The sequence below is a fragment of the Thyridium curvatum genome (genome assembly GCF_004353045.1).
Source record: "Thyridium curvatum strain D216 chromosome Unknown NODE_38_length_371496_cov_78.080427, whole genome shotgun sequence".
Classification (NCBI taxonomy): Eukaryota; Fungi; Ascomycota; class Sordariomycetes; order Thyridiales; family Thyridiaceae; genus Thyridium; species Thyridium curvatum.
In genome coordinates, this window is record NW_022156793.1 from 28,918 (window position 1) to 86,548 (window position 57,631).

The 57,631-nt window shown below is 55.7% G+C and overlaps 12 protein-coding genes across 12 annotated transcripts; 5 read left to right on the forward strand and 7 right to left on the reverse strand.

The window, feature by feature from the left end:
- Window positions 1-20,034: 20,034 nt before the first annotated feature.
- Window positions 20,035-24,058, reverse strand: E0L32_006571 (uncharacterized protein; the record flags this gene model as incomplete). The annotated part of the gene is made up of 3 exons (XM_031141218.1): window positions 20,035-23,561; window positions 23,639-23,949; window positions 24,024-24,058. 3 exons carry the CDS (start codon window positions 24,056-24,058, stop codon window positions 20,035-20,037), a joined length of 3,873 nt encoding a protein of 1,290 aa, XP_030994637.1.
- A 616-nt stretch (window positions 24,059-24,674) lies between these two features.
- Window positions 24,675-25,065, forward strand: E0L32_006572 (uncharacterized protein; the record flags this gene model as incomplete). The annotated part of the gene is made up of 2 exons (XM_031141219.1): window positions 24,675-24,786; window positions 24,887-25,065. The coding sequence occupies 2 exons, from the start codon at window positions 24,675-24,677 to the stop codon at window positions 25,063-25,065; spliced, it is 291 nt and encodes a 96-aa protein (XP_030994638.1).
- Window positions 25,066-26,097: 1,032 nt separating this feature from the next.
- Window positions 26,098-29,479, reverse strand: E0L32_006573 (uncharacterized protein; the record flags this gene model as incomplete). Its single annotated transcript, XM_031141220.1, has 5 exons — window positions 26,098-27,599; window positions 27,662-27,848; window positions 27,961-28,203; window positions 28,263-28,805; window positions 28,874-29,479. 5 exons carry the CDS (start codon window positions 29,477-29,479, stop codon window positions 26,098-26,100), a joined length of 3,081 nt encoding a protein of 1,026 aa, XP_030994639.1.
- A 5,667-nt stretch (window positions 29,480-35,146) lies between these two features.
- Window positions 35,147-38,352, forward strand: E0L32_006574 (uncharacterized protein; the record flags this gene model as incomplete). Its single annotated transcript, XM_031141221.1, has 2 exons — window positions 35,147-35,348; window positions 35,435-38,352. The coding sequence occupies 2 exons, from the start codon at window positions 35,147-35,149 to the stop codon at window positions 38,350-38,352; spliced, it is 3,120 nt and encodes a 1,039-aa protein (XP_030994640.1).
- A 445-nt stretch (window positions 38,353-38,797) lies between these two features.
- Window positions 38,798-39,439, reverse strand: E0L32_006575 (uncharacterized protein; the record flags this gene model as incomplete). The annotated part of the gene is made up of 1 exon (XM_031141222.1): window positions 38,798-39,439. The coding sequence occupies one exon, from the start codon at window positions 39,437-39,439 to the stop codon at window positions 38,798-38,800; it is 642 nt and encodes a 213-aa protein (XP_030994641.1).
- Window positions 39,440-40,344: 905 nt separating this feature from the next.
- Window positions 40,345-41,274, reverse strand: E0L32_006576 (uncharacterized protein; the record flags this gene model as incomplete). The annotated part of the gene is made up of 1 exon (XM_031141224.1): window positions 40,345-41,274. The coding sequence occupies one exon, from the start codon at window positions 41,272-41,274 to the stop codon at window positions 40,345-40,347; it is 930 nt and encodes a 309-aa protein (XP_030994642.1).
- A 1,083-nt stretch (window positions 41,275-42,357) lies between these two features.
- On the reverse strand, window positions 42,358-42,723 carry E0L32_006577 (uncharacterized protein; the record flags this gene model as incomplete). The annotated part of the gene is made up of 1 exon (XM_031141225.1): window positions 42,358-42,723. The coding sequence occupies one exon, from the start codon at window positions 42,721-42,723 to the stop codon at window positions 42,358-42,360; it is 366 nt and encodes a 121-aa protein (XP_030994643.1).
- A 1,340-nt stretch (window positions 42,724-44,063) lies between these two features.
- Window positions 44,064-45,603, forward strand: E0L32_006578 (uncharacterized protein; the record flags this gene model as incomplete). Its single annotated transcript, XM_031141226.1, has 3 exons — window positions 44,064-44,145; window positions 44,245-44,592; window positions 44,675-45,603. 3 exons carry the CDS (start codon window positions 44,064-44,066, stop codon window positions 45,601-45,603), a joined length of 1,359 nt encoding a protein of 452 aa, XP_030994644.1.
- Window positions 45,604-45,928: 325 nt separating this feature from the next.
- Window positions 45,929-48,205, reverse strand: E0L32_006579 (uncharacterized protein; the record flags this gene model as incomplete). The annotated part of the gene is made up of 3 exons (XM_031141227.1): window positions 45,929-47,249; window positions 47,411-48,092; window positions 48,181-48,205. The coding sequence occupies 3 exons, from the start codon at window positions 48,203-48,205 to the stop codon at window positions 45,929-45,931; spliced, it is 2,028 nt and encodes a 675-aa protein (XP_030994645.1).
- A 1,315-nt stretch (window positions 48,206-49,520) lies between these two features.
- On the forward strand, window positions 49,521-51,443 carry E0L32_006580 (uncharacterized protein; the record flags this gene model as incomplete). Its single annotated transcript, XM_031141228.1, has 1 exon — window positions 49,521-51,443. The coding sequence occupies one exon, from the start codon at window positions 49,521-49,523 to the stop codon at window positions 51,441-51,443; it is 1,923 nt and encodes a 640-aa protein (XP_030994646.1).
- A 594-nt stretch (window positions 51,444-52,037) lies between these two features.
- Window positions 52,038-53,355, reverse strand: E0L32_006581 (uncharacterized protein; the record flags this gene model as incomplete). Its single annotated transcript, XM_031141229.1, has 2 exons — window positions 52,038-52,503; window positions 52,559-53,355. 2 exons carry the CDS (start codon window positions 53,353-53,355, stop codon window positions 52,038-52,040), a joined length of 1,263 nt encoding a protein of 420 aa, XP_030994647.1.
- Window positions 53,356-55,776: 2,421 nt separating this feature from the next.
- Window positions 55,777-57,007, forward strand: E0L32_006582 (uncharacterized protein; the record flags this gene model as incomplete). The annotated part of the gene is made up of 4 exons (XM_031141230.1): window positions 55,777-55,864; window positions 55,920-56,354; window positions 56,399-56,802; window positions 56,855-57,007. The coding sequence occupies 4 exons, from the start codon at window positions 55,777-55,779 to the stop codon at window positions 57,005-57,007; spliced, it is 1,080 nt and encodes a 359-aa protein (XP_030994648.1).
- Between the last annotated feature and the right edge of the window lie 624 nt (window positions 57,008-57,631).

A 57,631-nucleotide genomic window follows, 5' to 3' on the forward strand; every position in this document is an offset into this window, starting at 1 on the left:
GGTTGGCCGACTATGGCGTGTCATTCGAGCTTCGAACGCGGCACAGGTGCGTTAGCAGTGGTGGTGCTCACTGCTGAAGTTCCCAATTACAAGAATGAGATCTGTGGCTCCCAAGAGGATCCAATGCAAGAGCAAGAAATCAAGAATACAAGAGCTAGAGAAGAGCGAGCAAAAAAGGGTGAGGATAAAGCTTGACGACAAGGTCCAGTAGACGGCAAGCACCGAAAGGAGCGTGGCGTATGTTGGTTGCAGAAGAGACTATGGCGCAGGCGTGTGGTGTCAGTAGTCCGGCATGGCAGTTGAAGTCCAGAGTCGACGTACATCCAAATTGGAATAAACGGTATTGAAGAAGAGAAAGTAACGAGACCAAGATGTCGCGGTTCACTGGGCACTAACAATGCCACCCTCGGTCCATGTGCGTCGTTGTTCAAGCAGTCAAGCCAACAATGACAGTTGCGGTTCTGGACGTTGCGGTCAGAAAGAGTGCCGGTTTTCGGGGGTTGGATGTATGTGGTGAACGGGTATCAGCAAGGTAGATGGTGTGTGTGTGTTGTCCTGGTGGGTGTTTTGCAGACTTGGATAGGCGGATAAGACTCGACGCTGACAAGAGTGATTTGCGTGACGAGAATAGAAGTTGGGGAGGGTGGTCGAGATGCGAGCAACAGAGGAGGGACAAGAAGGGTAGATAAGATGCAGCAGGCGAGGCAAGTCAAATAGCATCTAAGTCAGGTATGTGTGTAGGCATGTAGAAGAAAAGGGAATAGGCCCAAGGTAAGGGAACCCGACAGGGATCAACGGACTTGTGTTGTGTGGAGGAGCAACACCAGGCTTGTCAGGGTACCTTGAATAATAATATTAGCGGCACAGGTCGACGACGGGATGGGATGCATGATGGCTAGGTTGGTGGGAGTGGGATGGGTGTGTGTGGGTGTGGATGATGTGGATGTGGATGCAGCAGATGCGGATGGGGACAGGGACCCATCCATGGCATGGGCATGGAAGACATGGAGCATGGAGCATAGTATGGAGCATGGTTGGAGATGATGGGACAGCCAGGCCAGAGGAGGTGACAGGGGTGCTGTGTGGTAACTCTGTACCTGGTAGGGAGAGAGCGGAAACGAGGGTGAGGGTCAAGGATGAGAAGGGTAAGGTACGGAATTGGTACAGTACACTTACTTCGTACCAACTTTACGGACCAGCAGTTCGCTCTGCGAGAGAGAGTCGAGACCCAGGCAAGAGGAACGAACAGTGGAGAACGGCAAACAACAATAGTAAGGTAAGGTACGGAGTCGTGCTGGCTGAGAGAAGATGAGGTCAGTCAGGGCTCGTATGGCTCACCTCCCTCGGGCCACTTGGTCGGTCAGAGAGGAGGGAAATAGCCACAGCGGACAGGACAATGGGACATGGTTTGTAAAGTGTTTGAGAGGAAGAGGAGGAGAGAATGAGTCGCGGCTGTCCGCCAAAGCCACGGCCTTGTTTGTGCTTGGATGGGATGGGATGACACACAGTCAGAGAGGCAGGGGGCAAGAGGACGAGAAACACCGCTTACTTACAACACGGGACTGAGAGGTTGGGATATCAGCTGAGGCGGCCGGATGAGAGGAGTAGCGAGCAGTTAAGAAATAAACCACAAGATTCTCTCAAAGCAGAAGAAGTTGTGCAAAATTAGATTACGAGGTAGTATGTTTACGAGAAGAAACCAAGACACAATAAGGAAAGCGAAATGGGTGAAAATTTGTCGACTTACACTCACACACACTGACACGCAAGGACACGCCACACCATCCGAACGGAGTAAATACTTCGCGACATCAACAGCGGTGGCACGTCAATCCCTCAGATCTACCGGATGTAGGTACCGGACATGCATGTCCGTGCTGAGCGAGTACCTACTTGACCTTACCTGCTCACGGAGCGCACAGCTCGTCTTTGCTAACTTCACAGCGTCAAGCACAGACCGTTTCTCGGCGGCAGCGCCGTCTTCTTCTCTCCGGGACCTGTCCAGAGCAGAACAGGCAGTCGAAAGACAGTGGAAAAGGAACGGGTGATGGCGGTGGAGTTTGGCTGCCTGTAGGGCAAGCCGGTTCCATGCTTTGAATTGGATGATGGGTGGGAGGGAGCCATCAGAGTGCCAATACCAGTTAGGTAGTTAGCCAGAAACAACCCGGAGGTACAAGCTGGGGTTCAGCTCCAGAAGTAGCGATACGTATCCATCCTGACCGCACGCCTGGATGTCTCAAGCTAGAGTGGTAGCCAGCCTACCACCGACCTGCTCGTTTCTCAGACGACCTGTGAGAGCGTGCCCTGGAAGGCGAGGACACCCACAGCACGGTCAGGCGAGATCCACTGCCTCGGACACGCTAAACACGCCTTGAAAAGGGCCACCAGACAGGGCACTCAAGCGACAAGTCCAGAGGAGAGGGCCCCGTAAAGGATGCCCATGCTCGGCGCTAAGGCATTCCCCATCCATGAGAAGCCAGCCCTTCCATTGGACGGTACGGCGCAACTGAGTAATGTTGGTACCTTAGGGAGGGTGGCTGCTGAAAAGTCCACTGCTTGCAAATTAGCCCACTGCTACACACTGCTGTTTCCAGGGCTTCAGGGTAGGTAGTCCGGTAGCTGCCTCGTACAGTCCCAGTGGCAAGTCTTGGAGGCGCTCGTCGGCGAAGGCTCGTAAAAGATCGCGAGCGTAGGCGACCAGCTCTGGTTCATTGGTGAGTACTAGGTACTTAATTGATACAAAATGGACGCTCTTGGATGTCCTGAGCGGTCATTCACCGCTGCAAGATGGAATGGGGCGAGTGTTCAGCAAGAGCACTCCATGAATCGCCCACCTCCTCCTGCCATCACCATACATCAGACTCACTGTGAGAAGGAGGTATTACTCAAAAGAATGTTCTGGCGGGCCATGGTGCACAGACACTGGATGACACCATTGCGTTCAGCTGGAACAAGGCATGCCGAGCAACATAGTCCACTCCCCTAGCAAGCGGATATTGTGTACCAGCTGGACAGCTGCCAAGAGCCGTTTAGGGGGCGCCATGAATGACATCTCATGATGTCCTACCTATTAGTTAGGTTAGGTACTTTTGAAGACGAAGAGAATCCTGCGGGCAGAGGCTGACAGGAAGGCCCGCGATCGCACCGCAGGATGGTACTTGCATTTACTCTGATTACTCTTGTTGGGTCAATCCAGCCAGTCTTGGGAGACGCGGGTGACTTTTCGTGCTCCGCAGACTTATCTGTCTACTGCTTTGTTTGTCGGCAAGTGCAGGTATGGTTGATCTCTCTATCTCCCTCTAACGGAATGCCCGTGATAGGAGCAGCGGCTCCAAGGAGGCTCGCATGCATGTGTGCTCGAGACGAAGACCCGGGCCCAAACGAACCTGCTGCCTCAGCCAATCTCGGAAACGACTCCAAAATCCATTCACGAGTGCGCGTACTCGATACGACACAACATCCAAGATGTGGATTTCCGTTTGATCCGTCTCGTGTCCAGACCCTCTATCAGCCACCTAACTTGCGATTGCGCCGAGCAAATCAGGGCGCAGGTCCTGACTGTATCGTCTGCCTGTAGGAAGGTTGTCGACGGCCGTGTCAGATCCTGGGATTTCCAGCTGAGCAGCAGCATATAGCTGCTAGTTATCCCTCTATATCGTTCTCTCTCTCTCTCTCTCTTGAGTCATCAGGTTGGCCACCTCGCTCACCGCCAGTCGCGCATCTCGAGCTCATCTGTATGCCGTGCATGCTGCCGTTGAACCTCGCCCCATCGTGGTTACTCCTGGTGGACAGCTCGCCTTGTCCTACAGACCTGGTGGCCAGGCATTTTGGAGCTCAGCCCTACGGGGTGTCGCACACGCTGACAGGCTAAACCTGCCTTACCTGAGCTGCCGTGGGCGGCGTGACAAGGGTGCGAGGCGTGTGACAGGGGTACCAAAGGCCGTGTCCATAGGTGCGAAGATGCTCCTGGTCCAAGTTACCTACCTCAGGTCCCCTAGCTACTTGGCCGTTCTCCAGTGTTACTTATTAGGGCTGGCAATACGGCAGATGGGACAAAGCACACCGGCGCCTGTGTCCGCTGTAACTAACTACTGGCCCAGCAGCCTCAACTCGTGTCTCGTTCTGGTCCCGCGAGACCTTTGTGATCTTCATGGCGAGGTACACAAAATTTACGTATTTGAATCTTTCCGGAGTATTTGAGAAGATGGAGCGGGGTTCCATCATCGTTCATGCAATAACCCCTCAAATCCGTCAACTGCACCATACCATTCTCAGCGAATGTCATCATCTAATCGTCTAAATATCCTGCATTTGGTGTAGTCCACGGCTGTGCCTGGAGGTCGGAAGGCAGTTCCTGCCACCACCTACTTGTCCCTACTTGTACGTATCTGTTCGACAGAGAAGTCATTAACAGTGTGCAAAGATGGAATACCACGCATTACTTTGATTCCTGGTGCAAATTGCTGTCCAGATGCCCCGCCGTCGGCCAAGTGATTCGCCAGATGGTCCCAGAGGAAAGGTTGAGGTCTTGTGGGAATGCAGGCCGCTAACAAGGAAGGATCACCAACCGGCGCCCGCGGTATCGAGAGCATCCGGTCCAAGAATAATGCCGTGCACAACTCAGCAACCACTACAGCACAGGCCTCCCCACAGAAATAGGCACGGTAGACATGCAGACACAAGCCTGCCTAATCAAGCCTACATAGGGTCACCATTGGCACGCACGCCCAGTCATATAATCAATTACCAAAGCAGCCTGCAGTGGTAGTTTCCAGGAGAGTAAAAGCCCTCAAGGTGGAGGGGCACTGATTTGGATTTGGTAGATCGGAGAATCGAAGCTCGGAGCCAAGTGCTGCGGCGACACGGGTACGGACACACCAACACCACCGCTACTACCTTTTCTTACCGCTGGAAGGGCTGAATACAACGAAAGAGCGGAATTTGATCTCTTGTTCGATGTTTGTTTCGTCATCTTTCCCTCATCAGAGTCTCCCTCATTCAATAGCTCAGCCCACAGCGGGACCCCTTTCCATTTTCGACGCCTGAGCACTTCACTTTGCTCCACTTGCCGAGGCTTTTTGAGTCCGAACATTTCTTGCCTCGAGTCCCCCGGCTCAGGCTGAGCTTCGTGGGCGGAGTTTCGATTCTGGTCAAGCGGAGGGCCTGAGGCATTCCAGCACTGTCGTGATGCACTGCATCTACACCGCACCTATCAGCGTCTCACAGCTTTGGGGGCGAGACTCAACTGCCGCCTTGGGAGAGAATTCCAACATGCTGTGTGGCGTAAGTGGGCGCACAACTCTCACAGGAAGTTTTCGCTTGCTGCGACTTCGCCAAGGCCTGTAGCCTGTCGGCCACGATTCCAGCGTTTGACAAATGTACAATACTTGTAGATGGCGGCTTGGTATTTTCGTCTCGCAGCAAGCATCGACATGTCTTACCCAAGTGCCGGGACTAGCTAGTATCATGGCTGGAATGGGTGGTCCTGATCGTGACAGCGCCACTGCCCATCACGAGCCCCTGACAATTTCATTCTGGAACAAAGTCGAATCCAGTTCCCCGAAGTCGACGAGAGTCTACGGAGTAAGTAGTTAATTAACCTTTAGGTCAGTTCCATCATCGTAGCCAGTCAACTACAAGTAACTAAGCCCGCCTTCCACGCGTCCAGTCCTTCTAGAGCGGCGTGGTGTCCGGGACTTGCGCCTATCAGTGCTCGTCATTCAGTACAGCGGGCCAAGGGGGGTGACATCCAATTTCACAACAGGGTTGGAAACCAGATCTTAGCGTACTTGCACTCCAGATCTTGGCTCGACGGAATAGCTAGCCCTATTGGGCTCCAGTGCCGAGCACTCAAACTTTCCATCCGCCATCACCAGTGGGGGGTGGAGGAGGGTCCTTCAAGAAGCAAGGATGACCTGTTTGCTCAGTTCGTGGCCTGGTTTCAGGGGACTGATAGCACTGTCGATGCAATCACAAGCATGTGCTTTCCAACCTGCCACCAGGCGTCGAGATTGAGGCAAAGGGCGTGGCCGAAACGGACAACATTTCGAGCACTGCGACTCGTCATCTGTTCCCCCTGAATGCCAATCACTTGGAAGAGAGGGAGACGAGTCATGAAAGAAATGACGATCAAATTCAACCAGGGAGTCTACCATGGCACGTCAAAACGTGCTTCACAGCCCTCACGACGGCCTTGTCTCGTCTCGCGAACCCCCCTCCACAGCCATTGAGACAAGGTTGGTGAAGATCATAGCTAGTTCGAGGACGGGTGTTCCTGGCCAATGTCAGAGTTACCGAATGGCCCCTTTCGCCTGAAGCTAGGAGCCGGGAAATGTAGTCGGCAGTTTCCAGGCCCTGTGTGGCTTAGCTTCGCAGTGAGGTCGCCGACGGCGGCAAGTACCGCGTTTCCACCTGGACCGTTATCTGGCCCTGGTTTCAAGGCGGATCGATCAGTTGCGCATCCTGAAAACGGCGAGCTACAAGTAGAAGTGCGCCTTCCAGCCCATACTTGTACAGACACTTGTCGGGCCTGGTTCACATTCTTCACACAGCGAAGCACGGCATCGCCGCCTTAGCGTTCGATCTGTGGCTTGCCATATCTGCGTGCGCTAGCATCGTTGTTATGTGAGATGCGATCTTGGTAAAACGGCCGCACAAGTGTACATGGAAGGTTACAAGAGGCAAAAGCTACCAGTTGCTCCTTCAAACGCTCACAGTCGCCAGACCCCTGCCAAGATCTGCATACGGAGTACGTACTTGTGCTTCATTATCCATGATCTATCCTGCAACTGTCTTTTCTAAAATATAAAAACCGGGACTTGGGTACAAGCAATGCCAACCCATAGGCCAACACTTGGGGTCCTTGCGAATTATCTCGGAGAACCGCAGATTTTCAGTGGAGAAACGATCAACATCTTGCAGGCTTGGGGCTTGCGTGTTCCTGGCATAAGCACGCATACCTAGATGCCATGACAGCATTCTTCGAGAAGGGGACAAGAGAAAAAGGCTTGGTCTAGCGAGTTGGTAAAGGCTACTAAACCTTGCCGGCGCTCTGACCAAAGAGGCGGAAGGGACTGGCGATCGATCCGTCGCGATTACTTTCGTCGCTTTCAGATGACCTTAGTCAGTGACACGCGCGAGCGCCAACTTCATTGTAGTGTTGCACTACGACGACTGGCTGGGGTCAGATACCGAGCTCTGTCCCCAATTCCGCCGAGACAGCCACATCGACTACTTGTACATGACATCTCACACGATCAAGGGTGGCCGAGAGTCCATCTAGGGGTCACATCTATGCTCGGTAGGTATGCTCGGTGAAGACTGGACATGCCAATCCGGCCCCGCCCACGCTGCTTATCAGGTTTGAACCCGTTTTGGGCCTGTACACCGATCGTCGTCGGGAAGGCTTGCTCACCTTCCCGGTGATGGCATTTCCTCGGTGTAATCCACCTTCGGGCGGGCGGGTTGGAGCTTCGCAATCAAGGCAATGAATGTGTCGGCCAGCTTGTGCCTGTGTTGGGGCGAGAGACCTTGGACATCTTAATTGGCGTCGGAGATTGAGCTTCATTGTGGCAAGGCTTTCAACGGGGGACAGGATACTTGGGTGACATGATACAGCACAGCCCGCCGAGGGTTTCGCTGCATGTCTGCTGGGCGTTACATTGATGCGGGACATTGCATCATGTTGAGAGGTCTCGGGAGGGTACAGCTAATTGGCCCCGAGGTGCCAGCCCTACGGGCATGTGTCACCACCCCCATCTGGGTCACAGGGAGGCAGTGACAGCGTTGGTGTTGGGGGTACCTTGCAGGTCCTCAAGGTCGTTTTTGCACAAATTGTGAAAGGGCCGGGGACTGCCAGTGGGTTATGCTACCCAGGGTTGCATTGGCCGGGACAGAGATCAACTATGGAGTACGGAGTAACTAGAGTATGTACCTAGGGTACTTGGTGGTACTCTTCCCAGCTCAAAACCAAAGTACTCGACCCATTTGCCATGCCTCCTATCTGTCTCCTGGTTTGTACCCGCCACTAGCCTCTCCCGCACCGTCTGGGGTTGCTAACCACTGCTAACTTCGTTTGTTCGTAGGGCCTTGGTTTGGCGTTTGGGCGCAGGCTCGCAAATAACGTTGACTTGCCCTTGTTGCTCTTCGTCAAACTGACGAGCCTCGGCCCGTCTGATCTCGGAGGCGGCTAGGTAGGGTTCATCTTCAGTCACTGCAGCATCCCCAGCTGTCCCCCCAAGTACAAAGTTCTTCCGAGCTGTGTAGTTGATGGGGTTCTGTGGCTCTCTGTGGACAGGGTTTGGTAAAAGTGTGCGGAACGATGGCGGAAAGGTGCGCCTGGGTACATGCGTACGTACTTGGTAACTCTAGTTACAAGGTACCTACGTCTGGCGCTGTCGACACTTGGGAGCTCCGGTGCCCAGGTACCGTGGTACCGATCCTGTCCTTGGCACGGGAGAGCACACACCACCGACCATGATCTCTCTCAGGATCTTCGCGAGCCGAACTCCACCGAAGGTCCAGGGCTGACAAGCCAGCACCAACCATCCCAGTCGTGCCAGTTGCCTCCCGCACTCCAAATCAGCCCTCTGTTCCCAGCACCTGAAGCGGGGCACGGCTCCCGTTCGAGGCGCGCGCTATCGATCCGGGACCCCTGGTTGCGCTTGTCCAGTCTGTGTCCTGCGTTCCTGTGCCTCGGCTCGCGGTGGGGCTCGTTCTCCTTTTACACACATCTTACCAAGCTCGTCGGGGACCAGAACAACACGGCGACCTCGACCAAAGTAAAGTCAAGAGAAGGAAGGGTCAGAGGCCGAGACAGCACCGACCACACACACCTTTAAGAAGGTACACACCTTCATGAATGCCGACAAGAAAGAAAAGCGTTGGAACGGGTGGGCTACTTTTCAAATTTTTCCCAGCTAATGCAAGCTGGTGGTGCAAGCTTGGTGTACGACGAACGGCGCCGGCGTTGCGTCAAAGTCCAGTTACGAATCGTGCAAAAAGAGTGCTGACAAGGCGCCGTTCCTTTTCTTCATGCCATCCCTCCTCCTGGACCGCCGGGCAACTCGCCGGGCACCACCCTTTCTGTGGTTGGTCCCAACCCACTTGGCACTTGGCCAGTTTTATCACAGGAAAACGGGCGATTCTTGCAGCCAACAACAGGTGGACGAACCAGTCTGCCGGGAATGATACCCCCTTGTCGGCCTCACGCCGCCCAGTACTTGTAGGGCTCAGAACTTGCGTGGCACAGCGCTCCTGCACTCTCTCTCAACACTGAGCTATAATTGTCGACAAATGCAGCCGAGCCCAGATACCTCGGGATCTCCCAGGCATTTTGCCTTCATGTTGCAACTCGGAGACTGCCCCATCGGGCCACAAGGCCTGCAGGGCTTGATTCATATCGCCTTGGGTAAGGTAGGTAGGACCCAAAGGGCTTGTTATGAGCCCTGGCCCTGGCCCACTGCGTCGCTTCATACGCTCTGTGCCCCCCTCAGGACGGTTTTGTGGGATGCATGGCTTTCACGTGTACGTAATTAGCACCGTCACTAAGTGCGGCACGGCGGCCTCGCCCTGTAAGGCAGAAGGGAAGAGGGGTCCGGCCGTGATGATGTGCGGCGGCGTGTGCGCGTCACGGCGCCGCATGCACTCTGGAGGTTCGTTTCGCGAACCCGGCCACGTCAATTCAACTTCCACGCATTCCATGGTCCGCCGTTGCTCGTTTACTTGATCCGTCAAGATGGCTGCTGACCTGGGAAACGCCCCAGTCACTAGCCAGCGGCGAGCGCTCACATCTCAGATTCCCCAACCATCATGCACAACCGTTTGGCTTCCCTGCTTTCCCTGGCTAATATTGACCTAAAGCCCCCCAGTGGAGCACGGTAATCACTCAGCGGCCAGCTTTGCCCGTTCCCGGACGCCAACCTAGAAAGCTCGCGGCGTCCGTGTCAAGTACATCACTTGAACACAACGCCTCTCTCTCCATTCCGTCAGTACCGCCAAGCCGCTACCACTACTCATCTTTGTGTGAGAACGGCACAGCTGAAAAAGGGATAAGCATCGATTGCGCAAGGGGCACTGTCCTTTGTCTTGGGAGGCTACGGAGTTGTGAGGACGTACTGGTCTAGCCTAGGGCTCTCATCCTTGCCAGCCGGATCCGAGGCTTCGGATCTCTGATCTGCCGATATTTGGCTGCACAAGAGCGACTCATTTGCACAAAACAGACGCCTAGCAATCCGAGCTTCGCATCGGGGCATCGGATACATCCTTCGCTGCTCTTCTGCGCGTCTACGAGGTGACGTACGTTGATGGCAATTGCAGTTCAGGGGGCCACGATCAGAGTATCACGCGTCAGGTAAGGATCGCAACGCTCCGGCGCCGGGGTGAAAACACGAGGATCGGTGCGATGATGGCGATCGTCACGCGGCACAAATGCCTGATGCCTGCCCTGCCACGCCGCTTCTCGTGGAGCTCACGGTCGTCCAAACTTGTGTCGCCCGGGCCGCACGCGCCGCACACGAGTAGTGTTTTGGCGCTGCTGATCGTCTGGATGTCATTTCACGGCCGAGTGAGCTCTTCTTTTTCCGGAGCCCATGCAACTATTCTAGCTTGGAGGGAAATCATGGCCATCGTCTCTTTTCGTTCCGGGGGACTCCATCTCCCAGGCAAGCTCCTCTATGGTGCGAAACGCCTACCAGTTTAGGAATAAACCTGCGGAGCTCGGCAAGTCTGTAAGTTCCGTGGCAAGCGACCTGTTCTTCTCTTTCTATCACAGGGTCCGGCAGAGGTATTCCGCAAGTGTAGGATCATCTTGTCGACGCGAGACGACGCAAGGCCGAATGTTCCTTTTTGTCCAATCTAGTCTGCATATCGTGGAGATGAAGCGGCCGATACGTCACAGTCGGGGAAAGGTCGCCTAATGCCTGCTCTGGTACCACCACCCTTCATCTGCTCATCTCCTCACAGGGCTGAATCCAAAACTGTTTGGAGCTCTGTCGATCACTGCATGCCTGCGCCTACCACATGGCGGCATATATTTTTTGCTCAGGAAAGAGGGGAAGCCAAGGAAGCGTACCCAAGCGTATTCCAGCCAAGGCTGACTGACTGGAGGAAGTGGCCGCAACAGTGGACGCTAAGAGCGCTTGGGGTGACCTGGAACATGTCTTGTACTTTCCCCCCACAGGCAGGTGGGTGAGTGTTGTTGTGTTTGTGCCTCCTTCGCTCATCACCGGACCGAACGACTTGGGAATCATCTTTGGAGATCAGTGAAAAGGCACAGCTGAAACATACACGCCAGAGGACCCTTGGGTTTGGGGGCCAAAAACGAGAGGAGAGCACTGCCGGAGACATGTGAACAGATGTCTGCAACTCCCGTCGGGTTTCCGGCCGGTCCGATCGGCGCTCCAAGAAAAGTGCCGGCCCCGGACTTGCGGTACAGGCTCCATCATCTCCAATCCTCATCCATCGCGCGAATCGCTGAAATCAGTCCTTGCTTGCTTCCACCCTTGACACTCACACCCGGAATTCGATGGCGTCCTTGCTCCTGGCTTTCGAGGTCTGTTGTCATGAGCATTTGGGGTCCATCGTTGGTCGGCGTTTGACCGCGGCGTTTGGTCGAGTGATATTCTTGGCCAGGCAGGCAGGAAGGATGATGACAAGCGAACCACCCGAGACGCCAAGCCAGCAGTGACAGAATGTTTGCCTATTCCAGAGGGCATTGGCCCCTACATTCAATCCCACAGCCCGCCCCTCGCTCTTGTCGACTGCGCATCAAGGCATAATGGAATGATTGTATGTCATCCATCCGAGCTGGCGCTCCTTGGTGAGACTTGGGGAAGACCTTGGCACCTTCCTCCTCCTTAGACGCATGGCAAGAGAGGACTTTCTCGCCATCGAATCCCGGCGGCATCAAACTACATCACCTTACTAACTAACACGGTCTTGTCCTCCACCCTAATGCATCTACTTGTACTTGTCCTAGGAGGTGCCCAGCAAGGGAGGGCCGGCCCCGCAAACTTGAAGCTTTGTGTTCCACGCGGCGGGGACAGACGTTGCTTTGTCGTAGACTGACCAACGAGATTGTCTAGTTTCTCTTGACAGCTGCGGCGCGGACCAGGCTCCCTCGTCCGTCGTCGCAGTGGCACCGTTCGGAATCTGGGAAGAGCCCATGCTAGCGTGCTTGATCCGAAGGCGCTCTCAAACTTGTCTTGGCGCATGGTCCGTGTAGATGTCCCGTATGTAGGATAGCGTCTTCCTTCTGTGGACTTGCAGCCTTACACTCAGACGCCAAAAGCAAGCCAGCATCCATCTTGCAAAGTTTGGGGTGACTCCAATCAGGGAGCAAGCTTGTTTGTCCGCCGCTGGCAGGATGACCGGAGCTATGCACTGGCCTAACTCCGTAGGGGAGGAGGGAGGGGCGTTCTCTTGCATGGGGCAAGCTCTGTCTAGTTCGTTTGGGTCCGGGCTCGTGTTGACGTCGATTTGTCCCGGATATTGAGTCCATATTTGGTAGCTCTCTGACATTCATCGTACTAGTGACCCTCAATAGGACCGGGCGTGATGCTAACTCTAGCCCAAGGAAGAGACATACATGCCTACGTCCGTAAAGGATGGGACTCGTAAGGCTGAAGGGGAGAGTTGAGGCCGTGCCGAAGAAGCCGGTAGTTGGACAATGCCAAAAGTACGGTTGAGTGAGCACTAGTGGTTCGACACCATACCAAGCTTGGCCGGGTAGGGCAGACCGTGATGATCAATCGTGTTATTACAAGTACAATGGCGGACCGTGCGAAGCTCTCTCCAACAATGTGAGGTTTTTACTCTTTTGGGCATTACTTCCGTAATTGTGATTCACGACCCAGCAAGGTACCGAGACTTGTCGATACTTTTCCAGGAGGGCCAACCTTGAGGTTCCAGGTCTACCGTCGCGTGCAAATTCGATGCCGACGTGTGCTCCAAAATTGCAACAAGACATTTGCTTAGATCCATTCGATTATGCAGAATTCCTTTCTTAGAAGAGCCAGTGACTTATTGAGAACGACACCCCTTGCCACTGCAGAAGGGTTCGGCAGCACGCCCGGCAGATCAGCTTGCCCGGTTGCACTGACCGAACAAACCCCACGATGAGATCGACGTTTTTTTTTTACTGTCAAGAAAGCAGGGATAGGGACAATAAGTACAAGTGTCTACGTCGGTCCGATTTACATACAAGTAGAATGTCCTTCCCTCTTGACTTGTGTTTCATGAAGGGGGCCACCACACCGACAACCCCTGGAACCCGTACAAAGGACGGATGTACATCGAGTGGACTGCCCGATCCGGTAGGTCCGTAGAAGGTTCCACTCGGCATGCTTGCAGGTGTTCTAGAAGACTTCCTAATCCGAGCCACACCAATGACGGCGTATTGCGCAGGGAGTGGCTCACCACTTACAAGTACATGCAGGGTTGGGCCAGAGGTGTGGTATGCCTTCGGCGATCTCCTGGATGTGTGCGTTTAACGCATTCCATTGGTTCATGCAGTGTATTTTTCCCTGCTGTCTTCCTTGGTCCGGCGGTCTTGCAGGTGCGCCGTGGCGGCCGTGTCAGCACTCAATCGTCCACCCAGGAGGCAAAGAGAAAAATCTGTTTTTCACTCACTCACTCCATTGCATGACGCAGCTGCACATCTTGTCATCTACGTCCAGGCACGCGAGAAATCTTACCCAGTGGGAAGGAGAAGGACGGACTGAGCTGGACGAGTGGCGGAGAATGCCAGATGACGCCCTGCAGGCCGAACGCAGCTCCTCCCCCACACAGGCTCTCATCCCTCCCTACCTGACGTCTCATGCACACTTACACGCACACGCACGCATACATTGCACAGCAGATGTCTCGCGAAGTCCGATATGGGAGCAGGCAGGAGAATAGGATCACATCCAGGTCATGCCACGTTACTAGCGGAGGGTCTGGACGAGTTCGTGTAGTGCTCGCCAAGCTGAGATGCTTGTTGGCGATGCTGGCTGTTGCTTCCTTGGGGGTCAGTTGCCTTGGATACTCTTCGGGTTTGCTCACATTCATCACTCTGATTGCCTCTTCGAGACATGGCGCGTCCCGACCGGTCTTGCGCTCGGCGAAACTCTGGAGATGCTTCGTTACAGATGCAGGGCCTGGGTTGGCTCTTTGACTCTCGGCGTCATACGTACTAAGACCCAGAGAGATGAGATGCTGGTTTGAAGATGCCATCATGCCTGCCAGCGCATCGCAAGGCTTGCCCTGCGAGTGCGACTCTATCCGTCTGCCACTCTGCCAGCCTGCTAGATTCCGGAACCTGCATATGCCTGATGACTGGGTGCTTTGTTGATACATACTTTTGATTGCCCCTGCGTACCCTGCAGGTGTCAACCCGTCCACCGTTCTGCCTCTTTGGTTGATGATGCTTGGACTGCGACCCAGCCAACTGGCAAATCCCTAATTAGCTCACCATTCCACAACCGCCCTGTTACGAATTACACAGACGCCCAGCCGTACTCCGCAACAAATACTCCTTTAGGTCAAGCTCAAGAAAAAGAACTGTGCCCGTGTCTAGACAAAATACCACTAATCACGCCAATTTACCTTCTCTCTTTTTGCCCATTCTCGACCCCCAAAAACAAAGAGTGGCACCGCCCCGCAGAAGGGCTGAATCCCAGCAGCCGAAGGAGCAGGAAAAACAGGGGACCATCCCTTCTGACATTCTGACATGGTACACCTACCTGGCCTCTGGCGGCAGGGCTGACGGGTCACCGTCGCCTTGGCGAGCGCGGTCCTTTTAACATCCTGGCAATCCCCCCGGTGGCCGGTGGGACACGCCTGTGCTACCCTGGCCTTAACCCTATGCAGATTAAAGACCATCTAGGGGTTCGTTCTGTTTCGTAGGCGGCCACGATGGAGTCGAAAAAGGTGCCCGCTTACCTAGGCCGACCACCTCTTGCTCCAGAGGGTGAAATCTGCCAATCTGCCTACGCGATGACGATAACGACGACATGAGCTGAGACGGACGGGGCTCCGTTAGACACACTTCCTTCGGCACCAAGGGTCGCGCTACGGAGGAAGGGCCGCCAGGCTCGGCACGGGCCAATGCTCCCGAAGAGAGGCTGAATCTGCCTTCACGTCAACGAAAGGATGACGGCGGACTGTCATGAGTCTGTGTGTAACATCAGCCATGTTGGTTGGGGCCTCGCATTTGGGAGAGTTGCCTCTGACAAGGGGGTGGATGGGGGGGGAAACATGGTTCGTTGCGGAGATTGTGGTGGTCAGTTGGTTTGCCGGTTCATGCGAGCAAACAATGTTTTCTCCGTCCGAGGTCTACCGAGGTCAAGGATCCCGGAAGGTCAACAGTGGGGAGAGAGCATGTTTTGCTCACCGAGACATGCCATCGACGTGACACGCTCACAATGAGGTCACCGTGAGCCATCGTGAAGCCGTTCCTAAGCGGATTGCTTTCCGCCCCCCACCCTTCCTTGTCTTTGCAAAGAGGGTTGTATTCACTCTGATCCCAACATACGTCCCATGGTGCCTGGCCGGCGGAGAATATTCGGCCTGTCTCGGTCTGCCCAAAGAGGCAGCTGTAGGGTCTGTGACAGCGGATGTCGCCGCAAGAGTGAAGCTATTTCGGGTCACGTTTCAAAACATAACAGCTGTGTCAGCATGAGCCATGCAGAGAGCCCTACGGAGGACAAGGAGTGCCGTTCCTTTCCAGGTCCCGGTCCATTTACGGCCCGAGAGGAGCAAGATTACTCATCTTGCATCTACGAGATATTGCAAGTGACCACGCGCGGGAACCAAAAATACATAGATATGCCTGCCTGCGTGCCTCACTAACAACCAGCAAACAACGATAAAAACAGGCATTGCAATTCAATAAGGTGCGGCTTCGGTATTTGTGATCCTTCGCCCCATAGTTATCTTTGAAATCCTCATCTAATCGCTTACGTCGTAACATGCTGACCAGGGCTGGTCGGTCCATGTAAGACGGAGCATCGCGTTCTGGCTACCCCTCCGCCCGTAATTTAATCCCGATCCGGTGCTTTCCAAGGGACAAGGGTTTCTGTTTGGCTTTCCTGTCTTGCCATAGTTTCTCGGGAAAAGGATGCTTCAGGATGAGAAAAGGTGTAGGCGCTGCAAGGATGTCTCTACGTTCGGGACCGAAGGAGGGAGTGTCACAGCCCAAGGGGTCTCCTGGGTCAGCGCCGTTGAGGGCACAATCTGCACGCGATGTGAAAGTGCGTCCAGATGGTGCTGTATGAGTCTCTGCAGGCCTTGACAACACCATGAGATGAAGCGGGCACGCAGTCTAGACCGGGTCTGCTTCCACCAAGACCTCCTTTTCGCGCACATCATGTCAACAAACAAGGCCTTCGTCCTTGGAGGATTCTCGTCGCCCTTTTCACCACGCCGTCGGCTGGGAGAGGCGTCCGGACCGTCGGCAAGCGGCCGCTGGCAACTTGATCCGTCGACATGCCTCTGGGGAGTGAGTGGCAAGATGCTACCACGCTCAAGGCTGACAAGAAACCCGAGAGAACTGTTCAGGGATAGGCCTCCGAATTGATGGAAGCTCTGAAACAGATTGGATGGCTGGCTTGTTGGTCATGTCGATCTGCTCGCCATTGCTACCCTCGACTCTCAGGATCTGAGAATCTGAGAAGAGGTCTACAGCAGTGTATTCGACATTGACGGTTTCAGGAATGTGCCAGCAACTTATCGAGACATGTGATTCCAGTGTGTGGTTAGGCGCAGTTGAGTTGTCTTGCACTGCTTCCTCATTCGACAGAAGGTTTCCAAAGCAGACATTGAATGAATGCTAACAGATACCAGTCAAGTATCTACTGAAACAAGTCGAATTACTTGTTTCATACTCGATCATCTCTTTGGCTACATGACCTCTCGGTTGATGTAGCAGACCAGAACTGAATGCAGATGAACCGGGCCTCGGTTCATTCCAGAGGTGCAGGGAGACACGCGCTGGTGGTCTGGGGAAAGTGCGCCGGCCGTCTAGCGGAGCCGATCAGAACTAACATTGAGCTTGTCACGATCGACGTTGCATCTCGTTGTTTGCGAAAAGCTCTGGCATGGCGTACTCTCCTGCAGTCATCGCCGTCGCAGAACTGCGTGAAACACTGCCCAGAAAGGAGCCAGTCCAAGACACAGTGAACTTCCACTAACGCAAGAAGGGCGAGGTAATCTTAATCAAGCTCTTCACATGCGTCTATCCCAAGCCTTTTAATCGCAGGTCTAATCACTTGGGATCAAAGGACTAATCGTCGACGGGATCAACGGGGCCGTGACCGAGATATCGCGGTAAAGCTACGCCGTCGGAATTGAAAATGCGGCTCTGCCGTCTTACCACCGTTTTGGCGTCAGGCAAGCCATGCGGCGCCGTCGCCGCCAAGTGTGCGCCAAGGGCTGGAGACATGTTGCCCGCAAGGGATAACGATGGCAGATATCCACAGACAGGAGAGCTTCGTCCGGGTTGACACTAGCCAGGTCTCGATCGGTAGCGGGCGTCTCCTTGCAACCAGACTGCATGCTTTGTGCGCCCGCCCATCATTCTTGACGGGTGATGTGTGATCAAAGCCGATACAAGCAAGGCTACAGGTCTCTGGGTAGAGATACTTTTACAAAGGTTTCCTGGAGAAGACGGAGTACCTTTCCTCCAAAGGTTTTCATAAAATATGTCCCGCCCATGCCATGCAGTCGGTGCGGCACGCTTCAGCGCCATGGTAATGGAATGGATATACACACGTGCATTTCTCAGCTGGCGCCCTCCTTACATCTTGCTTTCTTTCTCCGCGGCGGGGACACACGGACACACGGACGAGACGAGTCCAGCCCAGGGACGGATCCGCTTCGAGTGGAGGAGATAGCCATGCAGGCTTTCTTTCATTCCGGCCCTGGGGGGGGGGGGGGGGGGGGGGGGCCGGGCCGTCGAGAAACACACTCCGCTTCCCTCGATCACCTGTCAAATCGAAATCGGGGCCAACGGGCGCGCAAGCGAGATCGATCCAAGACTGCGCCATTCCAGCAGCCTTTGATGGGTTGGATGGGTCTGTGGCGCGCTGCGTTCCCCTCTTATTAGAGCTCGGTTGGCAATAACAAAAACTAAGCGTGTCTCGCCTCGCCAGGTGGACAAAGACTTAGCTATGGGAAATGGGCAAGACGAGCCGAGTGTCCGCCCTTCCAATAACCCACCCTATTCAGCCCTAGCTGGCCGCCCCATCTTGGAGACCAAAAGGACTGGTACTGCCCTAGTGTGGTGAAGTAGGGGAGTGACAGCGGTACAGCAGACAAATAGCCCTACTTGGCTTTGAGCATTGTACGGCATCATTCCCTTCGTGAACCCCCGCGGGATTCGTCCCGGCTTTGCACCCGGATAAGCCGTGGTTGATATTGCGATCTCTCCCCGACGACATATGGGCCCGGCCCAGCTGTGCCGCAGAGGGAAAGGGGCAAAATGGCACGGCACGCGGATGTTGCAGCAGATCAACGGATGTCAGATCTTTGTCATTCAGCTTTGCCGGGGAGGGGAGGGGAGGGCTGCATGTATGGATCCTGCCACATGTTTGTGCAGTAGCCCGCTGCGTTGCACCCTGACCGACACGGACCTAGGCGAGCCAGGCGAGGGAAGAGGAGACGAGGGCTCTGCAGGGAGAACCATGATTTCTGGGAAGAAATGAGGGGAAAGAAGACCGCCGACCATGGGCATGGCTGAATCTCGACTCCACCGAGGAGAACACTGCCATCCCCACTTGGACTTCGCTTTGTCTCATGAGAATCAAAGGGTAGATGTCTGCACTAAACATGGAAATACCTTGTTGGGTATTCCTGGAGGGAGGACAGGAAGCGAGGACAAGTCCAGCCGAGCTCAGCTGGGACCCTGAATCAACATGCCCAGGCCCTGCCAGGATCTGGTCACAAAGCGATCAAGGAGGTCGGGAACATGGTGCCTAGGCGTACCAGATAGACTTTTGCGTCTCAAGGAGCCGGCTCGAGGCACAGCATACGCCCTCGATTCCGTCTGTGTTCATATGCAGTTGGAATCCTCCAAAAGATTGCCGGCATGGCCGATGCACTCGGCCGAACTGGTACCAGAACACAGACGGAACCGGGGGTGTATGCTGTGCCTCGAGCCGGTTCCTTGAGACACAAGTCTATCTGGTACGCCTAGGCAACAACTGGATATGAGTAGCGAGAGCTAGCTCAGGAGATCGAATTCCACGGAAAGGTGTGACATATCAGGTGAGAGTTTGATTGCAAGAGAATTCTGAGAAAACAACGGCGGCAAATCTGGATGGCGCGAGAGGCAGACAGGGATCGGGTCATTTCCGCGGACATTACTGGGATCCCTACGGATTTCCAGTGCGGACGATGCGATCCCTGGCAACTGAATGCTCCTGCATGCGAAGTCGAATGCTGGGCCATCTCGCTGAAACGCGGTAGGTTTGGAAGTGCTGCTATTTTGGTGTTGTTCTTGAGATCACCACGCTTTGCTTTGCGCTGCTGTGCTTGCATTACTGCTGGAACATGGTCCATTCAAAGATATCTTCAAGTTTAATATGGAATGATGTAAAAATCAGCGATGAATTGAGTCTTCCTCTTGCCTGAATGGTGACGGGCACACTGATGTACCAGAAACACCATATACCTTAAAACACTACTCTAAACAACGATCTATCCCCAAGATCTGGTGACAATCCTGGAGAATGCGCCATGGCGAAAGGCCAATGCTCCCAACTCCAACGAACACCTCGCCCGGGTATCATCGTTGCTATGACCAAACAACGTGCTGTAGAAAATGAGTAGTCTGAAGTCAACGCAGACTGAATGTATGATCAACGCCGATGCTCTCAAACAATGAGACTCTCCCGCCACCTCTCTCTCTCTCTCCCCGTCTCCCCAAAGTAAATCGCCGTTGAAAAAAACAAAACAAGATGTCCACCAGAAGACAAACCAACATCACCACCCCTTCAGATCGCCCCCCATCATTTCCACGTACAAGGTATACCTCCCTCCGATCAAGGCAATCAATCACGCACCCGTCCCCCTCGTAGCCCTCCTCTTCGGCGCCGGCGTGCCGTTGCCGCTCATACCCAGACCCGAGATCCTGGTCCTCCGAGTCGCCATGCGCGCGGCGGCCGGGGGCGCCTTCTTTGCAGCCGAGGCAGGAGCAGGGGCCGCCGTCTTCTCGACCGGCGTCGGCTCCAGCTTGGGCTTGTTCTCCTTGCCGACCGCTGCCGTGGGCGCCGCCAGCTTCCGCGGCGTGGGAGCTCTCAGCCGGGAAGCCCTCGTTCGCGGCCGAGCCGCGGGCTGCTGCGCCTTCTCCTTCACTGGCTCTGCCTCCTTCTCCTTGGCCGCAGTCTGCTCCTCCTCCTCCTTCTTCTCCGGGGCGGCTGTAGCAATAGCAGCAGCCGACTTCTTCTGCTTCTTGCGCGCCGGCTCGGGGGCCACAACCTCCAGGCGCTCCTCCTCGGCCTCATCCTTGGCCTCCTCGGCGTCCTCGGCCTGAGGCGGTGCAACAGACTCGTCGAGCGGCGCAGTGACAGCCTTCATGACAACGGGGCCCTCGTCCTGACCCTGGACCCTAACCAGAGTCTCGTCCCAGCGGACACCCTTGCCCTTGCCACCGCGCGTGCGCTTCCGCGAAGTAGGTGCACCCTCCTCCGGAGCAGCTGCGGCGGCGGCAGCCGCCTCGCGCGCCTCAAAGACCTCCTTAAGCTCTTTCATGCGCCAGTTGGGGTCGTCCTGCTGGCGCGAGATCACGACAGACGGATGGACAGACGCCCCCTTGTTCTTCCTAGTATTGTGACGCGTCACGGCCGCGAGGTCACGCTCCTCGTTACGGCGCATGCCCAGGTTGACATTGCTGTCGTCGGTGCACAGCGAGCCAGGTAGGCGAACGGGAATCATCGACATGACGGCAGAATTGTTGGCAGTCGTGGCAGTCGACCGCAGGTTCCGTGCAGTCTTGTTGCGGGACGATCGCCGGGGCGCAGGGCCATCGTCGGTGGCCGCAGTCTCAGTCTTGCCCTTTCCGCCAGGCTGAAACTCGGGGTTGAAGACACTATCGTTCTCGAGTTCGGCATTCTTTCTACGCCGCTTCGGTTTGGGAGGAGAGATGTCCTCTAGGTCGGGCTTTGACAGTAGACTGCCGCGATGGGCAGTCTCATCCGCGCCCTTGCGCTTCTTGGTTGGGCTGGGGCTCATATTATGATCCTTCTGACCAAGAGGCAGACGTTTCGAGGCCGATAGAGGCGTGGTCTCATTGCGCGCGATCGGGGAACCAGAGTCAGAGGTAGTCGAGCCCAGCGAGCCAGAGCGGCGATTGGGACGAAGGGTCTTGGCTCGCGCGGCAGCAGCCGCTTTCGCGGTCTTGTCTGCCTTGACGCGGGTGACAAACCGACGGAGCATCTCGGTTTCGGAATCGTCCTGAATGGAGAGGCGCTTCTCTGCGACCTCCTCCTCCACCTGGAGGTTCATCGTCTCGGTCGCATCATCCTGCTGCTCCGCGGCTTCGATGTCAAGGGTCACGGTCTCAGTAAAGTCGTCAGGGTGGACATCGGCATCAAAGTCCAGATTGCCAGTCATGGTGTCGTCTGGCTCAGCAACCTCCTCGGGGGGCGACGACAGTGGACTACTGCTGGAGCGCTCATTGATCGGAGTGAATCCGGGGCTGTGGACCTCCCCATCCTCTGCCTCATCTTCAATCATGTTGGCGTCGGCTTCTGTCTGTACTTCGTGGACAAACTCGGTGGACGGGAGAGGCATTTGCGCAACATCTTCAGCGGACTCAGCATCAGCCAACATCAACACATCGGTATCAACCTTGACGGTGACGATCAAACTGTCAGGACCGCGCTGGATGCCGCCATCTTCATGAACAAGCTCTGCCTGCATGCTCTCCTGTGACCTGGAGGCATTGGGCGACGCTGATGCCGACTCATTGGATCCCTCCATGATTTGCGCGACCTCCTGGGCAAGATCGGTGGTGATCGTGGCAGTGGCCTCAGCATCGGTATCAGACATTTCCTCGTCGGCGTCGAGATCTCTGTCGTCCATAAATACATCCTGCATGTCCTGCTGTGTCGCCTCGACAGGTGACTCAACGTCGGCGTTGTGTTCCTCGCCAGGGGGGGTGGGCAGCTTCTTTGCCGACGAAAACCTTAGAGGTGATGAAAGGGCCCTGCCCTTGGTGATGGGTGTAGATAGTGTAGTAAACATCTCGGTAGAAATCTTTTCCGGGGTGCTCAAGTCGATCGCAGAGGGCGAAGAATTGGTGGGGGTAAAGTCCTGCATGGGTGACTCGGACAAGTCATGCGATTCTTCTTGGTTCGATTGAGGTTCGGCCACCGAAGCGTCAGGCAAAGTGACATCCTCAACAATGCCCAGAGCGTTGTGAATGGGCGACCCTGATTGGTGAATCACATCTGATCCAGCCTTGACAGGGGACGAGGACGGGATGGTTGCTTCTTCGGCCTGGGTTAGCGTCGAGCTCATTTGCGGAGACGACATTGTCATCGGGCTCTGGCCAAAGATGTCGAGATTGTTCTTGACATCCACGTCGACGGGGCCAGCCTGCGGTTCAGTTTGCGCTTCCGGTTTGGAGATGGAGCCATCGTTGGCGTTCAAGTTCTCCATATTGGCTTCGACCTGCTGTTCTGCCGTGGGAGAAGTTACATCGAGGCGAATCTCCTGGTCGCCCGCAAGGCAGACGTCGAGGGTATGTCTCCGGCCCTTGGCCTCAGACGCCTCGGCACTACCAGGCATCATGCTGTGGCGACGGCCGGGAGCCTTCTGCGTTTCGAAAGAGAGCAGTCTCCGCACTCCGCTGGATCGTCGATCGGATCGGCGGGCATTCTGCAGAGACACGCGGCGCCTAGCCTCATGCTCTGGCTCAACATGAGCATCGGGGTTGGGTTGATCAAAGACCAGAGACGAGAACTCGCTCAAAAGAGGTGAACTGCTGTCGGCCAGTCGGGACAAGGCTTTAATCTCGCCATTGATGGTTTGCGGCGTTGAGAGCGCGCTCGGGGAAGATCCAGCGGGAGTCTTGGTGCTGGCGGTCTCGATAGTAACCTTTGTCGGAGTCGCGGACAGGGTGAACTCTTTCAGCGGTGACATGGCAACCTTCTTGGGCGTGGCCTTGACAGGCGACCGACGCTTCATGGGCGAGGAGTAGTAAGGAGTGGCCTTGACGGGCGAGATCATGATAGGACTCTCGTCGGCAGTCTCCTGAATAGGCGCCAGGCTGATGCGTCGGCTCAGCCTGCGGGTTGACCGTCTCCGCATCTGTTTCTTGTCCATCTGCTGGACGATCGCCTGCTGAGCAATGGCCTCGACATCGTCGGTGGTAACGTCGATGTTGATCAGGGGTTGGTATTCGGCAATCATAGGCGTCTCCTTCTGCGGAGGGTCGATGGGGTAGCGCGTGTTGTGTCGCTTCCTGGGAACCCACTTGAGCTTTTGCTCGGGGAAAGTCGACTTCCGCTTGGGCGTCATGTTCGCAGATGACTGTTCGACCATGCGATCGTCTGCTTCTTTCGCTGCTGCAACTGAGACTGATGCAGGGGCAGTGTCAGCCTCACAATGGTCATTCGCTTCATGGTAGGGGGGTGTCCCATGATTCCAGACGTACCTCTCGCCGTGACCAGATCCCATCTGCCATCTTGGTGCTCCCGGATCTTCAGATCCCAGCTCCCGCTACCGTATGCGGGCACATGCGCAGCGTCCCTCGCGCGCTTCCGGGAACCATAGCCCTGGCTCTTCAGCTCAGCAGCAACCTCTGCGAATTTCTCGACGCCGTATCCGTACGCGGCTCCGCCGACGCGCTTCCAGATCTTGCGGTCTCGTGCTGCTCCGGGGCCGGACACGGGGACTGCGACACGCTGCCATGCTCTGAGGGTCGACGTCGCGGGAGGAAGAAAACTGGCAGTGGTAATGGGCGCGCTATTTTGCGGTTGCAGCCCAGTGTTAGTGGACGCACATGCGATGAGTTGAAAAAATTGCCGTGGGAAATTCACCTCGTGGGATTGATGCTACCACCCAGCGCGACCATCACGGCCGGCGCGCCGTTGGGACCGGCGGCACTCATCTTCCAGTCCGAAACGCAAACATGCAAAAGATCGGTTCCGGTGTAAGTGTAAGGGCAAAGGATTGGAGTTCAAGGCAGAGAGATGTATGCAAAAGACAATGCTGTAGAATATCGTTGGTGGCGGTGAAGAAATTCGGGAACAATAACGCGTCTCGTGCACGATCGAGGAAGAAGAGACGAGCCCTCGTCGAGATATCCGCGCTTGGTCCTTTTTTTGTTAGGCACACATGCGTCGAGGTGGATGGGGAAAGCGACGAGGGCAGCTCCTTTGTTTACATCCAGAGCGCGGGCCAATGAGGCCTCGGCGAGGGCATGTGCACTTGGCCCAAAATCGACTAGTCTACCCGTTCCCAGGCACAGAAGGTCCAGGCCAGCACTATCACCACGTGATGCTCGTAATCTCCAAATTTTGGTACCAGACACACCAGCCAAGACTGCCGAATTGAAGACATCAGCGCATCTCATCTCGAGTCTCGCTTGTCTTCCATCCATTCTCCGACTCCATTGAATCGCCCTCGGCCCCCCCCTAACGTCTCGTGCGCACGCAACACCTCGACGCGGTCATCGCAGTGCTCTCAAGATGGCAGCCGGCAAGACCCCCATGCGGCTGCCGCCGCTCAAGGTCCTCCGCGTCCGCAACCCGAACCAGAAGGAGACCAACCCCTGCCTCAACGTCATGTCGTCCGTCCTGGGTACGTTTTCCCAACCGAGCTGGCCTCAGCCATTGCGCGCCCATGGAGGGTGGTGCAAGAATATGGGATGTAGGTCCTTGGAAAGCTGACAGTAAAGCAGCATGCTGGGCCTCGGCAGGCTACAACACGGCCGGTTGCGCTGCCGTCGAGCAGGCGCTGCGCACCTGCATGGACGGCCCCCAGCCGCCGCCCAAGCGCCGCAACACCATCAACTACCATCTTTCCCGCATGCAGAAGCAGATTGGCGGCCCGAGGAAACAGACGGGCTCGAAGGCATAGTAGACTGGGTCGGAGGCAGGGACAAGGTGAAAGGGGGGGTGTTGTCATGACATATGGGAAGGGCATGCTGCAGACGAACCATTAGCGTCATAGGATATGACGCCTAGGTCAACGAAGCAAGACAAAGGAATTGGGAGTGGCGAGGCACAAATAAAGCAGGCGTATGGCTCCTTGCTGGAAGCAAACTCGGGCCGTGATAACCACGGATGCCGATCTGCGTCCAGGCCAAGTGGACTAGGAAGAAATGCGAAGGGAAGACGATCAGGTGAAATGCAGTCCTGCAAAGTCAGGCTGCTTAACATCATGGCAATGGTCGGAAGCTGAAGGCTTACTGGCGTCTCGGGGACTCGGAAGAGGTCTGGCACATCTATGCAAGACGAGAAGTGTATTATACCATCACGAAGCATCATGTATTACAGCTGTACAAAAGAACGAGTACCAGAATAAAGTATCAATAACCGAGTTCAGATGTGTCCTGGTATGCTGGGTCTATCTCACCGACTTCATGCTTTAATTCCAATCATCATGCATTCACACGACGCATCATCCTTCATCATGCAGTCAGTTCGAGGCACAGATCATCGACTAGAACAACTAAAAAAAAAAAGAAGCCATCGCATCGGTATTTGCCCTAAGTAGTCTATATCGAAAAAGTCTCAAGCAGGTCTCCCGAAGGTTATGTGAACGTAGGAGTAATAGGTTGGACGCCTTGCATAGAAAAAGATAACCAAAAAAAAAAGGGGGGGTCTCGATCTGGCCGGGCATGGATCATGTTTGCACCAGCTCAGAATCGAACGCACCCCTTCAGTAAGCAGGAATAGGCAGTGTAGAAGACGCAAGCACGGTAGCAAGAATGTGTGTGTGCCGAAGTAGTAGCTCGGCTCCCGGGACGCCCAATATGCAACTCTGTAGTAGAAGTAAAAAAGACATAGAAGACAAGATGTAGTATTCGAAACGAAGGTCGTAGCTTCAAAAAAAGAAAGAGTGAGAAGCGGAACAAGGAAATGCTGGTGGTATCAGCTGGGGAATCTCTCAAGTGGTGGTCTCGCCCACGCAGAAAAGCTCTATTTCTCCAACGCCGGCGTTGTACGCATTGCGCACACCATCGCGCCACTCCATAAACGCGATCTGGATGTCGTCGTCGCTCTCGATGCTGACGAAATCGCCGTCCTCGTCGCGGTACCGCAGCTTGAGGTTGCCCTTACCAACCCCGCTGGTCGTGAACCGCGCCAGTTTGGCGTCGATGCGGTCAATCAGCGACTGGTACGTGATATTGTAGGCCACAACCAGGGTCACGTAGTTGGATGTGTCGTAGTTGACCTTGACTTTGAGTTGTGTCGGGATGGGCAGATCGGGACTCATCATGGATGGGTTGGGGGTGCCGGTGCCCAGAGGAGGAGAGACTGTCCTTCCAGCGTCATTGGACAGGTTCAGGGGATTCGGGACCAAGCCTTGCTGTGAGAGATGCGGTACGCTCGGCGTGCCCTGCCTGGAAGTGTAGACTGACTGAGCGGGGAACTGCGCCATGGTGCCGCCGTACTGGCTAACTTGTTGCTGCTGCAGGCGGTTCTGCTGAACGCTGGGGCTTTGTGTACTCGCCCGCATGGGCAGGTCCAGCTGGGGACTGCCAGTCTGGGACCGCGGAATCGTCGAGTCGTGCCGGGCGTGGGTAAGATGCGCAGGTATGCCCGGTACAGCCGGGATGTTACCTTGGCTTCCACCAGGCGTCCTCCGAGTGGGTTGGTTCTGGATGTCCGGTGTGCTGTAGCTTCGGCTCCGCTGCTGTGCGGACAGGCTCTGTGGGTTCTGGGACATGACTGGCAATGAAGGGCCTCGGGGGTTTCGCCCATTGACCATACCGTAGGCATTAGCTGGCGGCAGACCATCTCGTGATGGGGCACGCGGCATGGCCGGCGCTGTGTAGCGATTGTTGTCACCCCCATCCCAACCACCTGGCTGTGGCGTCCCGCTCTTGGGGAAGGGGTACCCTGCACCCGGTTGGAAGATGCCAGAGGTAGTGCTGGTCCGGGAAGAGGCCGGTGATTCGACAGTCGGGGAGAAGTATGAATCTCCTCCACGATGGCCGGGTGATGGCGCTTGCTGGTTCATCTGGGTTTGCAGGCTCAGAGCCCCTGGGGGCTGCGGCAAGGGGAATCTGGGAGGCGGCGCCCTGGCCATGCCTGCTAAGGAATCCGACCTGGACCGTAGACTGGTGCTGGAGGCGTTTCGAGGCATTGTTCCGGCCATCTGCTGAGGGGCGCCGTACTGTGACGCAGTCGGCGTCGGGTTGTAATCGTCGTCGTCATCATCATCCTGCTGCGCGTAAGGGTTCTCAAGATTGCTGACTTGAGAGCGCATCCAAGGGAATTCGGGAGGGGCCTGGTTCGGGCTTGTCGTAGTCTGTATAGCGTTCTCCTTCCTCTGAGCATCAAGACCGCCAGCCCACTTCCTCATCATCTCTTCATTCTGGAATTTGATAACGAAGTTCTCCACACCTGGGTCGCCCTTCCACCAAATCTGCACCGTATACGATCCTAGTGACAATGAGCATGCTGTCATGCGCCGACTGTGGCATCACATGCTTGATCAGCCTTACCTGGTTTTGAGAAGGATAAAACCTCAGTGACATTGGTCATGAAAATGCGCCCCTTAAGCTGCAGTTTGTTGTTCTTGTTCCGGATCTTGGGCCCAGTTGACCGCGTCTTGTCCTTCTTGTCCTTGCTCTTGTTCGGCGTGATCTCCTTGCAGCACAACAGGATGCATTCAAACAGGTAGATCTCATACTGTAGACGCCTCACATTAGTAATCATGTTCGCGAGAATGAAAGTGAGCACACAAGCTGTGCTGCGGTAGCAAGCTGAAAGGGCGGCGGGCTCGTAGGCACTTGATACTTACATCCTTCTCTTGTTCGCTTTTCCCGGTAACGACAGTGTAAACGCCATGTAGCAAGAGTTTGCCGAACTGTTCCACTCTATGGTTCTTCCAGTCATCAACTCTATTGATCAAATCGTCCAGAGCCTCATCGAGCAGGTCGCGGTCGACGGCTTCGTTGGCCTTTTGAAGGGCGCGTTCGGCCGCGGCGATACCAGCGGTCAAGTCGGCATTTGTGGCGTCGTCCTCAGTCTTCTTCCGCAAGTCCTAGACGGTGTCAGACCCGGGCATGTGCTTGTTGTCGGTAAAGGGAAGTAAGTACTCACCTTCAGGAGAAGCGGGTATTTGACCAATCTTTGCATCGGTTTCAGCAAGAATCCGTCCAGCGTGTTAAAGTCTACAGCGACGGGATGTTGCGCCAGCTGGATCTTGTCAAAGATCGACTGTGCGACTTGCGCGGCTTTGCGCTGGTTGGCGATAAAGGGTTGGTAGATGTTGAAGGCATCCTCAAACATGACGAAAGGGCTTCCCCACTGCTGCGAGCTCTGCGGCATAGAGTTGGTTGTCTCGACTCGAATCAAGAACCGTCTTTGGAAGTCGAGGATGGCATTGATGTTGAGGAAGATCTGGTGGACGATGTCGCCAGGTACCACGCCCTTTTGTTCCAAGACCTTCTTCAAGTCATACAGGTTCTCCAGATCCTGGACGTACTTCCGCTCGGTATCTACCAACTCCTTCACAATATGATCTCGGTAGCTAAGTGTTGACCCGGCCGCAGGTGCTGCGTCTTCTTCAGGGTATGGCTGGGCTTGTAGCAGGAGCCCTCGTTGCTGTGCTAGGTCGAGGACGTGGTTCACTACACCGGTGACCTATGTTGCTTTGTGAGTAAAACCATCCAAAGAACTCGGGGGGGAGAAAGGACGCTGATCATGCATACCTTGACAAATCCAGTGGTGTCGGTGCCTGTCAGGTCGCTAATCACGAAGCACTCGGCAGACGGGATCTTGAGGTCGTTCAGGCAGGCCTTGATGAATTTGAAAATGGCGATCTTTGTCTTTTTCGCATCATTGGCCCTCTCGTCGTCGACCTCGAGCCGCTCGGCGGGCCGCAGCGCGTTGTAGATGGCCAGGAGGGGGTAGCCAGCACGCAGCAGCCTCCAGAGGGCCTCGACGGGCCCGCCTTCGGGGCTCTCCTCCATCTCCCATTGCGTGAGCTGCTGCAGGTAGCCCTCGAAGCCGGGTACCTGGCTCAGCCTCTGCTTTGTTGAGACGCATATCTGGTAGAGGGACCTGGAGGCGTCGGCCTTCTGGTTGATGATGTTGCTGGTCGCGACGACCTGGCCGTTGGCCGAGGGCCCGACGAGGGTGCTGGAGCTGGCCAGCGAGGTCAGCGAGGTGGTGGATGTGAAAGCGGTAGAGCCAGAGAGCTGGCTTGCTCTGGGGGTGCCGTGGGAGCTCATTGTGTTTTGCAACCTCGCAACACCGTCCGTCGACGCTTGGAAGACAGGGGCGGTGTTGGTTCTGAGAAGGGGAGCATGGGCCATCACTCTATCTCCATTCGGATGATGTAGAAATTGTTAGTACCACCAGGGGGGGTGTGAGGGATTGGGTTCCACGCCACCACGGCGGCACCTCTCGACGAAAATGTGTTTATGGATGTTGTTGATGAGAGGGGTAGAATCGATGTCTTGGAACGAGCAGTGTGGGCTAGACACAAGACAAAGGCGGTGCGGGCGAGCGTATCGACGAGTTGACTGCCGTCGTCACTGGAATGTGGACAGGCGGAAGCGGGGAGGGAGGAGGAGGAGGCCCAGTCTGTCGTCGTCGAAGTCGTGCTGGCGCGCCGCGCTGGGTCAAGCAAAGGTTCGCCGCGTCTGATGTCAAGTGGTTTCTTCGATGCTGCTGACCTTTGTAGGTGCTCGTGGTCGGTCCTTTGTTGTCGGCAGCGCTTTCTCATGCGCTGAAACCCGTCGTCCTTGACCGCAAACCGGTGCGCTGTGCTGAAGCCACAGAACAGGGTATCCACCTCTTCTGTTTCTTTTCTTCTCCTTCTTCTTCGGGCCCCTCTGCGGCTCGTGGGATGGATCGACCCGTGCACTGGAGCGACTCCTGGCAGTGTGTGTATGGGCGTTTTGCGCTTGGTGAAAGAGGAATTGTCGTGAAGGCTTCCCGGGGCTCAAAGGTTGTGTGTCGAGGAAAGATTGCCTGTCACTAAGGGGGAGGGGGGGCTTTCGACCGCTTTCGGGGATTTAGGTAGGCGTGAAATCGGGCGATGGGTGTACGCTAAAGTGGAGAGCGACAACCGGCTGGCGCCAAAAAACGGACAGGTCAGGTAGCGCGGGTAAGTTGGTTGCGGTACCTGGGTCGAACGCAGACTTGACAGCATAAAGACGGTAGCAACCACTGTTTGCCGTTGAGCTACGGGTGCGAGTTGGGTTGATCGCAAGGTTGGCAACGGCCTATGGAAGAAGGCACAGATGATTCAACGAGCAGACCTGTCATGCGATGCGAAGCCATTCGAACTGGAGTCTGGGGAGCGGGCACACACGTGCGCATGCAACTACAAGCACATACAGCGAGCGGACAGCAGTTTGATGCTAACTATGGCAGATGAAGCCGAAAGTGGGATGAGGTTCAGACACGGCCAACTAGGGGGGCCAGGACATGGGCGGCTTGGCTCGAGGGAGGGGCCAGTAGGGCAGGTCTGTCAAGCGCAGTGTGCTTGTGGATGGGTGGGGAGAGAGGAGAGAGGGGGGGAGAAATGGATCGAATGGCTCAATTTGATCAGTGTCGGTCGACTCGGGTCGGGAGGGTTGCATGCAATGCGCTGCACCTCTAAATCCGTGCTGCTGGCTGGGCAGCGTTTTGGCCCAGTCAGATCCAGTAATAGGCAAAGTTGAGAAACTCCATCTCCTGCCCGAAGGGCCCAGGGGGCGAGGAAGAATATCCTGGGGAAAAGCGGCAGCAGAGCAGATCAGAGGGACAATCATTCCAAGAACAGCATGTGTGGGCAGCATTCTTCTGACTGGGCCTTGCGACATTCTTGGATACCTTTCCCCTGATGCCCACTCAGATGACTGACTCTTTCTGCTTGTGTCAGTACAAAAGAAAAAAAGAAGAAAAGAAAAAGCATCTCGTGCCCTGCTACGATGAACAGAAAGAGAATGGAGGGGCGGCTGGCGGCTGGCGGTGGTCTCGAGACTAAGATGCACCCTGCATTTGGTGATGGGTGGGTGGGTGGTGGGCGATGGTGGTGTGCTAAGATCTGATCAATGGGGGCTAATGGCACCCAGTTGTTGCTTGTCTTCCCTTGCTTCCCTCGTTCTGGTTCTTTACGGTCCTGCTCTCTGAAAAGGAGTCGCTGAGATTGGGTGGTTGGGTACCAAGAGACAAGAGACTGACTGGGTTGGGTCTGGTGCATTGTGTTTGCTGCAGTGGGCAAAAGATTGATGGCGGCGACGGCGGGGAGAGTGGGAGGAGTGGGAGGGGCCACGGGTTGATAGGAGACAACGGGAGGGCCCAGGCCGATCCCATAAAAACGGGGCAGGTCTATGCAGAATCAGGCTTAGAGGGCGGCGAGGGGCGACGAGGGGGCCGGCCAGGGAGCGTGCGTGGGAGCCTGCAGGGTCAATGTCCACGGGTGCTCTGCCCAACGAGCTACACGCGCTGCTAGGCTCGATTGTTTGTCCCTCTCACCCTCCCTCTCCGGTAGGTACATCAGCCCCCACACTGCTGGAAAACAGTGCTGAATACGAACATCCATGCAGCTCACCGACGGGCGAGTGCGGCAGGAATGGATGCAGACATCTCTGTTGCCTTGGCTAAGGTTAGGTAGGTACAGCCTCTTGCCGTCGATGTCATCGTCACTTGCTTGCTCCAATAGTCATTTGCAGCACCGTAGCGAGCGAGAGACGAAACTACTCGTACGTAGGAGTAAGTAGACTACGAAGCACAAGTGAAGTACGGAAGTATGTCTCGTGGAAGACAGTGGGTTTTTGGGCATTGATTCCATCATGCCGGCCGTTTCACAATGGACGGCGAAGCAGGCAGACCATGCCCTTTTCGGTCTCACCTCTGCTCTGTGCGCGCGTCTCTTGTCTCCTCACTCCCGACCCCACCCACGCATGGAATATTCCATGGGTACACCCTGTCACCTTGTCACCCTGTCGCCCTGTCGCCCTGTCGCCCTGTCCAGAGTATCCGTACGGTTCGGAGCCTGGTGGGAGACAAACAGTCGTGATTCTCACGAGCATCTATCTGCCTTTCAGATGATCGCTGAGGTGTCAGGGCAGCCCTTCCGGACGCCATCGGCTTGGTCCTCCGTCTGCTAAACGGCAAAGATGCTCACCCTCTAGGCACTCTCCCCCGGCTTTCGGCAACATTGTTCTGCTTTTTCTTCCAAGTCCATCACCGCCCTCCCGGGGTTGGATTCGTGACATCCTTGTATCCAAGCTATTGTTTCAAGACGACCCTGCGCGGAAGCATCCGCGTGCAAGCCGTGCTGGGGCCAGTTTGATTAGAACCTGCCTACAGTGAGTACCCAGTGAAGAAAGGCGGGGGAGACAAGGGCCTTGGAAGGAAATTGCCGTTCATCATGATATGTACAAGTAGGTACAGAGTAGGAGACTGTCGAAATCACACTGCAGATCCTGAAGAGGCCCAAAGAGTAAGACCCAACACAATTATGTCTGCAATATTATTGATGGCTACCCTGGAGGCATCCGGCATTTGGCAATCGCAGACTGTTACTTTTGTCCTCCTGCACCACGACGACCGGCAGTCACACACGCCGCTCAGACTGAATTTATCCACAAGACAGATGCCCCGCAATCTTCTAGAAGTTCAACGGTGCCAGTTACAGCCAGAACGGGATCGAGACAATCGTGCGCTGGTGCGGTGCCAGTTGAAACAATCAGAATCCTGAAGCCACGAGAGCCCACTTTGATTGATACCCCAATGTTCCGGCCCAACGGCTCGTTCCTATTCCTAGACGTCGATGTTCTGGTGGCCGAAAGCCTGTACGGAGTAAAAGGTTAGTGACGCAAATGACATCCGTCCTACCCTACTGCAAGTTGGCAGTAGATTACCCAAGGCCGGTAATGTGTAGCTCAGCTGGAGATAATACCATGCTTTTGCCGAGTGGCCATTGTGTTTCGTTTCTGACCAGCTTCGTGCATCGACTATGAGGCGATCGGGCCATCTGCGACGAGCCTTTTGTAATACAATTGAGCAGGCATCGTTTCAGCAATTAAATGACCAAACTTCAATCAGCCGGACATGCCTCTGAGCTCTGGAGAGCAAGTCTGACATCATCCACCACCAAGAAGAGGGGAGTAGAGTACTTGTAAGGGAGTACCACGAGAGCCTGTTTGCGTCCTGCCAACTTCCGAAACCTTGGAAAGCCAAGACTTTCATCGCCGTCTCCCAGTTTGCAACTGATTGGCAACACAAACAAGTTTACTGATTACCCCTCGTCAACATTGCAACGCTTGCCCCTCGAGTTGGCCTGCCGGCCCATCGTGCCAACAGCCAAGCAAACATTGGCCTTGCCACTGGTGGTGATCTGAATCGATCCATGAACCCTGAGCTTCATGTGAGCTGGTGCTCTCAACTTAGTGCTTGATTTACTCGATTGACTTTGTATGAGCCATGATTCGGCATTGGGGATGCACGCCAATCTGGTCGCCCAGCTAGGGAATCTTGGACATTTAGGTTTTCTCTGACGCATCCCGTCGATGGTGATCGGCGGTGGCTAGCAAGGCGGCTCACTTGATGCAAAAGCTAAACACGTTGGCGCCCACCTATCACCCGTCCTAGACCCGGTGCGAACTCCTCGCCTTGGGCTCTAAGCCTCACTCTTGACAACACCTGGATGGGGTGCAAGCCACGGCATCTCCTGCTGCCTGTGTGCGTTGTCGGCCGTTATGTCGTGGCTTTGGGCGACCGCGATGCAGGTTGTGCGTGGCACGCCGAGGCCGGTCGAAAACGATAGGTCGCCGGCCAGACAGGGCGGGCTGAAAGAGGCGTCTGCACGAACTGACGGAAACTGTTGGTTGAGGATGCTTCATTTTCCATGCGGCCGCTGGAAGCTTATCTGCTTGGTTGCATCTGGCGCTGGTTCTTTGGGTCTTGGTGCTCGCCCAAGTCCGGGGTTGGACCACCGGTCGATCCCCGCCGTCAAGGCCAAGATCGAACAATAGTCTCTCCTGCTCGAGCCAGGCCCCATCCCTGCTGGCTAGACCTCCAGTCCGTCCAAAGGCCAATCAATTGATGTCAAAACCCGGGAAAGTCGCTCACTGCCTGGAGAGGCTCAAGGTGTGGTGGTCGGAACAGCGCTGCATCCAGTGCTAAGCTTGCTACGCTCCAGCAGGAAGATCAAGGTTTAGCGTCGTATTCCAAGGCCACTCCAGCGCTTGCAACTACCGGGTAGCGAAGCCAAAACCCCCGGAAAGCACCCGCCCGTCAATCCAAAAACAACAGAGCACCCCGGCGAGCCCTGCACCCTCAATACTTGTGCTTGTAATCTCGTGCCAACCTGCAGGCGCCCCATCCTGTCCATGATCATCGTCAGCCTTGGATTCTATCCCACCCCCTGCCAACTTCCCCCAGCTTTCCCATCCTGTTTGCACCAGCAAATTCATCATCGTCCTTGCCCCCTTTCAGTATTAGGTCTTGTTCTCGCCAGAGTCGAGGCGAGTACATACAAGTTAGAGCCGTTGCTGTCCTTGTCCCGTCTTCCATTTCGCATGCTGTGTCTTACCAATCCGAAGCCGCGTCAAGTTGCTCACCGAGCCAGCTGAATCAGCACAACACAACGTATTGATTGATTTCACGAGAGCGTGCGCAACCGACCCGATACCACGGCCTATACCATCCGTCCTTGCGTCACCAGGGCACCGACCGAGTTGCCTGACGCACTCCCTGGTACATTCTCATTTCCGCCAGCACCGACCAGGCCCTGGCTTCTGACCAAAACATACAGAAGCGTACCGTATCACGACATTTCGAGAGCTCGACCTCCCGTTCTGTTCTTGAGCGTTGAGTCTCCGCGCGGCCTCGATATATACGGCTGAAGCGACTTCTATCGCTTACCGAGTAAACACAATCAGTAGCCGTAGCATCTGGTCGATATCGAGTCCTCCCAGCATACACCCATGCGCTGCATGACTTCGCACTCGCCAGCCCCCTTCTAGTCAACCTTCGCGACCAACATGGATGACACACTACCCCCGTCTCAGCAGGATGAGGGCTATTCCGAAGATCCGCTCAACCCCGTCCTGAGCGGCTCGTCCCTCTCCCTTAAGTCGCGTGGTGATCTTCTCGCAGCCTCGCTCGCCTCCAGATCCGCCTCCAACGAACTGCCGCCATGGCTATTGCGCCATCTCTCCACGCTGTCCATTGCTAACAAGACACGTGAGTTGCCATGTCGCCGCCCCATGCCTCAAGTAGCTGCGGGCTGGGTGCGATAGATTCAATTACTGACACACGCGCGACTGCAGAACTTGCTATGTCATTGCTCGACGACCTTCCCACAGGTGTCATCTCCCAGATCGTGCAGCAGCTGAATCCCCGGCTCTATATCGACTTCATCAGCTATCTGCCTGCCGAGATCTGTCTCAAGATCCTTGAACACCTGGATCCAGTCTCCCTCATCACGGTCGCTCGGTCCTGCCGCGCCTGGTACGACTTGGCTCTCGACCGCAAACTCTGGGAGCAGCTTTATTACATGGAGGGGTGGCAGGCCATCACGTCCGAGATCCAGGCGTGGGAGGCCAAGGTCAACGAGAACCTCAACTCGTCATCAGGGCCGCAGCAACAGCACTCGACTTCGTCTGAAGACGGCCATGTGTCTAAGAAGCGCGCGATATCCATGTCGCCGAGGCTGGAAAGAGATCCCGACTACATGATGATAGATGCCGATCGTCCCCTGAAGCAGGAACCACTGCAGGTGGAGACAAGCGAGTCCAGTCTGTTTGGCGGCCCATCCACTGCTGGAAGTCTGATGAGAAGCAGTATGACGCCGGGTATGGGCGATTTGAATATGGACGGGTCGGGGACCAGCTGGACCTCTAAGATCGACAAGAGACTCGGGGCTCTCGACAAGGGTAAGGGGAAAGCGGTCCATCTGCCGTCGTCGCCGACCGAGTGTGTCAAATCGCACTCTCTGCCCGAGATGTTCCCAACCGAGAACCCAGGGTCCATACCAAAATCCACGCTGTGGATGTGGGACTCGACATCGAGTAGGTACAAGATCAACTGGAAGTACCTCTACTCGATGAGGCGACGATTGGAGTTCAACTGGGAGGAAGGCAATTTCAAGAACTTCCAGTTCCCTCACCCGGACCACCCCGAGGAGGGCCACACTGAATGCATCTACAGCATACAGTTCAATTCCGAATATCTCGTCAGCGGTAGCAGAGACGATACGATTCGCATCTGGAGCATGCAGACGCGCCGGCTTGTCCTCCCGCCTTTGACAGGCCACCGCGGCTCTGTGCTCTGCCTGCAGTTCGACTCCGATCCAGATGAAGACCTGATCGTGTCAGGCAGCAGCGACTCGGATGTTATCTTGTGGCGCTTCTCTACTGGCCAGATCATACAGCGCCTCACTCGCGCTCATCGCGAATCCGTACTGAACGTCAAGTTCGACAAGCGCATTCTGGTCACTTGTTCCAAGGACAAGACGATCAAGATCTTCAACCGGAGGGAGCTGAGGCCCGGAGATTTAGGGTACGGAGAGGTCCTTGTCGCTCCCGTCCCGGTGCACCTCAAGGCTTACGGCTATGACCCTCTGGACCAGCTGCCCGTGAAGCCCCCATATACGATGATCGGAAGCCTAGAGGGGCACAGCGCGGCTGTCAATGCTGTGCAGATCTGTGGGCGCGAAGTCGTCTCTGCCTCGGGTGACCGAAACGTTAAGATCTGGGATTGGCCGAACCAGTCGTGCCTCAGGACGTTCGTGGGACACAACAAGGGCATTGCTTGCGTCCAGTACGACGGCAAAAGAATTGTGTCGGGCAGCAGCGACAACGAAGTCAAAGTCTTTGACCGTCCCTCCGGAGTGGAGCTGGCCAGCCTCCATTCGCACTCTAACTTGGTGCGGACGGTGCAAGCCGGCTTCGCGGACCTGCCGTACAGTGCGGAGGAGGACGCTGCCGAGGCTGCCAGAGTAGATGCCGAGTATTACAAGGCTGTCGAGCAAGGGACCATTCCGATGCAGTCGCAGGACCGCCGGCATCCCCACCGTCAGGGTAACCATGGCAGCAGGCGGCCAGAAGACATCCAAGCGGTTGGCGCGAAACTGCCGCCAGGAGGAGGCGGTGGTCAATACGCCCGCATCGTCTCGGGCTCATACGACGCGACGATTATCATCTGGCGGAGAGACAAGGACGGCACTTGGAAGGCTCGGCACCACCTTAAGCAGGAGGATGCCGCTCTAGCTTCTGGTCGAAGGCAGTTGCCCGATACGCAGCTGCACGTTCCTCCACCGTCCGTTGCGCCCGACAGCATCACCCCGAGCCCTGCCGCAATGGGAGCCAGTACAAACGGCGCCTCGGTTCCGGCGGCTTCCAGCTCAGCGACACAGGCGATACCCCCTATCGCGCCAGCCCAGGCCGTCCCGACTGATGAATCTTCGGTCACGGCCATTAATCCCTCTTCCCACGCGTCCATTTCGAACCTCATCGATATCGCTGTTCCTCAGGGTGTACACGTGCTTCAACAGGCTCTAGCATCGTATCCGGCCATGCTCAGCATGCAAGGGCACCTCCAGGCGGCTATTGACCGGGAGCAGAACCCATTCCTGCGCTCACAACTGCGCCAGGCCGTGTCGACGGCACTGGTCCGGAACCAGATTGCCCAGGCGAGAGCTCGTCAACAGTTGGGCATCCAGGGTCTCCTCAACGGACCGTCCATCGCAGGTCCCAGCTCATCCAGCTCCAGCGGGCAGCAACAGGCCCCCGCGGCGGCTGGCTCGAGTTCTTCTGCAGCAGCAGCGGCGGCCGATCCTGCCGTCACCCACCACGCCACTCCCTCTATACCCCACCCTGTCGTCGCCATCGGCACTTCGGGTACGGCGAGCGCAGGAGGTTCTCAGGAGGCGACGGCGGCGGCGAGCGCCGCTGTCGTCGACACCACGGGCCAGATCACCCCGATGCCGCACACGGTGCAGCCGGCGCCCGCCACCATCACGGGCGCGCCGCCGCCGACGGTGCTGCCGCCGGCCGCCGGTGCCCCGAGGGCGGTCCACCACCCGCACCTCGCGGACGCCGGGACCAGCCCGCGCGTCTTCAAGCTGCAGTTTGACGCCCGCCGTATCATCTGTTGTAGCCAGACGGGCGTCATTGTCGGGTGGGATTTCTGCAACGGCGACGAGGAGCTGGAGGAGTGCGCGAGGTTCTTTGCTACGGTTGAGTAGGCCTGGTTATGCCCGCCGTCCGTGGGGCCCACTGAGTGTGTAGGGAGCTATGTGTGTTTGTTCATGAATTTGATATGACTTGCGTGTGTGTGGCCTTGCCGCGTGCCTCTCATGCACGCTGTATGAGGCATTGGTCAGACGGCCACATCTCAATCGTAGCATCTTTGGAGGTTAGGCGAATGGACGACGGACACGGACCGGGAGACTCTGATGAGTATGACCATGGAAATGAACTGATATGCCTTTTTGTTTTTCCCACTTGTAACTGTATATAGCGTTATTAATGGAATGAGGTCTGCGATGATACTCGCCCTTTGCCACAGAACGCCGTGCCTCTCCTTGGAAATGATGGATATGCTATTGAACCACAACGCAGGATCCAAACCCAGTTTCCAGCTTGCCGCTGCTTTCTCTCTGCTCCCTCGTGTCCTGCCATGCGCAATGACTACCCGGCCGCCTCCTTGACCTTGCCCTCGACGGCGGGCGCCTCGTCGATAAACTCGGGCACCTCGTCCTGCATGAAGCTGGGCAGGCCGACGGCGCCGCCGAGCTCGCCCTCGAGCTCGACCTCCTGGCCGAGGGCCTCGAGCTCGGCGTCGAGCTCGGCCTCGTCAACGTCCTCGGGTATGTCGTAGCTGCGGGCGAGGCTCTCCTGGATCTCGTTGCCGACGTCCATGAGGTCGGCCATCTCGTCCTGCAGGCGCTCGATCTTGTCGAGGTCCACCTTGCCGTACTGCTTCTTGAGCTCTTTGTTGGTGGACTTGAGGGCGTCGACGGTCGTCATGACGTTCTTGAGGTTGTCCTGCATCGTCTGCGCCTGCTCCATGTTCCAGACCTGCGACTGCAGCTGGTCGCGCTGGGCCTCGTACTGCTTCCGGCGCTGCAGAACTTTCAGGGCCTTCTGCTTGAGGGCCGTCTTGCCGGGCCCGTCGCGCATGCGGGCCAGCTTGGCCTGGTAGGTCGAGAGCTCGGCGTTGATGGAGGCGAGCTTGACGTCGATGGAGGAGATGCGGTCGTCGATGCCGCCGATGGCCGAGTTGAGGGTCGGCTTGGGCGCCTTGGAGGTCGTGCCGAAGAGGCGGTTCATCTTGTGGTGTGGCGGGATGTGTAGCTGGATGGGGATGGGAGTGAGGGAGCGAGCGAGCGAGGAGGAGGAGAGGGTTGAGGATGCGCGCGCCCGTCTTTCGTGATGCGGGGTTGGGTTTCGTTCGATCGCGAACAGGTAGAAGGCCGGTCGCTGCGTGGAGGAAGAGATTTGAGGACGGTCGCGACGGGGTAAAAACGGAGGAGAGGAACTGGTCTCGGAAGCGCAGGAGGAGCTGGGTTGGCTTGAGGTCTGGGTTTGTCGCCAAGGTGCATGCCTAGCGATGACGATGCTGGAGCCAAGGCTAGGATGGGCTGGGCGGCGCAACCCCGGAGCGTCTGGTTCTTCAGGGTTGAGTGCCCCGCAATTAGCGATCACCACCCACTGATGCTCGTGCTGTCAACACCTGACTCCACCTGATACATGTGCTATTTCACGATCACGACTCACGACTCACTACGGTTGCTAGGTAAGTATCAACAAGTAAAACGAGAGCTTACAAGAAGCATAACATAACCTTTGCATACTTTGTCTTCGAATACACTGACTATTCAGAGGCTGTAAGAATGAAAATGCAGGCTTGTTTCACTTTGGATGGTGTTTAACCCCGAAGTGTAGTGGACTTCAATATTAATAAAGTATTTGATAAATAACTAATATTGTTCAGTTTAAATACAACAATTATTTTGTGAGCCGTACGATGACTACATCCTGATCCTACTGTTTTATGCCTATGAAGAAGCAAACACAATCTACACACAACAGAGAATAGTATTATGTAGACTCATAGCTACTTTGCATTCTGCTGCTTGTGTCCAGTCTCGGATGCCTAGATGAGTGAGCACTTACACAGATTGGATCAACAACAAGCACGCATCTTGAGCCTAGAGCAAAGTGACGAGATATAATCATGTCTCGTCTATCGTAACAACCTTCTCCGCGTCAAAGTCAAAATCATCCTCTCGCCCATATCCTCTCTGATTCGCCACTACTCTCTTCCCCGTTCCACTGTCTATGAAATCGCAGTTGTGGTGTGTGTGGCCAAAAGCCCACAGCTTCACCGAGGGACAAGTCCAGCAAACCTCTCTAGACAAGTCCGTGACGAAGGCGCTCTGGACTCCACGAGAGTCTTCCAGGTGCTCGGGATCGTTTGCCTCGGGGAGAGTTGTCGGGCTGTAGTGTGTCAGAACAGCGATGCTGCGATGTGGCTCGGTGCGAGCGATAGCTTCCACCTGATAGTTCAGCCATGCCAGGTCCTCACGATGGCTGGCGTTGTGTAGATCCACGGTCCAGTCCGAGATGTTGCTAAAGTCGGAGACGAATAGGGAGACGGTGCTCTTCTGAGATTCGGCAATGCTTGAGAAGAGCGTGCAGCCGAGAACAGTGAGGGTTTCGGAGATGTCGAACCGTCTTCTATTGAGGAAGACGAACTGCCCGACTGAAGTTGTTCCACTACTGTCTGACTCTGCTTGCCGTTTGGTGGCATTGGTCGCTTCGAATCTCTCCATGATAATCCGTGCATCCTGATGCGTGAACCTCTGCGGACTAGAATCAGGCTGGTAGGGTTCGTGGTTGCCAAGAACATAGAAGACCACTCTAAACTGCTTCAACTGCTCATCAAGGAAGGCAAAAAGTCGCTCGTCGTGGACGTTGCCGATGTCACCAAGAAGCGCGAGCTGTGTGCCTTTGGGACTGATATGGAATGAGGTGTACATGGGCAGGAAGCGAGGTGTTTCCAGATGGAGATCGGACATCACCTGTATGTGACAAGATTCACATGCGTCGTCGACGTTGCACTGCGCCATGTTGCCAGAGCTCGACGTCCGCTTGTCAGGCATCATTCATTTCCACACTCGTGAATACTAAGGGTATTAATCAGGATATAGCTAGAAAATCAAGGGAATCCTCCTCATAGCTATGTATGAAAAGATTTTGGAGTTAATTATTGCGATGTGGAAGCCTGTTGGATGCAGGCGCACTGTTGATATCTTGGAAGACGGAGTCGATGTTATGAGACAAATTAAGTGCGTGAAGAGAGAAGAGAAGACGGGTCACTTTGTAGGCAGGAGCCCATGGCTGCAGCCACACCCCAGGCCCCCAGACAACGCAGCGCACATCCTCCCAACAGCGGCTCCTTACTAGAAAAGGAAGAAGCGTACTCCAGGAAGTCATCAGAGAAAACATGAGCTCTATCTATCCCTAATCCCGAAATAGAAGAAGCCCCTTCGAAGCATTGACGAAGTCAGCATACGAGACGATCGCCTACTTGATATCCTAGAGGTAGTGCCACGATGACATTTGTGCCGCTTGCTCGCCGGTGTCGAGGTGACAGATGATGACGATGCTCAGGTCCGGTGTGACGTCCAGCTCGAGCGTGGCGACGGCCAGGGCCGCGAGCTCTGACGTCTCCGGGCACGGTGCGGGCGGAGGCGAAGACGCGGAGGGACCGGGAGCGGGACTCGCGGGCCAGGGCGTCCGATTCCATCCTTTGTGCTGTCAGTGATGACATGAGGACCGTCTCGGGCGGTATGGTCCGAGGCCTCTACGTGACACTGAGGCTGTTGACTTCCTGTGAGAGGCTGGGGTGTGAGTATCTTTGCTACCAGCAAAGGCGCCTCAACAAATCTCGTCGAGGTCAAGAACGGCTGCAATAGTATTTGCTAAGACAGATATTGACACCTGAAATCATTGCTCAAAGATACCAAGCTATTGGATATAATCATACACATGAGGGACTCTTCATTGCACTCGTATGTCCCTTGAACTATTCTGGGCCGGACGCTTTTGCCCGCGACATGTATTTCACATGCTTAAAGTAGCGAGACTGTGTGTCTAGAGCACGAAGCGCATCCGACCGACCGTGGACACTGAGAGTGATCTGGTCTTCCACTGCTCTCACACAACGGTGCTCGATGCCTGCTTTACAGACCCAGCAGGACGAGACCAGCGCCGATGGCCGCCGGAATGGCCTGGACAAAGAGGATGCGGCGGGACGCCGTGGCGGCGCCGTACACGCCGGCGACGACGACGCAGCCGTGGAAGAAGAGGCGGATCTGCCTGGCGAACTCGGGCACGGGGTGGACGAGGCCCCAGACCAGACCGGCGGCCAGGAAGCCGTTGTAGAGGCCCTGGTTGGCGGCGAGGGTGGCGGTCTGCTGGGCGAAGTCGGGCTTGAGGTTGAAGGCCTTGCGGCCGCGCGGGGTGGTCCAGAGGAACATCTCGAGGACGAGGATGTACGAGTGGATGCTGGCGACGACGCCCGTTGCGACGGTGGAGAGGACGGCCATGGTGGTGGGCGGTGCTCGGCCTATGTGCTAAGGTATTCTGTGTTGCGACGCGACGCGACGGGATGGGATTGAATGGATTGGGTGCCCGTCTTGGTCTGGTGAGAGAGAAGCCGTGTAACGCCTCTTAGCAGGGCTGCAAAGGGAAGCAAGTCTCTTCTTATTCAGGTAGCTATCCCAAGCTTGGCGACAGCTCGAAGAGCTTTCACGACTCAGACACCGAGGCAGCGTCTGTCCTAAAATAGCTTGTACTGTGGACGCGCTGTTTGAGAATGGCAAGTCATCGGTCATGCCGGCCTCGGCTTGCGACCCCAAGGATTACTGATCGGGGAGAGCATTGCATTGAAATACAGGGGATGACCTTGGACCAGGTTCAAAAATGATATATTCCGAGAAATTTACTCTCCTTGATAGTGATCTTCCCTTAGAATCCAAAGGACTGGCTCAGATGCTGTATTCCATCATTTCAGCTTCAACCTTGATTGATGACTGTAAAGCTGCAGGTGCCGAAAAGAGACGCCATTCAGTGGTCTCCTGCAGCGCTGAGCAAGGTCTATTAGGCGCTGGATGAGTGCATTAAAGTGGGCATGGCAGGTTGGAGTTGGAGCATGAGGTTCAACCTTAGAAGAGTACTTTTCAGCTTCCCCAGCTCCTGGACTGACTCCGCCGTTATCAGCCCTGGACCCCTCATGCTGGTGACTGATGTTGCCGATTACCTTGAGCGCAAGGGCACGCCTTTGCGCGAGACTTATCACATCTCGGGGTCGTGCCCTGCTCGAACAGGCTGGCATCCCCATGATCAAGGTGTTATTGGGATGATACACGGTATGACACGTTGACGAGCCCACGTCAGGTCGGGATGCAAGTCTTGCAGCTGTGTGATGCACTCTGTGGGTTTCAATGTATCATGCTCTTTGAGATGCGAGTGCTAAAGCCTGTTGGAGAATATGTAATCCGATCCTCTCTAACCGCTAACTACATGTAATTCGTGGTGGCTGACAGACGTGGGAATCAAAAGGCATGAATCATAAGGTACCTTAGGCTACAGTTAGACTCCAGTACTTCTCTATTGTTCCGAGAGAGTTCGTTATTAGTGGTGGCCTAAAAGGGTTGCCCCAAATAGCAATCTAGCACCCGTGTTAGGCGCGCGTCAAACCTCCGGATCCCGTCAACCCCAAATATCTGCCTACCTACAACTAGCCTCGCAACCCTCCCTGCAAAACAAACCTCACACGACTTCAACGAGTTCAAATTGGAGACGGCAAAAGAGCCCACGGTCAACCTCTTGATCCAGTCGAAAAACTTGCCCGTCAATAGCGCGATCGAGGCATTGCAACCATACCATGGCCAGCCTCGATACAGAGAGGCTGCGCCTCGTCTTCGAGGGTCGGCCTGACATTCTGACGGGCATCGAGAAAGCAGCAGGTATGCCGCCTCTCTGGACAGAGCAACTCCCTCAATACCGACCCCATCATCGATATTGCCATCGAGAAATCCACATTGCTAACGAACATTGTTCTCCAGACACACCCGAGAGGGTATCCCTCTTCAACAAGATTGCCTCGTTCGTTCAAGAGAGGCTCGCAGGCGACAGCTCACAGGACGGTCCCGCCGCCAAGCGCAGGCGCGTCGACGTAGGTAACGCGAACGGCCACGCAAATGGCACCTCCTCGGGAGGCGCCTCGTCGTCGGGAGAGGCCGCAAGCACCGCCGCCGCGGCAGAGCCGGTCCTGCTCGAGGTCAAGGACATCTCCGTCTCGATCCCCCAGCGCAAGAAGTTCGACCTGTGCATGACCAAGAACTACCTCTACGCCAGGGTGTCGGGCGCGTCCGCACCCGCACAGGGCATTGTCTACGCCTGGAAGGATATCGGTGAGTGCTAAATTAAGCAATGATTTGATTTTGGGTCTTTGCTACAACGGCCAAACTAACATGTCATGCCCCGTGCCAACAGAGTACGCTTTCTACGTCCCCGTCCCCGAAAAGACGCAACTGCAATACAACTACATTCTCTTCCCGCGCAACACGTCCCTCACCTCCCTCAAGGCTGGCGCGACGGCCGATGTCGAACCCTTCGTCTTCACCGTGCCCAGCACGGGTCCCAAGCCCGGCACTGTCGGCGGCCCCGGTGCTAACACCGCCGCCAGCGTCTCCGACACCTACAGCTCGCTCTTCAACTGGGCCCTCACGAACCAGATGCGTTCCGTCGGCAACCGGACCTCCATCGTGGCGTCGGATGCCAAGGTCTTTCATAGCATGATGAGGCAGTCGCACCGCCCCAACGAGAAGGCCGTTCACGTCAAGGCCTTCCGCGGCAGCAAGGACGGCTACCTGTTCTTCCTGCCGGCCGGCATCCTCTGGGGCTTCAAGAAGCCGCTGCTCTTCATCCCGCTCGACCGGATCGCGGCCGTCAGCTACACGAGCGTGCTGCAGCGCACCTTCAACATGGTCGTCGAGGTTGACCTCGGCGACGAGCAGGCCGAGGAGGTCGAGTTCTCCATGATCGACCAGGAGGACTACGGCGTCATCGACGAGAAGTACGTCAAGCGCCACGCGCTGCAGGACCGGAGCATGGCGGACAAGCGCAAGGCCAAGCGGGAGCTGGCGGAGAACGCCAAGGACGGCAAGAAGAAGGGCGAGGCCGGCGGCGAGGAGGGCGCCGACGGAGGAGCAGCCGGCGAGCCTGACGACGGGCTCACGGAGCTGCAGCGGGCTGAGCAGGCGCTGCAGGACGAGGAGGACGAGGACGAGGAGGACTACGACCCGGGCAGCGACGGCGACAGCGACGGCTCTGGAACGGACTCTGATGAAGACGATGATGATGGTGGCGAGGGCGGCGAAGGAGAGATGGACGAGGACGAGGATGAAGATGACGACGAGTAAAAGGAAGGAACTGTACACATACAGGAGGCTTGTTGATGTCTGGTTGGGATCTTTGCGATGGGTTTGGGAAGGCGTTCAAAATGAAGTCAAGAGGTAGATGGCGTGACGGGGATATCATGGACTTTCTACGTACATGCCTCCATCTGGCATGCTGGAGGTAGTGAGCTCGACGGTATGATCGAGGGATGTAAGATATACAAAGTCCTGGTTTCAAATAGATGCGGATCGATGGTCATCCGCCACATGCAACACATTCTCGCATCGTATGGCTAAGTTGCGTGGGGGTATTGGAGCCCTTTCCATGTCACAACTCTATTATTTCTTTCTATAGGAAGGGTGCATTTAGCACCCAGTACAAGTTGTTCAGGTCGATGCCCTCCAGCTCGTCCCCGGTGACGCCAGGCCATGCCGACGAAGGCATGGCCATGACCTCGCTCTCGATCGCCGTCGACTCCATGCTCACCGGCGTGTGCACCTTGCCCAACGTCGTCTCGCGGTCCGAGTCCTCCTCCATCTTGTCGTACTGGTGATGGTGGTGGTAGTACTGCTGCGGCTGCGGCTGCTTCACGTCCACCTGCTGCTGTTGCTGTTGCTGTTGCTGCTGCTGCTGCGGTTGCTGGTACAACTCTTCGTCTTGGTCCCCGTCTTCAGCTTGCTCGTCGTCGTCGTCGGCCGCGCACCACACGTTGTGCTTCTTGAGCATGGCGCGCAGCATCCGCACGCCCTCCTGCACGGCCGGCGTGCGCGCCTGAGCCTCCTCGAGGATGGTCCACGGCAGCGCCAGCTCGCGCTGCTTCTCGGCGCGGCTCTGCTGCTGCTGCTGGCCCTGGCTACCACCACCACCACCACCACCACCACCACCACCACCACCACCACCACCACCACCGTTACTACCGGCCGACCCGGGCCCGGACCCGGACCCGGACTCGGGCCGGGCGACGAGGCATAGGTCGACCACCAGCACGGCCACGGCGTAGAAATACGCAAAGACGGCGATGCCGGAGCGCAGGCGCGCCGAGGCGACGGGGTGCGTGGACCAGGGCAGGCAGCGCTCCGTGTCGATGATGAGGCGGGCGCTGGCCAGGGCCACGGTGCGCGAGTGCTCGTAGGCGCGGTCGGCGGCCGCGCTGCGCGCCATGTACGGCAGGTGCATGCGGCAGCGCTGGCAGTTGACGAGGGAGACGAGGAGCTGGCGCTGCGTGACGACGTGGTGATGGTGGTGCTGCTTGACCATGCCCGCGGCGGCGGAGGCGTTGTGTTGTTGTCCTGCTGCTGCCGGGGTGCTGGTCCTGCTGCTTCTGGCGGAGGCGGTGTCGCCTTGGAGCTGCGGCTGCTGGGACTGAGGTTGCAGTTGCGGTTGCGGGAGGTTGTAAAAGGCCGGGACGTCGCGCACAAAGGCGTCGATGGCGGCGTCGATCTTGAGCACCTGGTCGTAGGGCGGGACGATGCAGTCGAAGCCGCCGCGGCCGGCCTGGTCGACGACCAGATCGCGGATCATCTCGGCCCAGCGGATCCGCTGCAAAAAGTACGAGCTTGCGGTCGATTGAGCCAGGGGCCGGCCGGTGGCGCCGTCTGTGAGCTCGGCGTCGTCGAGGTTCAGCGGCTTGCGCACGGCCATGTGGTGCGGGTTGACCGAGTAGGTGCCCCTTTGGGGGCCGTCGCAGTTGGCGAGCATCCTGCCATCTTTTCTTCAGTTTTCTTTTCTTGTTTTACCTCGTCGTTTCCAAGTTTGCTATTCCTTGGGTGGACTTGGCAAAGGGGGGATGAGAAAGCAATGGGGGGGAGGATATTCTGTAAGATGACGTACCAGTCGACGGCGGAGAGATGCCACCAGATCCGTCTTGCAACTTCGGCCCTGATGCCAGTCAGGCGTACCGCCGGGCTCGCCTCCTCGCGTGGATCATCGATCCGGTGGAGGCCCAGGTGCCGGGCCAGGGTGACGGCCCTCGACAGGCCCTGCAGCGCGCGCAGAGTCAGCCCTTCGAGGTTGAGGATGGTGAAGCACAGTATCGCCAGGCCCTGGAGGATGTCGAGCGACGCCTCGCCGTTGGCCTGGCACCGCTCCGAGACCTCGTAGGCTATCCTCGTCCAGAACTCGGTCCTGGCCTGCGCCTCGGCGGCGCTGGCGATCGACTGCACCTTGGCCGGGTCGTCGGCTGTCCAGGTGGACGCGACGAGCGAGAAGACGGACGACAGCACGACGACGGGCCCCGCGGGGACGTGCGGCCGCGAGTCAAACACGTCGGCCACCAGGCGCCGGAGGGAAGCGTCGTGCACGAGGTGCCTGACGTGGTTCAGGTCGCCCAGGAACTTGTCGACCAGCTCGGCCGTCTGGTCCCGGCTGGGCAGCCAGAAGGAGCCCGGGCAGTCGGTTAGCTGCTGCTGGAGGTGCTGCTGCTGCTGCAGATGACCGGCCGAGGCATGGTGGTTGTGGATCGCGACCGACGAGGCATCCGGGGACGCCCATGCCTGCTGTGGAGAGCCCAGCTCTGCGATGTGCGTTCGCACGAAAACCTGGTGCACCGGACCCGAGGCCTGGAAGGATCGCGACAAGGAAAGTGTGTTAGTTTGACGTACGTTCGTGGGGAAATTTGGGGGCCATTTTTGGTCTTTATTTCCAGTCTTACGCTTTTTACAGTGGGGAGGCGGTTCAGCACGACGGCGTCCTCGATTATGGCCTGCAGGCTGGGGGCCAGCTGATGGGAGGAGTGGTAGCTGTGAGGGACGGAGGAGACAGCTGGATGTGGTGAAGACTGCGACAGATCACTCGACGACGCGGTGCGATGTGCGCCGCCAAGAGCTGCCAGCATCGACTCGAGCCGATCCAGACGACTCAAAATAGCATCGTTCTGGGCAACGACCGCTGATGAAGCGGAGGCATCATTGGGCGTTGCCACTGCCTCTTGGCCCACGGCGGCGGGCGCGGATGTTGACGATGGTAAGGAGGCTGCTGGTATTGCTGGAGTTCCTGCTGATGCGTATCGCTGAGGAGCAGCGCACGGGATCCCACGATTGTTACAGTTCGAGCATGGGTACTGGCGATTACACCTCAATTTCCGTACCCTGCAGAATTGGCACGATGCTATTCGCGACGGGGGAGCCATTCAGCTGGCTGGTGTTTGCTGGGCTTGGCTGGACTTGGCCTGGCTTGGCTTTCGACTTGTGTGTGTGTGCCTGTGTGTATAAATGATGAAAAGGTTGCCCGCCGCCCAGATTGCCGTCTGTTTGAGGAAAAGAATCAAGCGTCTCACGGATTTAATTCCCCGGTAAGCTTACAGCCGCTGGGGCCGGGGGTTCCCACGATGAATGCCGTGTGCCAAGGGCCATAGAAATGCCCATTCTGAGCCGCACCGAGCAATCCAGGAATCCAGGATTGGCACACACTAAACTCTGCCGAACAGGCCGGTCGGGTTGTCGAGTGGCCGGGTCGCCGAATCGAAGGTTTCCGACAGGATTGACTCGCGCAGATCAAGCGTGCTCGAGTAGTCCCAAAGGGGTGATAGCTCCGCGGACTGCGCGGAACTATTTAAGCACATTCTGACGTAGGAACCCAGAGGCGGTTCCATGCAGCTTACAGGAACAACAGGGCGATCAGTGATTTTGACACAATGGCCCAGGGTGTCATGCTGGCTGTGCTTGTGCACGGATCAAGATACAGATGCAGATTGCCTTATTGTGCAGTCTGATAGATATACGAGTAGAATGGATGTGTATCTCCATATAAGAACAAGGGCGATGAATCCTTCGCCCGAGGTTTCGATAATAGAGTAGAAGTCGTCGTTGTTCTCCCTCGACCCCCAACCGCCGAATGTCTGCAGTCTCTCATAACATCCGGAAAACACTCTAGAGAATAAAGCTGGCCAGTCTCCTAAACTGCACAGTGGACTGGAACTGGACCTTCTAAACATCACTTCGGGATGGCAACTCTTGAAGACCCTCTCCAGATGGTGCCAGGTGGCCCTGAACCAGTCGAGCCCGTCCAACATACCGAGATACCTTTCTGGCGACTCCTCATCGACCAGGCCGGCCTCACACCAGAGGTAGCCTACTACCAATATCAAGGGTCCGGCACAAAGGAGAACCCCTTCCTGGTACAATGGATCCCAGACGACCCTCGAGACCCCATGTGCTTTGCAGCGGGCAGGAAGTGGCTCATCGTTGCCTGTGTTTCCATAGCGACTCTAGCCATCGCCTTCGGGTCCTCTGTGTATACAGGCGGCATGATGGAGGTCATGATGGACTTCAAGATCAGTAGAGAGGTTGCAACCCTGGGCATATCTCTGTTCGTCTTGGGCTTTGCTGTCGGGCCCGTCTTCTGGGCGCCGCTCAGCGAGGTCTTTGGCCGCCAGCTGATCTTCACCATCACCATGGCCTTCCTCACCATCTTCAACGCTGCCTCTGCGGGCGCTCCAACCGTGGCCGGCCTTCTCATCTTCCGTTTTCTTGCAGGAGCCTTTGGCGCGTCCCTGCTGACCAATGCCGGAGGAGTGATTGCTGATATCTTCCCTCCGGCTCAACGGGGTCTGGCCATGTGTGTCTTCTGCGCCGCTCCCTTCTTAGGGCCTGTCTTGGGTCCGATATGTGGCGGTTTCCTCGGGATGAACGCCAGCTGGCGCTGGGTCTTGGGCTTGCTCACCATTCTCTCCGGCGTCCTCTGGATCTTCGGGACTCTCGCCATCCCGGAGACATACGCCCCGAGACTTCTGAGAGTCCGAGCAGAGAAGCTCTCCAAGATCACCGGCAAGCACTATGTCAGTGCCTTGGATCATAAGCAGGGGAGACCCACCGTTTCCGACCTGGTACAGATGTCGTTACTCCGCCCCTGGGTACTGCTGTTCAAGGAGCCAATCGTTCTTCTCTTGTCTATCTACATGGCGGTGGTGTATGGCACTTTATACATGTTCTTCGCTGCCTTTCCAATCGTCTTCATTCAGCATCGCGGCTGGAACCAGGGCGTTGCGAGCTTACCGTTCATTGGCATCATTATCGGCATGCTCTCGGCCGTGCTCTATGTGATTTTGGATAATCCACGATATGTGCGCACAGAGAAAGCCCACGGCGGGCTCGCTCCCCCCGAAGCCAGGTTGCCTCCCACCATTGTCGGCTCCATCGCTCTCCCTATCGGTCTTTTCTGGTTTGCATGGACCAACTCCCCCTCGATTCACTGGATAGTCCCCGTTATAGCTGGGATCCCATTCGGATTTGGGATGGTCCTCGTGTTTTTGAGCATCATGAACTACCTGGTCGACTCGTACACCTTGTTCGCTGCTTCAGTCCTTGCTGCGAATACCATCCTGCGCTCCATCTTTGGCGCCGTCTTCCCCCTCTTCACGCCGCGGATGTACGATAACTTGGGTATCCACTGGGCGTCGACAGTCCCTGCTCTTCTGTCTATCCTATGCCTACCCTTTCCTTATTTGTTCTACCGCTACGGGCACCGGATCAGGCTCAAGTGCAAGTTCTCTGCTCAGTCGGCTGAACACATGCGCCACCTGCGGGAACAGCCGGACAAGTCGTCGCCCCCGTCGTCAGAGGAAGACAAGCCGGAAGGAGACTGTGCTACTCAGGCGGGCTATCAACAGACTGTTGACCAGCCACACCATCATGGTGCTAGTCATTCACAACAGTACGGCCCTGACCAAACGTGCCAATACGTGGTCATATGTCAATCATGCCAGCAAGCCCTGATCTGCCCATCGTGTCAACAAGGCGTTGCAGTTCAGCCCGTTCAACACGCTGGTACTGATCAGGAATATCAACACAATACTGACCCAGCGTATCAGCAGAGCGGAGGCCAGCCGTCTCATCCTGTGGCTAGTCAGCCTGGCAACGGCCAGTAGTATCAAACTGATAAATGTGCAAAAGAATATCAGCATGTGATCTGCTTAGGAAGGACACAATCATCTTACTATCTCTTTTCTCTTGTTTTTGTCATTGCATTGCGAAGGGAATATACGGCACCGTTTAGCACGTTGAGGACGACTTTGAAGTTCTTGTACATTAGCCAAGCGACATGACCTGTACGATGTTTACAGCTCATCTTCTCATCTTTTGATGAAATTTAGCCAAGCCTGACAGTCTCTTTTCGCGTTCTTATTTGAAATTTGGCTATTGCCTTGAGCATTTACTTGGTCACACTCTCTCTTTTTCTTTTTTCTTTTTTCTTTTTTCTTTTTTCTTTTTTTTAAAAAAAACAAACAAACAATCGATATATCTCATCATTTCTTCTTGTGGTTGTGGTTCACTACTCATTTCCCTGACAAAACTTCAAAAAGTCGTGGAGCGGCTCAAGTGAATCATGCCCAACCTCCTGAAGATAGGTACAACTCTCTCCGCCGGAAAGTGACAACCCTACGAACTTCTGAGCGAGCCATCCGAGTTCGCAAAATAACTGAGAATAACCACTTGGGGAGACCTCGTCCCAGTCTACCGTTTCAGTTGCCAGTCTCCAGACTTCTTGCCATCGCGAGATGGCGCGGAGTAGAGCTTGGGCAGAACAAGACAAGAGAGACATGTGTCGCGCTGAGGTAATCATCGTGATCAAGGCTAGGTAGGAACAGTGAGTCATATGCAAAAGAGAAGTTCTGTCTTGCTGCAAACTCACCCATCAACGACTGCTGAAGACCAGACAGTGGGACGTGCTTGAAGGGGGCCCCCGTAGGTCCTGGCCACTCTTCCCCCATCAACGTCGAGACCAGATATGCTGGGGAGGCAGATTCCAGCGAATGATGGAATTCAAGATCATCGCAGGCAACATGGAATGCTTCCTCGTCCTTGGCGTCCCATAATTCGGGAGCACACTGCAGATTGCAGGTTAATTCTGAAGGCGTTATCAGAGGCCCGGGCATGTTGAGCATGAGGCAAACATTCCAGGTAGCCAAGGCAGTCCAGCAACCAACCCTGAGACAAGTCAGCACACGATTCAAAGCCCGAGTAGACTGGGCAAGTTCAATACCTGATGCAGCTTTCTCGATGAATGAATTCGTGCCAGGACCCAGCTGGTCTTCCGGAAGGGTGTCTGACGCGGGCAAGCCCGAGCTCCCGTACGACTGACACGAGAATGGGCAGTCGTTGAGACAGCAGGCGACGCCGCGTACGTCTCTCGTTCATCATGGACTGGACAATCATCATTTGTTGGGTGGCCACCAAGGCTTGGAGTAAGTCATTGGTGATCTCGAGAGGACCGCGCTCTTGCAAAGTCGCCTTGAGATGCCCGAATATGTACTCTTCGGAGATGTAGAAAAAGCCACGGATAGCGAAAGTGTCGTCCTGAGGCGGCGAACGTAAGGCGCCGGAAAGCATGAGCGCCAACAGCAATGACTTGGGAGCAGTGTGAATGGCAAAGGTTGGTCCGTGAACGAGGGGGAACTCGGCATATGTTTGCGTAAAGTATGCTGATAAGAATGTTCTTGCGTTTTTCACCGTGAAAACCGATCGTGCAAATTCGATGTCGAATGGTTCGGTGTATGAAGAGTCGTTTAGCTGTAGGTTCTCATGTAAAGACTTAAAAGCCAAGCAAATTTCCTCTAGAATGCTGTTGAGCCCTTGATCGTGGGACTGGTGCTCATCAAAGACGAATGTGGAGTGATCAGAGACGATCGATGTAGAGTATTGAACAAGGCCCAGTGAACTCAAGTCGAATGCCAGATTTTCGTCTCGATATTCCGAATATGAGCCGAGGCCGATACTCGAGAGCCTATAGCTACTACTCTGAAAGGCTTGTGACATCGAATCGGCAGAAGGATCCGTCATTCTCATCGCGAAGGTGAGAGATGAGTGGCTCTTGGCGCCAGGCAGACCACTTGGGGTTCTTGCCGGCCCCAGCCCGGAGACTTGGCCCTCTGTAAACACTCTGTTATATGTACAAGCTGTCTTTCGAGCCGTACAGCGACCGCAGGGGTGTTTGAAATCGCATGAATGTTTCTTCAAGACACATGCATCACAGGCTCGAGGCTTCTGCCCTCGCCTGGCGGGCGAGGGGTTCTCACCAGCCTCCTTCCTCGGGCAGGCCAGAGAATGTTTGCGGCAGACATCACTATCTCGGACGTTAGTGGGTTACGGCTTTAGACAACGGACCTGGAGAACATACTGTCTCGCGAACCTTTTCCCGCAGTATGGGCATGGATGTCTATCCTTGCTCGTGTCTATGGATATATGTTAGCGGACCAAGTCATTGCAGTTGAGAGAGGAGACAAAAACATGATGAAGGATGCGCTGGGGAGAAGGGGAAGAAGAACTAGTAGACTCACGGGTTGCCTCGTGACGGCGCAGGTGGGTTGAGTGTTTGTATGTTTTGGAACAGTGGGCACACGAGTACTCGGCCGGCATCTTATTGCGACTTGGGCCCAATGGGCGGCAGTGTGTATCCCGATAAGTGATCGCTACTGTCGAGCGGTACACAGGGTCTCCTCTGGCCGGGGGTCAGATGAGCCCGTAATTGTGGCAAGGGAGGAAGAATGAAAGAGATGAGGTGGGTTCAGGTGGGTTTTCTCCGAGTGCGTTTTCTTCACGGGTGGAGCCGGAAGGTCAAAATGGCGGACATCGGGGCACTTAGACGGACGGATCCGCTCGAGCAGTCTAGGGTTTGGTGGCAGCGGAATGGCCTCGTGCTGAGGCAGGCCTTGTCTTTTGACATGCCTCTTCTTTCTATTCGTTTATATCCTCGGGATAGATCGAAATAGCTCCAAGACGAAGCACTTGCTCAGCCCCTCGTGAGTCTTGACCGTATTACTGTACACCAGTACTTTGCCTGACTTTCTTTCGGAGAGCTCAATCTTCTGTTGGAACAATCGTTGCCTTTTTCGATAGAAGAGCAAAAGCATACCTGGAATAATTACCGAAGTGGGAGGCGATGGCTTTTGAGGCAGGTGCTCGAGGTGAGTGCTGTCCTGGGTCAATTACCTTACTTACACGTCTGCTCGATACTTACACATCATTGTTGAGTAGCTGTCATTTCGGCAATTTCGATACGAACCCCGTCTATGCTTCCTCGATGCCTCGTCACGACCTCTCGACCATTAGCCCTCAACACCTTTAAATGTGGCTTCCATTCGCAGAGCCCGGTCCGTCAACCAGTCCCCTGCTCTCCCCGGCCTCAAGCTCTCATTCAGCAAGATAAGCCATCTGGGGTGGTCGAACATGCCTTGTAAGTCTCGCCGGGTGCCCCAGTGGTTTCATTGCAAGTTGTTACCGGGGTAGGATGAATTCTAACAATGTCTCTTCCTCGCCAGAACCACGCTAGACGCCCTGGTGAACTGGGCCCGGCAGGGCTCTATGTGGCCTCTGTCCTTCGGCCTCGCCTGCTGTAGCCTCGAGATGATGCACGTCTCTATGCCACGCTATGATCAAGATCGACTCGGTATATTTTTCCGTGCTTCCCCCCGCCAGGCCGACGTCATGATTGTCGCTGGCACCGTCACCAACAAGATGGCACCTGCTCTCCGCCAGTGTTATGATCAGATGCTCGATCCTAAATGGGTGATCAGCATGGGTAGCTGCGCCAACGGCGGAGGATACTATCACTACTCTTACTCGGTGGTTAGGGGCGTGGACAGGATTGTGCCAGTCGACGTGTACGTCCCGGGTTGCCCGCCCACGTCCGAGGCGTTGCTGCACGGAGTCTTCCAGCTGCAGCGGAAAATGCGGAGGACAAAGGTCACGCGGATGTGGTATAGGAAGTGAAGGCATCGGTTGTGGTGTGGAGTACTGCCAACTCACGACATCGAAATCACTGCAGTTTTGGCTACTACAAAATCAAGTACTAGGACGGGTGCCATTGATCTCGAATCTCAGGGGCACCTATCTCTTTTGTGGTAGTTCAATATCAGTCTAGTAGGAATGTACTGCTGCTGTTTCTTGACTTTTTGTCAAAATTCAAGATGCACTTGTACCGTGTCTCGAAGGCAAGTTTCCTTTTCGAAGACTTCGATTGCTTGAGCGAGAGTCTTGAATGACGAGATGAAGCTAGCAATAACAAGCTGCAGCATACGTTGAACAGCCCCATCATTGCTGCCCAATCTCGTTCTAGCGAGGATCCAATCCTATCTTAGCTTTGATGGATCGTACTCTGGAAGCTTACCACAATGCGGGGGTGGGTTTATTCAACACATCTCTATCAACTAGTCACATGAACGCAAGAGATATTCCTTTACAAGGTCAAGCATTTCAACCCCAATGGAGATGAAACGAAGGCCAGCTCCAGTGTTGTGCATCAACGACATTAAGGAAGAGGCAGCCAAGGTTTTGGAGAAGTCTGCATTGGGTACACACAGAGTCCCGCTGTTGGCACAAGATGTTTGATTGACCATACCGGACAGATTTCTTCAACTCCGGCTCTACCGACCAGATCACTGTTCATGAGAATAGTGCGGCCTTCGGAAAGTATCGGATCCGCCCTCGGGTGCTGCGGGACGTGTCTGATGCAGATACCAGCGTCACAGTACTGGGACGCAAGATCGCGTTCCCTCTTGGTGTCTCCCCTGCCGGGATCCAAGCTATGGCTCACCCCGACGGCGAGCTAGCCACAGCCAGGGCTTGCGCGGCACGGGGCGTGCTCATGGGGGTATCCTCTTTCGCCAACTACTCCGTTGAAGACATCGTCCAGGCCGGGATGGAAGTTGGGCCCGTTGGGCACGCAATGCAGCTATACACGATGAAGGATCGTGCCTTGCAGGAACGCATCATCAAACGGGCCGAGGCAGCTGGATGTGTGGCCGTCCTCATCACGCCGATAGTCCCGTCCTTGGCGTTCGGTATAACGAATGGCGTAATGACTTTCGCACGCCCGCGGGCCTAGGTTTCCCCATGCTGGAGAGGACCACGGAGCAGATACGAGAACAGACGCATGATGACGGCTTCGTGGCATTTAACTCGGACGCCCACTCTTCGGCCTACGACATACCGTGGCTTCGTGCTAAGACTAAGATGCAGATCTGGATTAAAGGCGTCCTCACCGCAGAGGATGTCCTTGTCGCTCGCGAGTACAAAGTCGATGGCGTTATCATCAGCAACCACGGTGGCAGGCAGCTGGATGGGACACCGGCCACCATCGACGTTCTCCAAGAGTGCGTGAGGGCAGCTGATGGCAAGATTCCCGTTCATATTGACGGAGGGTTCAGGAGTGGGCTTGACATCTTCAAAGCCGTCGCGATGGGCGCGGAATGCTGCTGGATAGGGAGGCCTGTGCTTTGGGGCCTTGCTGTGAGTTATACGATTGGAAGTTCGTTCGGTTCACATACTCACTGAGACATAGTACAACGGCCGCCAAGGTGTCGAAAGGACGCTGGACATCCTTTATGATGAGTTCAATCGGGTGATGCAATTGTCAGGTTGTAAAAACGTATCCGAGATCACCCTCGCGTCTCTAGGGATTGTTCGTCAGGACGGTCCTCTTGCGCGTTTATGATCGACCACCTTCGCGCTTTAAGGGAATTACAAAATAATTCTAGGACTTCGTTCCATATGACTCCAATCCGAGCGTTCATATTTGGTGTGTTTCACCACATGCGGTATCCCCGAAGTTTGATATTAGCCGCAAGCCAGGGCGTAATTGGCCTCGTCTTTGACTTCGGATGATAGAGAGACAAAAGCTTTCCGAGGGATCGCGCAAGGGAACAATATTTGATCATGTCTAAAGGTCGGCATATACACAGATGTAACGGGCATTCATGTTATTCAACCAGTCCATGCATGTGGTTCCTCAGCCCTGTGTAGATCTGGTAGTTTCGGTTATCCCAACGTCCATCAGGGTTTTACACTTTGATATGTAATGCTGAGTTTTAGCTCATACAAAGCCACTTGTAGTTCTCAAAAAATGGACCTTCAGTGCTTTATTAAGAAACAGTCCCCAGCTTTCCTGTTGGGTTGACTCCCCACAACCCTCATACAACGCCCAACTTTTTGATATGATGCAATGCCGCCGCGAGATCCTTTCTGACGACCCTTGAATAAGAATAATACTTTTTCCTTCCCTTGGAAGTATTTAAATATCCATCGATCCCATTGGATTTAGGTAGTGGGATAGCCCTTC